The following is a 60,948-nucleotide window of genomic DNA, read 5'->3' on the forward strand; positions in this document are numbered from 1 at the left end:
CGCCGTCATGCTGACCTGCTACTTCTTCATCGCCCGCACCGTGGCCAGCCACTTCCGCCGGGAGCGGGCCGAGGGGCCCCGCAAGCGCAAGCGCCTCCTCACCATCATCACGGTGCTGGTGGCCGCCTTTGGGGGCTGCTGGCTGCCCTTCCACCTGGTCAAGACCCTCTACGTCCTGATGGACCTGGAGGTGCTGCCGTGGTCCTGCGGCCTCCACGCCTTCCTCAACAACCTGCACCCCTACTGCACCTGCATCGCCTACGTCAACAGCTGCCTCAACCCCTTCCTCTACGCCTTCTTCGACCCCCGCTTCCGCCACGCCTGCGCCGCCCTCCTCTGCTGCCGGACCCCCGGCCCCGGGACGGAGCGCTCCGCCAGCTACTCCTCGGGGCACAGCCACCCCGCTGGCGGCAAGGGGGGGCCGGTCCCGGGGGGCAAGCTGGACCCCGCCACCCAGGAGACGCTCTTCCGCGCCTAACCCCCCCCGTCCACCCCCGGTGCCCCCTGAGCTGGTCTCCTTGGGGGGACCCCACCACCTCCTCCTCGCCCCGGAGCCTGGCTTGCTTTGGGGACCCCCCCGCTGGAAAGCCCTGCTTGCAGGAAGGGGAAACTGAGGCAGGGGCTGGGCAGACCCTGGGAGGAGCCCCTGCGGGGCTCGGGCAGGGGCGGCTCCCCCTGGCACCCGCAGGGCTTTGTATTTTGTGACAAATAAATGAATTTTGGTTAAAAAAGGAGCAGGGTGTGCATAGTTCCCTCTGGGGGGATGGGGAGGAAGTGGGGTTGGGGGGGACACGGTGTGGGGTGGCATGGAGAGGGGTGGGGGGGTTTGGCTGGGTTTTAGGGTGTGCGTGAGCAGAGGTGTTGCACACGTGTGTGTGTGCGCAGAACAGGGTGTCCCTGCACCCCGCGGCTGCCTGTGTCCCCTCCTGGGTACCCCCCGGACCCCTCCGGCCCCCGCTGGGGGCTCAAGCCTGGGGCAAACTCTCCCCGGTCTCTCCCAGCACACACTTTGGGAGATGCAAAAATTCCCATCCCAACACATCGGAGCATGGCAGCGTGCTGGGATCCGGGTGTTTTGACTACAAAAAAAGTGCAACCCCCCCAGGTGTCCCGCCGTGGGGGGGTGCCCGCCTGCCCCAGCCTCCCCCCCCGTCCCCGGCAGCTCTGATTGCATCAGGCAGCCGCCCTGTCCCACCAAATCCCATTTTCGGGGCTTTTCTCCTCCTTATCTGAGGCCAGAACGAGCCCTCGGTGACTCACCCCTGTGGTGTGAAAATGGGCCGCTGATGCTATTAAATACCCCAAACCGGAGGGACGGGGACAAGGGACCGTTTGGGTTTGGACGGGGGGTTTTGGGTGCGGGGCAGGACAACGGCCAACGCTAACCCGGGATTTTGATGAGCCACCAAATGGCTCCTCTCCCATTTCCCTCCCCAGCCCCTGCCGCTTCCTGAGGCTTCGCTCTAAATAAATCTTCCCCCTATTTGTTATTTACATCCTTCATTTACTCGTGATGAACTATCCTGTCTCCTTGGCCTTTGTTCCCACTTGGAAAGGATGCGGGATCATTACTGGGTTCCTTGGGAGGCTTCCCGTCGGGGCGGGGGGGCTGCGTTAACCTTCCCTCTTGCCACCACCTTATTTTGGAGCCAGCCCAGCCAGAGCCATCCCTCCTCGGGGACAGTCCTTTGTCTTAACGGAGTAAATAGAGGAGGCGGCCGGTGGGGGCTGTGGTTTGGATAAACCGCCCGGCACAGAGGGTTTGAGGCTGCGGTGGCTCTTTCACCCCAACTGAGGATTTTGGGGGGTTTCCCCACGGTCCTGGTTTGGTCTAAGAGCCGGGGGGGGATCGGGGTGTGGGGGTGGAAATGCTGCGTCGGGGACCACATCCCGAAGGGAAATTTGGGGGGGAGCGTGTTTACATTCAAGGTGCCTTCCAGGCTCACTTGCCCTGGAGCCATCCCTTGGTACTGCTCATCCGTCTGTCCATCTGTCAATCCATCTGTCTGTCCATCCATCAATCCATCCATCCATCATCCATCATCCATCCCTCCCTCTATCCATCTGTCCATCCTTCCCTCCCTCCAGAGCTCCCTCCCTCCTTCTCTCCCTCCCTTTCCCTATCCCTCCATCCCACCACGCTCCCTTCCCTCCCTCCCTCCGGCCATCTTCCCTTCCACCCCTTCGTCTCTGAATCCCTCCCTCCGTCCTTCCATCCCTCCGTCCCTCCATCCCTCCATCCCTTGTCCCCTCCGTCCCTCCACCCCTCCCTTCCTCCATGCCTCCATCCCTCCACCTCTCCGTCCCTGCATCCCTCCATCCCTCCACCCCTCCCTTCCTCCATGCCTCCATCCCTCCACCTCTCCGTCCCTCCATCCCTCCGTCCCTCCATCCCTCCGTCCCTCCATCCCTCCTCCATCTCTCTGTCCCTCCATCCCTCCATCCCTCCATCCCTCCATCCCTCCATCTCTCCGTCCCTCGTCCCCTCCATCCCTCCTGCCATCCCACCGCCAACCCCAAATAACCCAGCACTAAAGGGGGTGATGGGGGCGTCGTTTTTCGGTGGGGAGCCGGCGAAGGCAGTTTCCTCCCCGGCACGGTGTCCGGGCACGGAAATGGCTGCAGGGCGCCCTGCCAGCCGAGACGGGAGCCGCCGACTTTCTATCCGCCTCTTGGAGATTTCCCTTTCCCTTCCAGGAGGGAAATGTTTAGCTGAGGAGTCTCTGGGGGAAATGCAGGGACGCTCCAGAAAAAAAACAAGGCCGGAGCTGGGAGGGGGAAGGGGCAGCGGGGGCCCGGACCACCCGTCGGAAGGAGATAAGGAAGGTGTTGCCTTCCTGCGGCAGCGCGGCGGAGGAAAGATGAGGAGGGAAGATAGAGGGGGGACAGCCGAGGACCACGGGACGGGGGGGATGGGGAGCGGGACCCTGCCGAATCCAGGAGCATCCTTGGAAAACCCTGGGAAGGCCGGGGAGCCCGAGGTGCACTCCCCCGGGGTGAATTTGGGGACCCCCAATCCCCAAAAAAGTGATGCTTTGGCTTGCTGCAGCCCGCCGTGGGTTCGAGCTCGGCCGGGGCCGGTGGGGCACGGCCAGACGTCCCCAAACCATGTGCCGCAGGGATGTGGCGCTGGAAAAAAAGGAGGTTATTCCGCCCAGGGACCTTTGGTTGGAGCTGAAAGTGCATGTGGGCCACGGCAGGGAGGCTCGGGGTGATGGATGAGCCAGCATGGCCGGCGGGGACCGGGATGGGGTCAGGGATGGGGACGGGGACGGGGACGGGGACCGGGATGGGGACGGGGATGGGGACAGGGATGGGGATGGGGACAGGGATGGGGACAGGGTTGGGGATGGGGACGGGGACGGGGACCGGAGCCAGCTCCCCCCGGCCCCAGGGAGCCTCCCAGCCCCGAGCTGCTTTTTCGAGCCACCAAACGGCCGAGCAGGAGGCTCAACCCCCCCCGCTGCATCCCGCCTGGGGGTGCCGAAATAAATCGGCGGTGTGCTAAGCCGGGCCGATGTTCCCGGGCGTCCCCTTTGAAGTGACCTTCTTGTTTACAGCCCGGCCCTGGGCTGCCTTCACACGTCCCACCCCAAAGCAAACGGAGGGGGGACCCCGCACCCCCGTGGGGAGGGGGGCCCAGCTCCAGTTTGCGCTGGGAAAACGTGGGTTTTGCCGAAGCCGCGCTCCCTCGCCACGCAGAGGAGCTTTCGACAGACCTCGCAGCTCAGAAATAGCCGGGAAAATAACTACGGGGAGAGAGCTGTCGGCTTTCGGGGAGGGCGACGGGGGGGTCATGTCAGGCGGACACTGCCCTGGTGTGGCCCCACCAAGCCCTGGGCGACCCACCCGAAATTTGGCCCCCGACACCCCTTGGGGGGCCGATTCTCCCTGTGTTAGGAGAAGAAAAAGCTTCAGGTGGTTGTGGCAAGCGCTGGGGTTGGGGGGGCAGATAACGGGGGGGTTAAAAGAGAGAAAATTGGGTGAAATGGAAGGAGAGAGTTTGTTTTTTTCTTCTCTCCCACATTTCCAGGGGTTCAAGCACCTTCAGCTGGCCAAGGGGTGAAGGCTCGGGAAGAGCTGCGGCGTGGGACCCCCGAGGGTCCGGTCGTCCCCACTCCCTGTGTGACCCTCTGGGGTTGGGGAGGGGATGAGGGCGGAGGAAGGACGGAGAAAAGGGGTGGAAAAGATGGGTGGAGGGAAAATCTGGGAGGGGGGAATTTTGGGAAGGGAGGTGGGGGTGGAGCATGTGGAAGGATGGATGGATGGAAGGATGGAAGGATGTATGTATGGATGGATGGATGGATGGATGGATGGAAGGATGGATGGAGGGAGGGATGGATGGAGGGAGGGAGGGAGGGATGGATGGATGGAAGAATGGATGGATGTATGTAAAGATGGATGGATGGATGGATGGATGGAAGGATGGATGGATGGACGGAGAGAGGTGTTGGGAGTGAGGGAGGTGCATGGATAGAGGGATGGGAGGGGTTGAGGGATGGATGAGAGACTGGATGGATGGATGGATGGATGAATGGATGGATGGATGGACAGACAGGTGTTGGGAAGGAAGGAAAGTTGGGTGCCTGGACGGAGGGATGGAGGGATGTCTGGAAGGATGGACAGACAGATGGAAGGCTGGAGGGATGGGTGGGTGGATGGAAGGATTGAGGGATGGGTGGAGGGGTGGGTGGAAGGACATACGGACGGACGGCAGCTGGAGGGACGGGTGGGTGGACATCGGGATGGCGGGGTGACATTTGCGGTGGGCCGGCTGCAGCAGCATGGGAGGACACGAGGCGGGTGCTGGGGTGCACCGGGCACCCCACAGCCACCGCAGTGGGTGCTGCCAACACCCGGCGAGCGGGACGGTGCCGAGCAGGCTCGCCCTCTGACGCAGGGCTGGGGGTGGGCAACGGGGGCTGCCATCGTCCGACAGCCACCCCCAGCCCGCTCCCCCGGGGCCGCCCGCGCTGGCCGGACACGGCACAGCTGCTGCCCGACCTCTCGGCTCCGGCAAGTTGAAATAGCCCCCACGTCCCCCCCTGCCCGCACGGCCCTGGGGCAGGAGGGGGTCCTGGGGAGCGAGGTGACACGGAGGTGACCCGGCTGCCGGCAGCTGGGCCCCGCTGGGGCCGGGAGATGCTGCCGGAGGAATAACAGGAAGCGCCGGGAGGGGAAAAACACGGCTGATGCCTTCTGCAGGTTGTGGGCCACCGCCTTCCCCGGCCCCGCGGCCCTACACACGCGTGGCCCCAGCGTGCACACGTCTCTGCCGCACACGCGTGTCCCTGCCGCACACGCGTGGCTCTGGCCCCGAGCCGGGCTGCGCTGATGCACTTTATTGTTGAGGTTCAGCTCTGAAAAAGTGCTCGCCGTTTTACAAAAGTCCGCGGTTATAAAATGTGCTCCGTACAAAGACCGGGGGGGATTCGGCTTTTCCCCCTTTGCCTTCCCCACCCACCCGCACCGGGTGTAGTGTGGAGAGGGGGGAAAGGGGGAAGGATGGAAGGAGAATGGGGGGAAGGATGGAAGAGGAGAAGGGAAGGGAAGGAAGGGAAGGGAAGGGAAGGGAAGGGAAGGGAAGGGAAGGGAAGGGAAGGGAAGGGAAGGGAAAGGAAAGGAAAGGAAAGGAAAGGAAAGGAAAGGAAAGGAAAGGAAAGGAAAGGAAAGGAAAGGAAAGGAAAGGAAAGGAAAGGAAAGGAAAGGAAAGGAAAGGAAAGGAAAGGAAAGGAAAGGAAAGGAAAGGAAAGGAAAGGGATAAAGGGATAAAGGGACAGAGAAACAATCAAATAAAAAGACAAAGAGAAACAAAAGAGAAAGAGGAAGAGAAAGAAAGTAAAAGAAAAAGAAACGGAAAAAGAGGATGAGGAGGAGGGTGAGGCAAAGGGAAGAAGCAGCCAAGAGGAGGGCAGGGCAGCTGCCTGCATGCCCCGGCGCTGCCCAGCTCGCTGCGGGACAGGAGGTGGTCGTGCCGTGGGGTCACCCACCGTGGGGCCTGGCACCCCGTGGCCCGGCACCGGCGCCTGCCAGGCACACGCTGGCAGAATCCGGCACCCAAAGGCGGGTCCCTGCCCTCCCCGCAGCGGGACAGAGCGAAGCGCGAGGGCCAGGCCATTTTTGCTTCAGAAAGAGAGAAAATGGGTCTGGCTGGAGAGCCGAGCGCTGGGGAGGTGTGTTTGCTCTTCCTCCACTGTCCCCCCCGGAACGAGGCCAGGAACTGCTGGCGGAGGGACGCGTCTTGTCCTCGGTGTCCAGAGGGTGTTTGGGGGTGTGTCTCAGACTTAGCAAAAAGAAAAAAAAAAAAGAAAATAAAGAGAAAGAGCCCAAGTGCCCCTTCCCGGCACACGGCGCTGGGGGCTGCTGCCCTCCTGTGGGCGCGGGGCTTGGGGGGTGCAGCCACGATGGGGGTGCAACCTTGCCATGGGTGCAACCTCGCCGTGGGTGCAACCTTGCTGGGGGTCCCACCTCACCACGGGCGCAGCCCTGCCTCTCCGCAGGACACCCGCCTCCCCCGGCTGGGCACAGGACCCGGCGAGGGGCCCGGGGGCCTGAGCGAGGTCACGTCCCCACGGGGCCTTGCCACCGGCACGGCACCGGGGGTGACGCTGAGTTGTGCACCCAGTTGTGCACCCTCCACGATGCTACCGGGGTCCCAGCCCCGGGAGCTGCTCGGTGGTGGGAGTGGCATCACCAAGCCAGCACATCGTCTCATTTTTCCCTGTTTTCTCCTTTTTTTAAACTGCACCCACATCTACACTCGACCTCCACGCTGGGGGTGACGGGGTAAGAAAATAAAACAACTCACGGGCAGACCCTTCTTGGGAGGTGCCGAGCCCCCCTCAGCCCCGCTCCTGTGCCCGACGCGCGCTGGCCGCAGGACCGGCCACGAAGACGGTGTAAAACACGCACACGGGGACGGCGGCCGCCCTGGCCAGACAGAGGGGTCGTTGGCGTTCTTTTTTTTTCTTTTTTTTTCTTTTTTGTCTTTTTTTTGTGGCGTTCCTTTCGCCTCCCAACCTTCCCGCATTGGCAAGCAGGGACGAGGCGAAGGGGTCCCCCAGCCGCCGGGCGATGCTCAGTGCCCACTTTGGCTCCGAACCTGCCCGAGACTTTGGAAGAGAAAGGCAAGGACCGAAACGTGGCCGGGAAAGCCGTCCCCGGCAGATGCTCACAGTTTGGCCCGCCGCCAGGCACGGCAGCCCCGGTGCTGTCCCGGCACGGCCCGGTGTCACCAGCAAGACGCAGGCGTCCCCCGGGTCCCTCCCAGTGGTGCCGAGCTGGGTGCGGGCACCAGCTCCCGGGCTTGTCCCCCCCACTTTTCGGGGAGGCTGGAGAGTGTGGGCAGGATTCGGGGGGGGCTTTGGGGCTGAAAGCTGGGATTTCCTTGGTTTTCCCCCTGGGTGGGCGGCTGGCCTCCCCCAAGGCACACGCATGCTGTTTTTGGGGGTCCCTCTCTCCCAGGCGGGGGGGTTGCTCCCCAGCTGCAGCCCCCGGCCCCCACCAGCCGGCACCGTGCAGAGGCTCCTGTGGGACCCCCGTGGGACCCCCATGGGACCTCCGTGGGACCCTGTGCCACCGCCTCCACCAGCTCTGGGTAGTGGGAACGGGGAGGGGGGGGCGGTCCAAGCTCTCGGTGCTGGGGCGGGGTGGGCAATCCTGGAGCGTGCCCGCTGGGGCGAAATATCCCCGTTTTGGGGCAAAAGGAAGCGATCTGTTCCCCCGGCCGCCCCTGCCACAGCCGGGCCGGCGTCTTGAGGGCCACCCCGGCACGGGGGGCGGCAGGAGGGGACGAGGACAAGGCACAGTCAGGCGTCCCCGCCGGGGCGGCCATGTCGGGGGGGACGTCAGCGATGGTGGCGGTACCTAAACGTCCTCGTCCTCGCTGGCCTTGCTCCAGCGGTGGCAGCAGTTGGCGGTGATGCCCAGCAGGAAGTTGGTGGCCACCGAGGCGATGGAGACGACGAAGCCGACGAAGGCGATGAAGAGATAGTCGTCCAGCGTCAGGGTGAGGTGGCAGGCCTGGAAGCTCTCCTCCGTCAGGGAGAGCAGGGGCGCTCCCGCCACCTCAGGGGGGGCCCGGCACTCGGCCAGCTGCGAATCTGTCGGGGTAGCGGCGTCAGGGCCGGCCCCCGACACACGGGGCGGGGGCGCGGGGGGGTTCGAGGGACAGGCGGCACCTACCCGACGCGCAGCGCTGGATGCGTCCCCGCAGCCACTTGAGGAAGGGCTCCATGGCGCAGCCGCACACCCAGGGGTTGCCCCCCAGGCGGAGGCCCACCAGCCCCGGCAGCCCCTCCAGGGCGTCGAGGCTGATGGCCGACAGCCCCCCGTAGCTGAGGTCCAGCTCCCGCAGCTGGGCCAGGCCCCGGAAGGCTTGGGGGTGCACCCGCCGCAGGCCGGGGTTGTGGCTGAGGTCGAGGCGCAGCAGCCCGCTGGCCTCCAGGAACATGTCGGCCGGCACCAGGCTGAAGTTGTTGTAGCTGAGGTCGAGGTGGGCCAGGCGGCGAGCCCCCAGGAAGAGCCCGGCCGGCAGAGCCGCCAGCGAGTTGTTGCGCAGGTCGAGGGCCCGCAGCTGGCCGTAGCAGGCCAGGTAGCCCGGCGGGATGCTGGCGATGCGGTTGTGGGCCAGGCTGAGGTTGCCGGTGTCCAGCGGCAGCTCGGGGGGCACCGAGAAGAGCCGCTGCCCGCTGCAGTCCACCGCCTGCCCGCGGCAGGTGCACAGCACCGGGCAGCCCGCCCCGGCGCCCGCCGCTACCGCCGCCGCCGCCGCCGCCACCAGCCAGGGGCCCAGCAGCATGGCGGGGCGGCGGCGAAGCCCCAGCCGGCGGGCGCCGGTGGGGAGGCCCGGACCCTCACGGGGCGGCGGGGGCCATCCCGCCACGGGGAAAGGGCCACCCGCCCGCTCACACGCCGAGGGCTGCCGGCAGCGGTGTTCAGGAGCAGGGCTGGGCTCCGAGCTAGCAAAGCGATGCTCGGGGCGTGCCGGCGGCATTCGGGGGGCACGCTAAATCCGCCCCCCGAGGGCACGGCGGTCTGCGAGCCCCGGGGCGCCGGTGGGGCCGGCGTCGGGCTGTTTTCGGCTGCCTGCGAGGAAGAGGGGCAGGAGAAAGCCGTGCTAGCCGCACGCCCTGCTGGGGGGGCCACGGCTCGTGCAGGCAGGGGCGGCAGCGTGGGGCACCTGCACCCTCCCCGTGCCCCCCACACCGGGGCCACCCCACTCCTCCAAGCCCCCCCGCCCCCCCCCCGGGGGATTTTGGCCAAAAAAGAGCCCCCCAACCCCGCTGACCTTGGTCAGCTCATCCCGGCCAGCGATGGGCAGTGCCCGGGGGTCCCGCTCCCCAGCCCCCCTGAGGGACCCCCGCCACCACCGCCTCAGCCCAGTGCCGGGGACGCCTTCCCCGCCCGGCTTCTGCTGGGATAACCCCCTCCCCAGCACCCACCCGGGGTCCCCCCGGCACAGCACCCCCCGTGCTGGCGGCCCCACCGCCCGGCCCGCTCTTGCCCCCCGCCACCTGGCCATCTTTGCTCCTTCCTCTCCCGCCCGTGCCCTCCTCACCGCCATCCTCTCCCCACTGCCCCATCTTACCGGGGGCGGGGGGGACACCGCCGCCCCAGCCACCCCCCTTCCCCACAGGCCCCCCGATCCCTCCGGCAGTGCCGGGGGTCCCCCAGGGTACTCACGCCGGCCAGGGGATGAGCGAGGGGCTCGGCTCTCCACGGCCGCTGGGCCTGGGCAGGGAGGCGGGGGTCCCCGGGCGGCCGCCCTCGCCTTGGAGGCCGCCAAGTTGGGAGAGTGGCTCCCGCAGCCGTGGCCAAGGCTGCTGCCGAGCCTGGCAATGGGAGCAGGTCTTTCCCCACCTCCTTCCTCCCCTCCTCCTCCTCGTCCTCCCTTGTCTCTCTCTTTCTCTGTCTCTTTTTTTTTTTTTCCTCTTTTTTTTCCTTGAGGGCCAGATACTGACGTTTCGACGTCTCTTAGCAACTGCCTCCACATCTCTGAGCAACAGGAGAGCGGGATGCAGAGCCGCCGGAGCGATGGCGACAGCGGAGGGTAGAAATGCCCCCGCCCCGGGGACACCCCGGCCGGGGGGGACCTGTGCCCAAATGGCCGAGGCGTCCGGGCAGGACGGAGCGGGAAGAGGGGTGGCATCCTGCCCCGCCGCCGCAGGCTTGGCCGGTCCCCAGCCCTCCCCGCACCCCCTGTCCTCGGGAAGCATCCCCCGTGGGATGGGGTGAATCAGGGTTTCCCGGGCTCTGAAAACAGAAACAAATTACGTATCAGCGGAGGGGAAAAATACGGCAGCCCGGATCGAAGCGGGAGCGACGTTCTCTGGCTGTTTTCACCCCAAAGCGCCCAGGCCGCAGGGACGCGCTGGCCCGGGGAGGGGGGGTTGCAGCGGTGGTGGCTGCAGCAGGGACATGTCCATTTAAAAACCTACCTAACCCGGCGCACAAAACCCCCTCCAGCCCGCTATAAGCCGAAATGTGGGGTTGTTTTTTTTTCCCTGCTCACCGACTGGAAAATGCCTCAGGTTGACACTGATTGTTTTGCTCCGCATGAGCCGAAAAATTCTCTTTCCCTTCTCTTTTTGGATGGGGAGGGGACGAAGCAGGTTTTAGCAAGCGTCCCTCCTCCCTGCAGCCGGCTTTTTACCATGAAAACAGCCCTTTTGGATCACACCGATGCCCATGTTTTGCTCTGGAAACACTGCAGCACCACGGCTATGGAATTTTTGGAAAGGAGGCATTTCCAAAACCCAGCCTGCCCCCATTCGGGATGGGGGTTTCCTTGTTTTAATTTTCTCCTGCTGTTTTCATGGAGTCGCTCCTTTTCCCAGCTGGAACCGCCGGCTCGATCCCGGTATTTCAGCAACATCGCCCAGAGGTTGTTTGCTCCCCGCGTCCCGCGGGACGGCTCCTCCTTGCCGCGGCGGCTTGCAACCAGACGGCGTGCGACTGCCTCTCCCCATGGTGGGTATTAATTGGCGCTGCTCGTAGCCCGGGCTCCCAGCAGGCTTCAAGGGAAACTCCAGGAGCCGAATACACCCAGACATCCCAGGAGCCAGCTGCAGCTCAGACAGACACATAATTAGAGATAAGACCCAAGCCTGGCTGCAGATCTCTTCCCAGCATCTATTAGCGCCAAGTTTTTTCCACCCCCCCCCCATTTCGGGCTCCATTGGCAGTAAATAAACTAGCAAATCACCCCCACCAGGGCTCGGTCGCAACGGCCCTCGGGGCCAAGCGGCACAGCGGAGCTCGGCTCGTGGCCCCCTTGCCAAACCCCCTGTGGTCACAGCCACGGGGACACCCCCGCGGCGGCTGGGCAGCACCCCTGCGGGAGATGCCACCCGCTCCCCTGGAGCTGGGGTCAGGATGCTCGCCCTTGGGGGGGGAAGGAGCCGGGGCTGCCCTCCTCCAGCTCACCCATGGGTGGCCGGAGCCCCCCCTGTGAGATCCCAGCCCCATCGAAACGGCATTTCTGGGATAAAACCACAGGCGGGAGAGCGCTGGCATTTTGGATGACTGCTCCAAGTTTGCTTCCAGCCCCCCTTTTCACGGTTTCTTCCCCCTCCCCTTTTTGGGGGAGGCGTTGGGAGCAAGGCAGCCCCCTCTCCCGCAGCCAGCTCTCCAAGGCTCGGCCCCGCTTCCCCGCAGCCGCCAGCCGGGCTCATCCCGGTCCCCAGGAGCCTGGGACGGCTCCGAGGAGCCTGGCTTGATAAATCTGCCTTACATTCAGGGATTTATCGCTTTCAGGGCAGGCAGCATCTGATAGCCCCCTTTGTTTACTCCGTACGCATTCAAGCTTTGGAGAGGAGGAGGAAAGGAGGGGAACGGCTACATCTCTTCTTTTGATGGGTGGTCAAAGCTGTTGGTCACCAACAGGAGCTCCCCCGGCCTCCTCGGCACGTCGGCCGGCAGCGCAGTTCTTGGTTTGCAGGCTGAAACAGTGGCAGGACACATGGCCCATGTTCCCGCAGCATCCCCCCAGCCCCTGCTGCAGGCTCTCGCAGCCCCCGGCCAGGCGGATCGGCTGTGGCGATGTCCGGGGCAGTGCCTCCTGCCCCTCAAAATAAAAAGGTTTACTGTATCTGCCTCTACTGCCAGCACCCGGGCTTGAAACGGGGCTGCGGGTGATGCTGGTGGCCATATGTCTTCCCGTGCCGGGGAGCAAGGGGGAGAGCTGGAGGAGGAGGGCTTGGGCGCATTGCGAGTCCTCTCCTGGCCCGCGCTGCCGACCGTGCCCACGGGTTTCACCAGCCGCTGGCTTTTGCCGGAGGACGGAGGTTGGCTGGCGGTGCGGCCGAGGGCTGGGGTTGAAGCGAGGGACGGGTGGTTTCGTTTCAGGCTGCCGGCGAGGCCCCATCCCCGTGCCGGTGCGAGTGGCACCCGTCAAACCACAGCCCTGAGTTTGCCCCGGTGGGGCAGGAAGTTCACAGGAAGGGCAGCCGGCGAGAGCCACGAGCCGCAGCTACGCTGAAGAGCTGGCGGAGCACCGCGCAGCACCGCATCCAGCGCTGGGCGCTGCCGCAGCCCAGAGCTGGGGGCAAAGTCAGGCGCTGCCGGATGGACCACAAAGCAGGGCGAGCACCCATCCACCCTGCGAAACCTCGCCGCACCCATTGTGCATCCAGCTTCTGTGCCGACGATACTTAAGCAATAAAATCAGTGTCGAGCAGGACTGGCTTCCAGTTTCCCCAGCATCACTCTCAATACATTAGACCAGTCCTTAATTCTCTTTTTTAAAAGATGCTCCATGACCATTAATGAGTTTACACTAATCTAACGCAGCCTGAATGCCATTGCTGTAGGATGGGTAGAACTCCAGGACAAGAGGAGATGGCCTCAAGTTGTGCCAGGGGAGGTTCAGGCTGGATATTAGGAAAAATGTCTTTCCTGAGAGAGTGGTGAAGCAGTGGCAGAGGCTGCCCAGGGAGGTGGTGGAGTCACCATCCCTGGAGGGGTTCAAGGAACGTGTGGACGTGGCACTGCGGGACATGGTTTAGTGGGCGTGGTGGGGTTAGTTGATAGTTGGACTTGATGATCTTACAGGTCTTTTCCAACCCTAGTGATTCCGTGAGTCTGTGAAATGGCAGCGCGCTGGAATCCCGGCAGCAACAGGGCTTTGTTTGACTTCTGCTCAGGTCTTTCTCCACCCAAGATACATTTTTCCTTTGGCTGACACTCTTTGTGATTACAAGCTGGTGGCAGAAATCCCAAACCCATCCACCTCAGATTCCAGGAGTTTTTTGCGCCTCTCTTCTACCTGCCGGAAGATGAAGAGGAGGCGTGGGAAGCCCCCGCCGGTCCCACCAGGGACGTGAAGGAGCTGCTGGGGAGCTACGGCACCTGCACGAGCGACTTCATGCTAACCGCGCGGTTCCTCTTCGGGCTTTTAAATGAGGAACGCAGGCGGGGGCTGGAGGAGGAGATGGGGTGTAAAATCGTACCCAGGATTATGCGGGAATTACTGGCGTGGCTTCAAAACAGCCAGAAAATGGCCTTAGCTCTTCTGACGCGGGCAACGGTGTTGATGCGTGAGCTGGAGGTCTGCCACTGTCTGTATGAGCTCCAGGATGAGCGTTTTGTAGCGACCGCCTTGGATCCTTTCACGGGGGTGTACCTACAAGGGCTCAACCCTACCCGCTTCGATCAAATGGCCCTTTCCTTCAGCGTAAAGAACTTCCCCAAGCTGGAGTCGCTTGGCCTGGGGCACTGCTCCTTTCTGTGGGATCTCCCCGAGGACTGTGCGGGCCCGCAGCAGGCCAAGCGGACGTATCGGTGCATAAGGTCCTGAGCCACAAAGCGGCAAATCCCTTCGAGCCCAAAGAGCTGTGATGACCCCGCAGAGGAGCCCGTGGCAAGGCTGGTTCTCCTGCCGCGCCGGGCACATCGGCAAGGGAGCACAGGTGTGACCTAGGGACACAGCCGGCGGCCAAGGAGCAATATTGGAATGGGGATAGAAATAGGAATAGATTAGGAACAGGAACGGGAACTGGAACTGGAACAGGAACAGAATAGAATAGGAATAGAATAGAATAGGAATGGAATGGAATAGAGTAGGAATAGAATAGAATAGAACATAATAGAATAGAATAAAGATAGGGATAGGATAGGAATGGGATAGGAATTGGAATAGACTAGGAAAGGAATAGACTAGGAAAGGAATAGAATAGCAGTAGGAGTAGGAATAGGATGCACCTCTTCTTTGTTTTCAGGGAAAAACAGCACGAGGAGGGGCAGCAGTCATCCATCCACCTGCTTTGTCAAGCCTTGGAAAGATCAGGCTGTAAATTAAAGACATCACTCTTCTCTGCCGGGTGAAACGGGAAAACAAGCAAAACCCAGCCAGCCTGGCCGGGTCTCCTCGCTGCACCGGGAGGATGACCACGTGCCGCCACGGCTCGCTGCACGGCAGGACGGGCTCTTCTCCTGCTCCCTGGAGGCATCCGCAAAGACCAGCCTGCTTTGTGGACATCATCAGTGGTGGCTATGTCAGCAAGGGGCTGGTTGGTGCGTCCACACGGCAGGGCAGCTGTGCCGAGCCCTGTGGCTCCTCTCCGCATCCCTCTTGCGGGTCTGATCGGTGCCAGCTCACGGGCGCCTGCGGCGGGGCTCTGGCCCCCTTCGCAGCACAAACCCCACGCTGAGGCAGCTGGACCTGGCTGGGAAGGAAGACCTGAGGGACAGCGGCGTGAAGCTGCTGTGCCGGGGGCTGAGGTGCGGCGCCGGCCAGCTGCAGACGCTGCAGCGAGGGACGTTGCCGGCTCCGGGAGGCTGCAGGGCCACTCGTCTCTTCCTGCGAGCCTGGGAGAGGGAGGAAAAAAGAAAAGGAAATGAGAAAGGCCCATTTACCGATGCTGCCATTGCCAAAGATAGCTTGAGGCATCACAGACCTACTTGTCGCAGGGGTCTGCCCCTTATTATCACCTTTTCCATGGATGTAGTTTAGTTCCGTGTTTTTAAATGAGTCTCTGCTAGGACACTGTAGGAAAGCAAGAGAGAGAACTCATTTTCAGTGCCTAGGCCAGATGGAGAAGTTAGAGGAGAGGTCTGTGCTACCGTCCTCACTGTTTGCTTGTCTGTGGGTGTCTCTGTGCGCCCCAGGCACCTTCTCCCGGGCTCTTGCCCTGCAGCTGCGGGTGTTTTCGGGTCCCATGTGCCTGGGCAGGGGCAGGGCTGGCCACGCACAATGCAGAGACACGTAATTGCAGAAGGGGGTTCGCCCCATAGACCTTTTCTGGGAAGAGGATGAACCATCCCTTAGTGGTGTCTGCATTTTCCCCTCCATTTTTTTTGTGTGTTTCCATTTCCCCATTTTCCCCTGGTATCATCTCAGCCTGGACAATGAGATTTGAAAGAGGGAATCTCTCTGAAATGTCAAAAGTGAGGCGCATTAGTCTCACCCATTCGAGCAATACTAATTGTTTGCCCCAGACCTTTACTCCCTGCTTGAGTGGACACTGTCTGCTCGCCTTACCTCTCCGTCCCCACGCTCCGGCACAGCGGACTTGCTGCCGGGCACTGCCTCGCGGCTGCACTTTGGCATTTTGTCCCCTAGACTTTGAGGATTTGGGTTGTGTTTCGCATGCCGGAGCGCGTTTGAGCCGCTCTCGGCATCACTGCGCCCAGGGATGCTGAACAAGGGGGCTCAGCAGCAAACACCAGTGAACACCAGACGCCAGCTTTGGGAGCCGGATGGGGAGAGCGCAGTGAGGTGCTCCCCTCTCTTTTCCAACGCAGCGTCCCCAGAGCCACTGCAGGAGCCACCTCCGTGCCCGGGCTCAGGCAGGGGACACTGGCCAGGTCTCCTCCAACCTGGGCGATGGAAAGGAGCCGCCCTTGGGCGACAGTGAGCTGGGGGACAGAGGTGTGCGGCAGCTGAGCGAGGGCCTGCGGGATCCTGGCTGCTGGCTGCAGATGCTGAGGTGAGGGGCTGCCGGGGGCTCTGGGAGCTGGAGGGTGCTCTGCAGGGACCATGTGCCGCTCACCCGCGCTCCCCTGATGAGTCTCCTTAAGGCCAGTCACCATCCCTCTCCAGGGCAGTTTGGACATCTCCGGGTGGGTGCCAAGAGCTTCGATAGGCAGAGTGCTAACAGCTTAAAAATATAAAATTATTTATTAGCTAGATGAGATTATTTATTATCACCCAGATGAGACAACTAGGATTTAAAGCTCTCCCAGGCGAAGCAGCAGTACGCTCACTGCCCCCGCTGCAGTCACTCCATCCACCAGCACATTTCAGGTGCACGTACATAGACGTTTGCTCCTTAAAGACCACCCCAATCCTATTTTGTGGTTGTGAGACATAGTCAGGGGGTACCCCAGCCAAGAGGAAGCCCAGTCCTGCCCATGCCCATCTGAAGGGACGTTCCCCATCCTGGGGAGATTATATCCAGCCTCAGAGACCTCACAAGAAGGCTGGAGCAAGGCTTTGGAGCAAGTCCCCCCTGGAAGTTATTTCCAGGCATCCGGAGGACCTGGGGCGGGTGGGTAGGCAGCACAGGCAAGGTTTCTGGCTGTGAGGACTGTGCATTAAATGTCTAACCGTCTCCTTTCTCCAAACGCTGCCCCGGCAGCCTGTGGCAGTGCCGACTCACCAGCGTCTGCTGCGAGGACCTCTGCGCTGTGCTCAGTGCCAGCCAGAGCTTGGAGCATTGGGCCCTGAGCGAGAATGACCTGGCAGATGGTGGCACACAGCTGCTCCCTGAGGCGCTCGGGCATCCCACCTGCTGTGGTAAGGGACTTTTGGCTCCCCGGGGCATCGCCCTGGCTGCAGTGCTTCTCTGGCCACGGGGCTGCTCCCCGCGGCGACTGGCACAGACCAAGCGTGATGGATCCTCCCCACGCCGCGGCTCCCAGCCTGCCCTACAAGGCGGGATTGTGTTTTCTGTGAAGCTACAGCTGCTCCAGGCACCCTTCTCCAGAGGTGTCTCGGGACGGCGAGGCGCTGGGCAGCTGGATCTGGAGAGCACGGCGTGCCGACGGCCGGAGCTGGTGCTGCCTCCTGCCAGCGATCAGGCGGCTGCCCGGCCATCCCTCCCGCAGCTCTACCAGCTGCTCACTTCTGGAGTTAGTGCGATTGGACCTACCGCCTTCCGAAATTGGTCAGTAATGTCTTGGGACACGCTGCTGAGGCACGAAGCTGGGGGTGTGCGCGCGTTTCCTCAGCCCCAAAGCAGGCAGCAGAGATGGTTACTCCCGGTGACGGCACACTTCTCACCCTGGGGCTGGCCCTGCCGATGCCAGCTCCAACTCCTTGCCTGGCGTGGCGGGCAGAGGCAAGGCGGGGGGTGCCTGAGCCAGCCAAGCGAACGCTGGGACCGTGGAGCCCGGCTCCGGCTGCCAGGGCAGGACCCTGCCGGGTGCCCAGTGCCTTGGTGGAGCTGTGGTTACCCAACCGAGAGGGGTCCATGGACCAGCCCCAGCTTCAGTCTCCCCCATGCTCCCTGCTTGCTGGAGCAGAAAAAGACAGCTAGGACAGGGGCCAGACAACACCGGGAAAAAAACCCCCATGCTGGCTGCTTGTCATCCTTTTTTTTTGGCTGTCCAACAGTCAATAGCTTGGGTGGATTTAACCTCTCTCCTTCTCCTCTCCAAAGGCTGAAGAGATCTGGATTAAAGAAAGAGGCGTTACAGAAGCTGACTGCTCTGAAAGAAGTAAAACCCAACCTGAATATAGGATATATTTGACAAGCAGGACCTGGCCTGGTGGCTCACTGACACAGCTTGCACATGTGTTAAGAGGAGATGAGGGGTCTGGGAGGTGTTTCCTCTATTTATGGGAGGTCCTTTTAGTGCTGAAAGCGCCTTCCAACATGTGTGGCCAGGCTCTGGCTGATCCTCCCAAGAAGCAGAGGAATTACCACCTGGAGCTGAGATCTGGTCATGCCTTACAGGTCCAGACAGGACATCCTCCGAGGTCCTGGGTGGGTGGGAAGGACCAGAGCTGAAGCCATAGGAAAGTGGGATGAGGCAGTGGATGACTCTGAAACTTCAGTGTTTGGTCCCCAGTGTTGGGAGTGCCCAAAACACACCATGGCTGTAGAGATTTTTATTCACTACCCATGGTCCATTCACTGATTTGTATATTGATGAGGGTTTCTGTGTTTCTGTCTGACCCCATAGTCTCCAAGAAGGTCTTCTCCCTCTCCTTTTTGGCCATGTATTTATCGTGAAGAACGCTTGTGTTATACCCACGCTAAGTAAAGATCCCCTCCCAGAGATCGCATCATGCTGTGACGTTTCCATTCACTCCTGCGTCAGCAGCAATGCCCCAGCACCCTCCCAGGGTGGGGGCAGCCCCCGGGGATGGTGCCCAGGCGTGTGGTCGGGTCCTCTCCCATGACTGGGAGCACTGCTATGCAGCTGAGGAGAGAGCTGAATTAACAAAGCGCAAATCTGTTTAAACTTCCCGGTCACTCTGGGGACCAGCACAGCTCTCACCCTGGGTAAGAACAACGCTGCTTCTCCTCCCCTGTGATCCAGTTCTGCCTCTCAACCCCAGCCCTGAGCTCCAGATCCCTGCGTCTGCTGAGGTGACACCTGGGGCCATACTCTGTCCCCATAGCCCGGTCCGGCTCAAGGGACAGCCCTGGTCAGAGCCGGGCAGGCAGCGGGACCAGCAGCTCCCCTCCCCAGGCGCTGGGAATACAGAGAAGACGATGTGAGAGCACCAGCTCCCAGCCTCGGGCCAGTGGCACCAGTGTGATGGGAGTGGTGGCACGGGGGACCAGACCTCCCAGGTCCCTTCACAGCCTGGCAGGGCTCCGCCAACTTCTTGGCCCAGCTAATTCCACCCACATCCTCCAAAATTGCTTCAAGGCTTTTGTTGATTACCTGTCCCAGACTGGAAAGGCTCTGACAGCAGCCGCGGTTTCGGCAGGGCCCTCCTGGGAACTTCCTGCTCATCACCAGAACATCAATTGGTTTGACGGGTGCTGCTTGTGCCAGCGCAGGGCTGAAACAAAACCCCTTCATCCCCAAGCATGACACTGACTGACAGCCCTGGTTCCTCCCGCCAGCAAACCTCGACCCTGCGGCAACCAGGCACCTCTAGCCAGTTCCAGATGTGAGCCTGACCTCCAGCTCCCAGCCTGGGCCAGGGTCTGGAAATCATTGCCTCCTTGGCGATGTCTAACAAGGTAATTCGAGGATTACACTGAGGGACAGAAGCCAGCTGGCAGGGAACAGCCGGAGTCTGTGCTCAGGGGAGCCTGAAATAACCCAAGACACCCTGGGGAAACAGGCAACACAAGAGCATCCCAGACAGTCTGCAGAGGTTAAGAAAGCTCTGAGGTGCCACAGCCACCCTGAAAGCACCCAAGAAAGCCACTAGTGAGAGAGGTCAAGAGAGTTCCAAGAAAGCTCAGAGAAACTAGGGAAAAAAAAAACCCTCCAGGGAAACCCTAAGAGAGCTCAAGTGATGCTAAGAGAGCACCAGGAAAGCCCAGGTGAACCCAAGAGAGCCCCAGAGAGCACCAGGAAAGCCCAGGTGAACCCAAGAGAGCCCCAGAGAGCACCAGGAAAGCCCAGGTGAACCCAAGAGAGCCCCAGAGAGCCCCAGGAAAGCCCAGGTGAACCCAAGAGAGCCCCACAGAGCTGGACCAAGGGAGCCCCAGAGCACCCAGGAAAGCACAGAGGAACTCAGGAGGGCCAGAGGCCAAAAAACCCTCAGCAAATCTGAGAAAGACAAAGCAAGGGTGTTGCTGCATGGGCTGAAATCAGCTCTGCAGCAGCCTGTGTGAGAGGAAGGAGTGGGTGCAGCTGGGCTGGGCATGGCAGGGAGCAGGAGAGAGGTGGGAATGCACTGAGGTGATCACCAGAGCCGTGGGACCAGCTGGACCCTTTGATCGCTGCTGCCCTGGGGAGAGCACCGCCAGTGCCCCCAAAACCTAGTGCACTGCTGAGGGGGTGGCAAGAGCACTCCCCACGGGTACAGCTGTGATCGTCTGAGTGTGTCTCCAACAGTAGAAACCAAGTCAAACGTGTTGTACCTTATAAGTTATTCCTTTGGGTAACACTACTGAGAGAGGCTGCGAGACCCAAGGGACACTGAAATCCTGGAGGGACCCAGGAGAGCCCAGAAGACACTGAGATAGCCCCAGAGAGCTCAGGGGACCCAAGAGAGACCAGCCAGAAGATCAAGAGAGCTCCACAGGCATCCAGTGGGACAATGAGGTAGCCCAAGATGAACAGAAAAGCTGGGGGGGACCCAGGAGTCAGGGGGCAATCTGGCAGCCAGGACGGGGCTCCTGGCAAGCAGCCTTAAACAGCCTTAGCTGCTATAGAGCTCTGCTCACCCACTCTGAGCTGCTCTGTGCCTTTGCAAAGCTCATCTCAACCGCTGTCACTGGCTCTGCAGAGCTCAAAGCTCTAAATACCCATCAAAAGCTCTGACTGCCTACAAGACACCTCCACCGAGACGCTTGCAAACTCTTCTAAACTACTCAAAACCCTCCAAGCCCGTCAAAGCTCCACAAAACCACTCCAACCAGCTCCAAACCTCCTCTGAATGGAGGTAAGCAGGCCTAGACCGCTCTGAGCAGGTCCACGGCTACATTTCTGTATTTGCTCTTGGCAGCCTGCACCTGAAGGTCAGGGGGAAGGAGACCTTACAGCGCCGGCTCAGCGCTGGGGACAGTGCAGGGCTGCACCGGCTAGGGACAGGGACCCTCCTCCTCGAGGTGGGCTCACAGCTCTGATGACGCAAAGTGAAGAGCCCCAGCTCCGTACCTGCACGAGGGATCCCAGAGCAGCACATCACATCACCTAAGGAGGGACAGAGTCCCTGCGCTGTGTTCACGTTTGAGCTAGACAGCACAGCCTGAGAGAGGAGAACCGAAGAAAGAGGAAGGAAAGGTTATTGTGGCAAGTGTGGGACTTGGCTCCGACTCAGGGACTTTCCCTTTTCATCCAAGCATCTTCCTCATCGCTACCGTCAGCGGGGTTTAGTTAGCCGAATCGCTCTTGGAGCTAGCCTTCTAGGGGCTGGAAGGGCAGCTGGGACACAGCACAGTGCACAGCCCTCCATGGCCCCCCAGCATGCTGTAGCGGTCCCCGGGCAACCGTTTCCCAGGGCTCGGGATGCGCTGCAGGAGCCAGGAGATGCCTGCTGCCACTAAGCACGCCCCAAGGTGGGCACAGGCAGGGAGCACACAGCAGGCGATATGAACACAGTCCTAAGGAAATCATTTCACCACTTACCCTTTCTAAGCCACAGCTTCCAGGTAAATCTGCATCCTGCTAAAGTCTCGTAGAAAAACAGGACCAAGAACTTCGCCTGGGCTTCTTTTTTTCCATGAGAAAAGAACAGAACAGTGACAAGACATTTAGACATCGCTTAAACTACCAAAGCAGTTTTTTCTAAGTGCAGGAAAAAGATTCTGGCTCAGAGCAACAAGAGGTCACAAGAATCCTTGAAGGAAAACTACTTACAGATAGAAGCATTGTTAAATACATAAATACAGTACAGAGGGGGTAATGTTTTCATAACCCATTCAGGTTGGTTGAAAAATTTGATCTTCCAGTTTTCTGATCTTCCAAAGCTATGAAGCAATTTCATAGCTTCCTCGTGTAAGATTGTGCAAGCACTCTGAGGAAATATGTAATGGTGCAATATCATGTCTTCAAACATCTGCATTTTCACTTGCAGAAACCACAGCCATCAATCTCAAAGGGGCCATCCAGAAGCATCATCCCACCACAGGGGGAAAGGAGAGAGAGAAACCCTGATGGAGTGTTTATTGCAACAGGATTTTATTCAGTATTTTTATTTTTGTACAAAAAAGGCTTAAAATTGTAAATATGCTGCATGCTAAGAAAACAAACTGATACACCATATTGTCATAAAACACATTTCTGTGTGTTTTCAGTTTTTGAAGTTGCAAGATGGGCCACAGGTAGATTTGGTTCCAGGCGGGGATTGCCAAACTGCTGAGCTGGTGCGCTTGAAGTAGCGAGGCTTGCTCTTGCCAAAAATATCCTCCAGCTTAGGGCTTGGAATTAGCCCAAAGACTTGGTCAACATTCACTGGGTGATAGTATTGGTGTAAAACAGCTTGATTAAGCTGAAACCCTATGGAAACAACCGTATCAGAGAAGCAAACTCATCATAAATAAGTTTTCAGTGCTCTGCTTAAGGCACCCTTTCCCCTAGAGCCTGCAGGACAGTTACTCTTCTTCCACGCCACAAAAACTATTACCTGTACAGCGAGGGTGAGCAGTTTTCCTGCTCATTGCAAAGCTTTGAACCCCACACCCATCTTCAGGTTGCCAGCAGCACTTTTTTAAAGTTACTCAGCACACTAGACATATCCCAAACCCACCACACCCTGCCTTCCCTCAGGAGGGCGGGCTGCCTCGTTACTAGTGAGCCCCCACCGCTCTTCCTGCACCCTTGGATCCAAACACGTGCACAGAGGCCTGGGGTCTAACCTCAACACAACAGCACTTGCAAGAAGGCAGCTCCAGCCCCCCTCACCACGCAGAGCCAGCGGCTGCCAGCACTGCTGAAGTCTCACACGCTCCGGGACTGCACTTTGGGGAAGCTGAGATTGCACCAAGTGGACCTGGAAAGCTCCAGCTTCCCAGGGAAGGAATTAAATGAAGCCGAACCAAACTTGGCACCTACCATCAGCCCAGGCAGGGACAGGCTTCCGAGGTTCATTCTCATCATCTGTGGAGTCATCACTGTTCAGATCCATCCCGTAGTTATTTTCGTTTACCTCTGGGGATCTCGATTCCTTTGTGCCCTTCAGGGGCCCCAAGTAGGACGTGGAGATAGATTTCTGAAACCACAGAGACAGCACTGATTAGAGCAGGAAGCAGAGCTTCCACTCCGGCAGGAGAGCTTGCCTTGCCAGGGCAGGCTGACTACCAGACCCATGCAGGCCGACCCTTCGCAGGCACCTCGAAGCTCTGGCACTAGCAAGACGAACAGACTGTGCTACGGTCCCAGCTTAGATCCCACAGCGAGACGCTCTTCAGGCATCTAGGCGGTACCCTCACGCTGAGCATAAGAGTTGAGGTGAGTTCCCAATGCCACATGCTGGGCGAGGAACTTCTCTGTAAAGGGAAGGTAGCCAGAAACAAGAGCTGACAGCTGACTTTCTAGAGCAGATACATCATTCACACTCATTTTCATCCCTAGTTCAAAAAACAGAAGAGCCAAAAAGGTCACCTACCTGTGTATGGGAAGCCTTTGATCTACACGTTAACTGGAACACCTATAATATTCCTACTTGACAGGTAACTTGGGCTGAGATTTTCAGTAAAACCCAGAAGTGCTTAAAATCTTTCTGCTTTTTTTTTTTACTGAACTTTGCTTTGAAACCGTGGCCTGCTGAAAGCCAAGCTGTAGCACAGGACTGTGTACTGCAGCAGAGACTGCAAACCACAGAGCTGAAACAGCCGCTTGCCTACCTTGCAGCTTACAAGCTGCCAGGAAGAGCCTGCCAGTACCCGGCCAGGAAGAAGCCAGGGCTCCGTTTCACATTGAAGCTGCAGGTCAGAACAGCACAAGCCAAAGCTTGGCGACACTTCCTGGCTTTGTGGCAAGGAACAGGGACGACTGGAAGACCTGACAGTTGCATGCAGTGCCAGAGTACCTAGAGGTGCTCACCAGAGAGTAAACCAGGAAGGCAAGCCTAATTCTGCAGGACTCTTTGCATTACGGGAATGCAGAAGCATACACACATCTGTACAAATACAAAAACTGTCACTGTGCTCAGTGACTTGGTAACTACTTTTAACTCTTTTCCCCTCCTGTTTCTTGTAGAAAAGCCTTAGAAGAACATACCATGTATGTATAAGCAATTGACTTTTGCACATACAGCTCCACCGCTCAAACCCTTTCACATTTTTCATGGCAGATCTGGTTTTCATTCTCTGGAGCTCTGACATGAGTCACAGCATGGAGAAGTCGAGCAGGAAGAAGAGGAGCCAGTCAGCCCCAGGACAAGAGAGTTTACCGGCAGAGGCAGTACCCAGGTCTGTTTGACTCTGAGCAGTTTCTTCTCCACCCCTCCAGTTATCAGGTCTAAGCAGCTCCAAATCAGACAGGCTTCTGGAGACCAACAGCCAGATTCCACCGACAGACCGGCATCAGGGTTCTCTGGAGCCGCTCAAGCGCTGCAGGCTAAGCTGACGCCTCATGACGTGCTGCCATCCTGTGGCCATTTCCAGCATCTTTTCCAAGAGAAAACTCGGTTTTGCTTCAGCTTCCCGCTGTGCCGAGCTCTCGGCCAAGCGCCCAAGACATGCCCATCCTCTGCACAGATGCCTGTTAAACCCCAACAGCCCACACTGGGGACTTCATTTCCTGCTCCATCACTGACGGATAATAAATCTGCAGGCCGGCTCCAACCCACAGGAGCCAATTAGACACCACAGGCTCGTTTTATTTGAGGGCTCTGCTGGAACCAGGACTCACCTTTACAGTTTTGCCCAGCCATATGCCAGAGGCAGCAGTCAATGCTTCTGGTTGCTTGATTTTTTTCTCCTCTCCCAGCTGCTGCTGGGGCTTCTGCAGACCATCTTCCTCCTGTTAAGACACAAGAATTAATTCTTCATTTACGTTCACCCAAGCAAAACAACCAGACTATCTCTGGAACCGAGCCATATTTTCCAGGGCCCTTGCAAAAAAAAAATCCTCAGTCCTGGTGTGGCATCTTCTGCAGAAAAAAACAAACCCAAGACTCAAAGATAAAGCAACTCCTGTCTTTCCTCAGATCCAGATCAACAGGTCTCTAGAGCGCACGCTCACCTTTACCACTTTGAGCCAGGTATTAGAAAACATGGCAACAGATTCTGGTTGCTTGGCCCTCTTCTCCTGCCCAGGCTGCTGGTGCAGCACTTTTGGGCTCTCTTCCTCCTAATATAGAGAAAACAATTTTCACTGCTTAAACTCCTTTACATCGCAAACCGCTTTACCCAGGAGTTTCTTCTCCTGCGCTACTCAGTAGGGAAGAGCTAACAGGAGGGCAAGAGCTGCAAGCACTTCGAATTGTATTCAGCTTCTCTCCTCTGGAAGAGCTTTGCTGTGGCTCACTCCAGCCCAGTTGCTGGCAACACATGAAGAATTTAGACCTTCATTACAATTGTATAGCACTAATAGGAGTTTGAATGTCATGGACCTAGTGAGTAAGAGCAGCAAGAACAAATACATAAGGAGGAATTTAGCAGCATTAGGGGTTTGATTTTTTACTAATGAAGAAGGCAGAAGAAAGAATAATGTTAAGAGTAGAAAGAGAGTGGAAAAAATGTTACTGTCATTTTGAGACAAACAACCTCGACTTTAAGCCATAACATTCTTTGTATAAATGCAAATGATGTTACATGAAGCCATATGATACCTGAAGTTTGTTATGGGAATCACATCCTCCAAATACAGTGAGTGAATGTAGTAGGGAAAAAAATAAACCTCTTACTAATTTCCATATTCATTTAAGTATCAGTGAATGCCATTTGGAGGTGTTCTTCAAAGTGCCATTGTATGGCTGTCATCCATCTTGTGATGGGGCTGAGAAGGCTCACCTGTTAACAAGAAAACAGTCAACCCCAACTTTATCAACAGACTTGGCTTATTCTTGCACAAACCCCACTCCTTACAACAACATGTTTGGCTCATTGGTTTTACTGTATTTGTTCCTCTAAATAACATAATAGCAAATCTTAAAACCTTAAACAGTAACACAGCACTTGGAAAACAAGTCTGATCTTAAAATAAGTCTGTTGTAAGCTAGTGAGGCATAGGATACACAGAGTTGTACCAAGACCACTTGAACTCCCCACCTTTATGTTTTTTTCAGTAAACACTGCTGACTCCAGCTGTGGTTGGGGGGCCTTCTCCTTCCCTCGCTGTTTGTGATCCCTGGGGAAAAAAACCCTATAATTTAGCTGTAGAGGGAAGCATGTCTGCCCACCCTCCCACAAGCATTCTTACAGCCTCATGCTTCAGTACCCCCAAACCTTTGGGACAGCCTGACACTCGCACTAGTCTCCCAATTTCAGCAATACTATTTATATTTACTGCTTCACCATGCTTGTTGCCAAGTCCCCTCCTCCAGGACAGAAAGAAGCTAATACCTCTCCTTCACTTGTTCCACCTGTTGCTGCTCTACAAGATTTTTCAGTTCCAAGACTTTCTTTCCTTTTTCTTTTACTTCATCCTCTCTCCTTTTCTGCAGTGGTTCTTGCTGATCAAATTCATCTTCCTCCTGAAGAAAAAAGAAAACGCTTGTAACCCTCCAGCTCATGTGGTAAGAGATGGGAGGATATGAAGCGAATGCTTTGAGACAACCTGTGCTTGTTATATCCCATTCTTAGCTTCCATGGCCTGCCTAGCAGTTAGGTGGTCTCTCCCTTCTGTCCCCACAGGTACCCTTGTGTTCAAACCCAACATCAACTGTCTAGGCAGAAATCTGGCAGCATGGACCCCAAAATCCCTGCAGCAGGAGAGGCAGTAACCTTTCCCTGCCCCACCAGTCAGAACAGTGCACAGGTTCCCTGCTACTCCTTTCCTTTTTAGGGAGGAGGGACCTAGAGTTGCTCTTACCACCCTCAGCGCCTTCTGCTTCCGTGCATCAGCTTCCCCATGCTTCTTTGACAGCTTTTTCTTGCTCCGCTCCTCTGCCACTTTCTCTTCCCGCACTTGCGAGGAGCGCACCTGAGAAAGCCACACACGTCTGCTCCACTGCCCCTGAGGACACACCTCACAGCCTTGTCCAAATGGAGGATGAGGGCTGCTTCTGAAGTCTGAAGCCTGAAGCCTGGGATATTCCAGGTCCTAATGAGGCTAAGAATCCAACACGTCACATCTGCATTGGATTTAGCACCAACCTCGTGCAGCAAGTCCACTGCTTACTACAGGCCATGTAAAGAGACACCCATCGCTTGAAGTGACAGGAGAAAGGAGCACAGAGACCATTACACAACCCCAAAAATACATGCTTCCATCTTGTAAGTGATTCTCTGCAGAACAAGGCGATCTAGCACCTGGTTTCCGCCTTGCCTGCAGTGCTGCTGTCGACTAACTGAACTGCAGTATGAACTGGGGCTGTGAAAGCTGACTGAGCCCCGGAGGCACGCTTCCCTCACCTGAGCTGTCTGTCCCAGTAAATGCGCTAGCATGTCCACAGCAGCAGACTAGGCAGGGCTGGGTGTACTTTCGGCAGCTTAGGTTTTGGGAAAGGCTGAAAGGAGCACAATTCCTTTGTTTTCTAAGGCTGACCCTTTCCAAAGGTCACTTTAGTCCAACGCCCAAAGTGAGCAACCATCCTTCTCCCAAAAGCTGCTAGGGCTCCGGGTCAGTCAGGCACACCCTCCCTCAACCCCGCAGAACCTGCATGGTTGTACAAAAGCAGCAACACTGTCTGCATGCAGCCATCAACAGCCCACCCTAGCATGCTCTTCATCTTCCACCTGTCCTCAAAAGCGGGCCAGACAAGGCTTTAAAAAACCAAACACGATACAAATACACACATGGCCAAGTCTACTAGTCATGAGCATCCCTTGCATGCTTGGTAGCTATTCTTTCCCACCACACTTTTGCAACCCCCTGCAAGTACCGTGGCTTTGCTGTCTGTAACCTTTTCTGCAAACAGCTCGCTGAGTGCACTGGAAGCTGAGTAAGGCTGTCTCATCTGCAGGGCCTGTTCACACGACAGTCAAGGGCTGCTGCCACATTCCTTGAACGCAGAGCGCCATAAGCACTGCATGTCAGAACAGGAATGTTTAGAACCACCGCAGAGGTACAGAGAACAAAAGCCTCCTCTTGTTAGGCAGAGAATTTCAGTGTCTCTGATGCAGACTTACCCACCACCTGATTAGTCACCATCGGCAGCAATCCTGTGCTTGCGCGTATCATGCCAGTGGCCTGTTTGCACCCTCTTGGTCTCACAGCTCACCGAGATAATGTCACTGTACTAAGTGGTCCAAAGCTTGGTCAGCCTTCTTACCTTCTCATCATTCTGTAAAATCTTCTGTTCCATCCGCTTTTTCTTCTCTTCTTCCATTTGTTCCACCCGCTCCCGAGCCTGCAGTGCCTTCCTCAGACGCTCTTCCCTCTTCCTGAGCAGTATGTGTGCAAGAGGGGCTTGTTAGCTTTGTCTGCTCTAGCACAGAGGATGATGGGGGAACAGGGACTTGCCACAGTAATTGGGGAAAACAGTTATTTTGCTCAACTTGCTTTGGCTGAGCTTAGCCTCAGCTCGCTTGTGGATTAAGTTCAGACATTAGCAGGTGCTTTGCACCAATGCAGTCCTTACTGCAGTGAGCCACGAACAGCAGTGCTCACGGTGCCCAGGCAGCATCACTTGCCAAATGCTCCTTCCAAGTGGGAGGCACAAAGCATGGTACAGCAGTGCTGTCTGCCTGGCAGGGAAGGGCTCCACGGCAATTCTGTGCTGAACCAGGGAAGGAGCAGGAGGTAATGGACCCAACTCACTGCTTCATTTCTGCCTGCCGACGTCTCTTCTCTTCCTCCACTTTCTTTTTCCTCTGTTCCTCAGCCTCCTGCTTCTTCCTGAGGCTCTCCAGTCTCTGCCGCTCCTTCTCCTGAAGGGAGATGAGTTCAGACTGTACCAATTGCTGGGGCCTGTTTCTACCCTCAGGCTGCTTGTGCACAGGCAGCTAGAGGCTAGGCAGCCTGCTAAACAAAGAAGTCAGAGTCATATTCACCCACACACAGGGATGGGAAGTGAATAGTAGGGAAGAAACAATGCAGGTTTGGCAACAGTGCCTATTCAACTAATAAGAGCAGAAGAATCATGGGTATAGGAGGGAAACACCTCTACAGCTGAAGGACTGAGAAGATGTTTAGGCAAGGAACAGCACACTCCTGCTGTAGCTGACCACCTGTAGAAATCGCTCCTTGCCTGGGACGGTGTTACCGACACCAGCAGCTGGGAGAATGTGGGAGAAGGAGCACAGTGCAAGTAGTCTTGCTTAGAAGCCAGAAGGTTTCGTAGCAGTTCCCAGCCCCAGCAGAACACACCTGCAAAGAGATCCTGCCACCTCACCGCTGGTGTGGCCAGTTTAATTATTTGGACAGAGCTGCACAGATGCCAGTGTGTGGGGAAAGAGCTGTCGGTGCCCGTGAGGCAAAGAAGCACAGCCGTTATAATCTTCCAGCCCCCATGGTTAAGGGTGTCATTACTTACAACAAAGTCTCCCTGTAGAGAAGAGACACAGAAAATGATTAAGGGTCTGGAAGTAACACTACAACCCCCTTCATAGCACACCAACCCCGTTCTTAGCTGCAATTCCTTACCAGTATGTGGCAGGGAACCCACTGCCTGACCCACTCTGCCTGTGTCTTTCAGCCCTGCAGCAGCTAATGATGCAAGACAAGGGCAGATCTCCACTGCAAAAAAATAGCTTCCCACTTTCCTATGGTTCAACAGTCCCAGAATATAAAATGTTTCTGCTGACTACAGGTAGAGGAACTGAGATTCCTCTGCATATATGGGAAAGGTTTGAGGATTGGTGCTAAAGACCCCCAGCCAATAACAGTGTGTGTGGACAGACTATGCAAGGCAACAGCAACCAGTTTCCCTCCCCTGGTGAGGGTGCAGTAGAATTGTAAGGCCAGTTTGCTACGAGGACCTGCACTGATCAATGGCAGCAGACAGAGCTAGGAATAAGTTTATGCTTTTCTAAGCAAACAGTCCCTCCTGCCACTCCCCGAAACTTGATCCCCTCTTCCAGCCCTGCGAGGGAAGGTGGGACTCTGACGCACCTTAAGATCAGGTCGGGTGGGAGTATTGCGCTTGATGAAGTTCTTTATGACACCCCCACGTCCTGTGGGCCCTGGGCTTGCGAGCAGCTGGTTTCGCTGCACAGCCTGCAGGAAGTTTTTCAATGGTCTAACAACCTAAGAGGAGAAGATGGAGGGAAATCAGTACCTGGCAGGGAAAGGGAGGCAAAGAAGGGCCAGGGCACCCACTCACTTTGCTAGCTGGAGAGGAAGAAGGTGGAGTCTGGTTTGCTGAATTCTTGTACTTGTCATCCAAAGGGGAAAGGGTATGACCCACTGGCTGCTGCCCATTCCATATAACATCCATTGCTTGTTTATAGCTTCTCGTCCTGATGGCATTAGCAAGAGGCACGTTAGGTGACCGTCACGCTCCCCAATCTTGCCAGAAGCATTTACTTGCTGTTACACACTTCCCTCTGCCTGCTCGCTGCCACCAGAGGACACGGGCCTCCTATGAACGCAGTCGGCCCTGTGGCAGGCGCACCACGCAGTCGTGAATGAGGACAGGAAAGGCAGGCGACCACTTGGTAGGGGAACACTCAAGTTCCACAGCAGTAATGTACATCACACTCACTCTCATTCTCCACTTTGAGTCCCAGTGAGCAAGAAGTCTTTGTTCTATCTGCTATTAACAGCGCAAGACAGACAACCCCTGTGTGTTTGCAACCACCCAGCCCAGCTCACCTCACTGGCAGCATTTCAGGTGCTTTATAAGTATTTCGGATGCTCACAGATTTACCTGTGTCAGAAGTGACTTCACTTGCATCCCCTAATTCCAGGGAAAAACAGGGGGGGACTGCTTCACTGCACAACCAGGGCCCAATCCAGCAGCAGCCCCAAGGAAGGCTGCAGATCCTGACCTGTCACATGGTGCTAAGCATCCACGTGAGAACAGAGGTTACTGTTATTCCCCCTCCCATCCACTACCCACAGCAAATTCACCCCAGAAAATCCAGGACAGGAGACTGAGGGCAAAGCTAAAAGCAGCTGAAATCTCACGTGAAACACCAGTAATACAAGCAGTGAGAAAACAAGTCAGGTATTCCAGACACTTGCATAAGATAAAAATAAATAGGTCAGTCACCTACTTGCATTGCCTTCGGAAACTACTCCTGCACCACCCCTTTATGAGCCACTCAGAATCACATCTCAGCTGTGAGTTAACCATGCTATCTTAGTCACCTCTGCTGGTTTGGGCATGAACTCATGTGTCTGCTTCCCAAGCTAGACGTGGGTCCCAGACCCAAACAAGAATCAAGAAGTCACAAGGAACTCCCAGGAGACAAGATTTGGCCAAAGACGACTTCAAAACTACACTGGAAGCAGGGGGGAAAGATAGGGAAACACACCCAAAGCTTTGTAAACAAATTACTTAAAAGGCACGGTCCAAGTCCTTCCAGACACCTGGCTCATTCCTCCTCCTTGCAAATGTCTCTTACCAGATGCGTGAGGGATTCTCCTGAGAGGTGGCACAGTGGGGTTGTTCCTGGTTCTTGTTCTGGCTTTCACCGTTTGGATTTACACAGCTTCCTGTGAAGAAACCTGTAGTTAGCACCATGTGCAAGGCGCCCTGCAGGGCTCCGATTCTTGTCTCCAGCTCTCGAGCGCTCAGAACCCCGTGGCACGTAACCAAACTGAGAAACCAGAAGCCTGGATGGCTACCTGGAATATCACTGTTGTATACATACGCTGTGAAGTATGCTGTAGTACGTTACGCATCCTGTACAGACCCTTCTGAACAGGCACAACCTGTCCCACCAAAAGGCCTCCAGCTACTCTTCCCTCCACTCCAGCCTCAGCTGCTTATCAGATCCCACAGTTCCCACAGGGGATAAACAAAAATCCCTTCCTCTCCTTGCTTTGAGGCACAGTAAATAAACGGGACCTGTAAATCCTCACATAATGCAAATCCAGAGGAAAGGGATGTTAAGGCGCTTTAACAGAGCATTACATTATGTGGAAGGTTCTAGGCCTAAGAGCAGTCTCCTTTCAAAGTGTCCCCACTTACTCATTATATAGCTTGAGGCTGGACAGGACAGCATTTGTTTCAAGGCTTGGACACATTTACAAGATGTCCTTGCTTATCCAACTGCGTGTCTCACCTCTTCAGGAGATCAAAAGTTTACCTGAAAAATTACCTCAACTGGTCAGAGGTGGTTTTGTTTCAACACAAGTCCCAGATTTTCCACAAACCCTTGTGTTGACTCCCTGGCCTGCATGTCTTTGGGGCATCATGCAAGAAAAGTAAGACCAACTCAAAGTTACCTTCATTGTTTGCTGCCTGCTGCTGAGGAGGAGATAAGTGCTGTGCAGGAGGGCTGGCAGCTTTTATACTTTTGCTTGAAGTGAGGATGTCTTCAGGAGTCTGCAGGAAAAGGAAACAAGCATTCTCTTAGTACAGTTGCTCCAAAGAACAAGGCTACCTGAAGCCTGCCGCCCTGAAAAAGCCAGTCACTCCCAATTGCAATCCAACTGCTAGGCTAGGGTCTGCTTCTCTCTCAGCTAGAGCTGTGCTGCATGGGTGCTGACTGGCTCGTCTGAGTAACAGGGGGTCTGCTCATGAAACACCAGCCTCTGCAGGAAGGACAGTTGCCCAGCACTTCTCAGGAGCTTTACTGAACCGGGACTCCAAAGTCAAAGTGCCTTGGGAACAACAGGCAGCTTCTACACACCCTGGAGACACCAATTTTCAAACTACAGATATTCCAGTCCTGAAAGACAAGTCCCTGTAAAGTGTCTCAGGTTACAAGCTCACTACGCACTTTAGGTACCTCTGTGGTATATTGACACGAGGACAAACAAAAAAGTTGCTGCAGCACAGCATCCTAGTGTGCCACGAGGCCGCCTGCACACAGGCGGTGCTTCCCCCTACCTGTTAAGCTACCACCACCACAATCCGGAGCGGAGCCACCTGCTCATTCCCGCTGCCACTGATGCTTCCCAACAGCACCAGAGAGCTGTTCTGAAGCAGAGCCCACTCCTCTCTCTGCTCAGCTAATTTTCACCTCAGCTGGTTTGCAGCACAACCCCACAAGACATTTTTGCCAGCTCAAAGGAAGGGATGTTTTTCTCTGTCCTGCTAGCACTGCAGGCTTACACTAGTTGTTGCATACATAGCCTCAGCAGCCAAGGAAAGCACATTAAGTTGAACTGCCCTCCTGATTTTTATAGCTCAAAGCAGCCATGCGACAGAGACAGGCTAAGAATACGCACAGGCAATTACCATGCCCAGCTGACAGGCAAAAGCTTGCTGACTCCTGGGAACCTGGCCAAGCACCTCCAAAAACTCCATCTTGAAGAGGCCTTATCAAGGCACAAAATGCCTCTGCCCACCAGGAGCCAGAAAGCCAAGCTGCTTAACTAGCTGCCTAAGCATTAGAAAGGCAGCACCGTACAACTCAGCAGCGCCTTCGCTGAGCTTGAAGGGACATGACAGAATGATCCCTTGGCCACATTCCCTGCTTCCAGTGGCAATAAGCAGCAAAAGGTATCAACTCAGCCAAGATGATGTCCAGACAGATAGTTTGTAAGTTGTTCCTTAGAACTTACCTTTTCACTTGGAGGATTCAGTTCCAGTCCAGGTCTGTGAAAGAAGAGCTATTTTAGTTATTTCAACTCTCTGAAGGGCAAGTTACAGGTGATAAAAGTATGATGGAGCCAGCATATGGGACCCCAAGGAAAGTGCAGATAAATCTAAGTACATCCAGAGGCACGTGTTTCAGCCAGGCCACACAGAGGTGGAGCTGTAAATTCTTCTGATGGACCATTCCATTGCAGTACTGATCAACACACTGATGGGCTTTGTCCTTTTCTGCAGAACTTCCATGTAGCAGGTAAAAAGGAAGCCCTGTGAGCCTTAGGCTGAGTCTTACCTGCCCACCTTTCAGGCCATACCACAGCTGACTGACCTGCAGCACCACCAGGCATTTGAAGGCTGGTTACAGCCAGGAATCCCAGGACATAATTCACACGATGCCAGCCAACAGCAGGCAGAGTAACTGCTGGCAGCCTCTCAGGCCTTATGGCATAGGCTGGACCCCACACTAACACAGTGCTTAACCTCACCGTGCTCTGAACAGACTTCTGAAAAGGAAGGGCTGTGCCTGAACAGCACAAACTTTGAAATATCAACCAGCCCCAGGTGAAAACATCACCTAAACAGTCCGTTACAAAACCAGTCCTATATCTGTAATATACAAGTGACCCATATAACTTCCTTGCAGGGTTTTCTGTCGTTTCCTCCTGCCTGCTTTACATGGTAGCCTCACCTCATGCTGCTGGTCACATCTTCTTCCACAAAAACCTCCAAGGAGCTTTGACCTGGAGGAGAAAAACATAAGCTAGCTTGGGGATTTCATTCTGAGGCTTCCCAACAGCAGCAATGTGTGCGTGGTAGAGCTCAGGTCCCTGTGCAGGCTTTCCTCCCAGGGAACACGCCGACTGCTCATCTCAGCTTTCCACACCAGCACTACCACCTCCCTCAAGTGTCACTGACAAACTGGTGTAGGCTGGGAAGGCAGAGAACTGAAGCAGCAGCTCCTCTGCCTGCAGACTGCTCCAGCTGCACAAACATGCTCTTGCCTGTGTCAGAGATAGCATTTCCCAGTCAATTGACTTCAGCTACTGCCTCCCTACATGGTTTTATGCAGAGATTTGGTGCATTTAGGCTGATTTCATTCCCCCCATAACACCACTTAGCTGAAAGTGTTATAACAAATGCCTAGATACAGTGTGACTCAAAGCTGACAAAACTAAATAGCAAAGGCCTCAGTGCTTTATTAGAAGCCAATATGACTTCAGAAGCAATGATTTTAGAAAGTCCAAACAGCAAAACCTTCCCAGGAGTAGTGGGAACAGAGGATATGAGGAGTTTAATGCTACCAGGAATAGCCTGGATTTCTGAATCTTGTTTCCTCTGATGACTGTGCTATTTGGTTCTCAGTCCATCCACTCTATCTTCACCCAAAAAGTATCAAATTCCTCTGCCAATTTCAGCCAAATTTCAGGGGGTGAACACATTCAGTTCCTACAGATTTTTTTGAGAGTTGGCAGAAGACACTGAAAGTAAAGCCCCTCCTCACAGAATGCAGTAGTCTTCTCATCGGCCAAACTGCACACGTGGCTAGAACCAGCCAGACCACATTTTCCCTTTCCCTCTTGGTCTTTTTGCCCACCCACAACCTGTGTAACCCAACCTCCAATCCCTGTGCCTGTGCCCCAGCAGATGCTTCCTTCACCTGCTGCAGCAAAACACAGCCCAAGACTTGGTCCGACCGCAGAGGAGGACCTGAAGATTGCACCCCAAATGGTGAAAGCCACAAGGCCTATCGACACAGAGACTGAGAGGAGCCAGAGCTAATATGGGCGAGCAGCTCCACAGCTGCTTACTCCGCAGACCAAAGCCAAGAAGCTGATTTAGCCAAATGAATGCACTCGACAACTGAAAGAAACTTACAGCTCACTCTGCTGGAGGCAGAGGATGATTCTCGCGCCGCTGCCTTCTTTGAAATGGCCCTGCTGATAGACCTCCGGATCATGCTCTCTCTTTTGCTGGCCAGTGAATATTTTTCTGCCAAGGAGGCCCTACGGCCCTTGTGGGGGCCACCCACAAAGCTTCGGTGTCCAGAGCAACGGCGCGTTTTGGATCTCACTGTAGTCATTTTGCTGTCGGAGTCCTGGAAAAGCACCTTTTTGAGGCCTTGAGGAGACCGATCTCCTTGGAGCATGGCAGGACCTCCATTTCTAGCAGCCTTGGGAGTGGAGGTACTTGCTTTTCTTTTGGGGGCCTCCTTCCCCTCCCTTGCTGTCTGGCCAGCAGGGATCACAGTGACAGAAGACACATTGTGCAGCTCAGTGGCTGCATCCCCCTTGGGCAACTGCTCCCCCGTAACAGCCTTACAGGCTGCATCACCGCTGTCGGCACCCTGAGGGCAGTCCTGACAATCCATCTTATCCGTCTTCGCCACAGGACCTTCTGCTGGCCACTTCCCAGTCAGTGCTGGGAGCTCGGTTTTAACACTGGCCTGAGACCTCGCCGCAGAGTCAGGCACAGACATCTCTTCCCCCTGAGAGCCAGGGTTCTGGGGTTGCTCTTTGCTGTGGCACCTTTGGGAACTTGGCTTGGAAGACACTGGCTTGATGCTGCTTCTCCTTCTGGACAACCTTAAATAAGAACAATTCTAAATGAAGCGATGAAGAAGTCTCCCGCTCCCAAATGATTTTTAGAGGAAAAAAGCAGACAACAAGTTTTGAAGTGAACCTGCAGGCTTCCTCCCTCCACCATTCGCCCTTACAACCCATCACTGGTGAAATGCAGGAGCTGAACCTTGAGAGCTCACAGATGCACTCTGGCAGGTTTAGTGGGAACAATTTAGAAATCTCTGGTTACCGCTCCCTGCTGCCTGCAAGATTTTTTTTGCTGGACGTTACCACTCTATACCATAGGCAGGAATGCAGGGCATATAGCCATACTGCAACCATCCCAGGTATCAGCCTGGCACACTGGGCTGACTCACAAATAAAGGTTGTACCATATGGACACAAACTGCAGCAGCTGAGGTGCCAGGACACTGGTTCTCTTTGCAATTAGTAACCCACAGCCCCAGGCGGAGCTGACACCAGGGGACAGTAAAGTCATACTGGTACTGCCAACTCCACTCCATTTGCTTTGAGCAAAGTACAGACATCCACACAGGGGGGATTTTGGATCAAAGATATTGAGTCGCCCATAATCAACTGCCTTCTAGAGATCTACAAGATCCCAGCTAGAAAGAGGTGGCTCTGCTGCTCTCTGTCAGGCTGCTCAGTATAAAACACATCCCAAGCACTGGGGAGGCAGGGACCCGAGTGCTGAGAAAACATCCACGGCTCTAAGCGCAGAGTTTGTGAACAGGCTGGGAAACACAGCAATGCTGCCACAGACATGGTACCTGACAGCATAATCCCGAGGAAGGCAATAAAAAAATACCTGCACAGTTAGGACTTGCAAATTCTTTGAATTACTGTTATTTAAGAGAAAAATTATCAGGTGCAGTAACTGCCTCTAGCTCTATTGCTTCAGTTAAACTTGACCAACTACAGAGAGGCTTGGGGAACTTCAGCAGTGAAATCCTCTTTGCTCCATTAGGTAACTTGCCACAAGAGGATGGAGCCACACACTTGATCAGCAAGTCAAGGAGATCAGGTGGACAAATCCAAAACCAAAGGACAACTTTGCTTGTCCAGAGAAAGGCAGCTTCCGATGTCAAAGTGACCCAGAGGTAGCCAGATAAAGGATGGGGATCGGAGACAAAGACGAAATGGAGAGCTAATGTGTAAGCGCACAACAGCTAGAAAAGGCAGCTAAGAAAACCCACTTTGGTGTAGGAACAAGGTTTTACAGCCCCTGGTGCAAGGCTGCCAGCAAGCAGTGACTGGTCCTACTGCCAGTATTCAAGTTGACACCCTCTGCCCTCCTTCCAGCCTCGTTCTCTTAATTCCTCATTCTGACCTCTAGCAAGAGGAGGGACTTTTTGCTAGAAGTAGCAAAAAAGACTAATTGGGATAACTAACAATACCGTAAGAAATGGGTTTTAACACACATACTGAGAAAAACAGACCAAGGAAAACAACAATGGCCTGACCCTGCAGGATGGAGCACAACGTGCTGAACTGCAGCATGAACTTCCTGTTGATGAATGACCGCCTGCCCAGGCGTTTTGTTGCATCAGCAGATTTTCCTCAAAACTAAGTTTAAATGAGTAAAAATACACGCAAGACTTGTCTTCTTCAGGGGAGCAATCCAGCCGCTACCTGAAAGCTAGCAGTATGTCTTAAGAGCTCTCCCCGTTTAGATCTGCAACACGTTCTTCTCCTGCCCTCCTTCACCACACACACGCATTAACTTCCCACGCTTCCTTACTATTCTTGCTGTTCTCTCCATCCTCCATGTCTGGTTTCTGACAGTCTTTTAGTTCTAACCCTTCCTGTCTAACTTCTGTGGGGTTTTCTCCATGGTTATCAAAACTTACATGCCTTAACGCATGAACAGTTTACTACTGTGTGCTCAGTGATGAGGTTTGGGTCACACTACAGCGACTGTCAGCATGCCTACCCCCAGCTCACAGCATACGCTTCTCTGAAGGGAAGGTTACCTTAACCACCTTGCACGCTGACCAAAAGATGAGAGCAGATACACAGTCAGCTACCACGAACCAGTGGCATCGAGAAAGTTAATTAGCATCACAGCCATCCCTGACTACAGGTGCAATTAAGTCATGCCCTACACCATCCTGCCTTGGCATCTGTTTGCAGGCAACTGTTGTCTGCTTAGGACTAGTTTTAAAAACCTCAAGTATGGTTGGTTCTAAGCAAGTCACTTGGAATTTCCACTTCAGTTTCACTGCTAATCCCTTTGAACCTTTCTGCCTGCCAGTTCAAACAACGACTGTGGACATGCTGCTTCTGCACGTCACTGGCAGCAAGTTCCATTCTCAGGTTCTCTCTGGCACTGGCACAAAGGTTTAGGGAGTGAACACCAGGAGCAACCTCACAACAAAAATCATGCTGAAACAAAATCAGATAAAAACCAAATTAAAACAGACAAGAAAATAGAATATTTATTAATCGTTGTTTCTAACCAGAACAATAAAAACAAAAGTGAAGGAAACCAGCCCACTCTATCCCAAACTTTCACAAGAATTAAAATGTTGATTGATCTTGACATGCCCTTTTAAATGTATTTGCTAATTCAGTAAATAAAGCAGCTATTTTATCTTCTTGTGTATGTGGAAAGACTTACTATTTTGTTTGACTCTTAAAGGCCATGTGGCAGAGCCAGAATGAACAACTCACCTACCTCCTTCTATTTGGCTCCTTATTTTCATCTTTCAGGCAGGAGGACTGCCTTTTCTTGGGACGTCTCCTCTGTGATGGTGTTTTGGGCATTAATTCAGGTTCAGCCCCAAAGTTGCTGTTGAGCAAATGCAGAAGAGAGAGTTTGCTTCCCCCCACTGCCTAAAACAGTATTATCCACAACCTAGCCACAAAATAAGGCTGACTCATTGAGAAGGATGGGTGCTGGGTGAGAAACACGTGAGTGAAATGTGCCAGCCACCTGGCACCAAGGCCCTAACCCAGCTGCTGAAGGCACAGCTACCTCAAATCACAGTCGCTCAGCTGTGAAACCCAAGGCCCACCAGGCCTCAGGCCAGGGCTGGCCCACCAGCAGCTGGGAACACGCCTGCCCGTGTGCTCGCAGGGGCTGAAGTGCTCTGGGAGCAGCCAGCTCCCCGAGGGACGGAGAGGTCCCCCCGAGGGCGGCCCCTACCTATCCAGCATCCTCATGCCCTGCTCCTCCACCTCCCGCAGCCACGCCAAGTGCTTGTGCTCGGCGTCACGGAGGAACCGGGACAGCCTCCGCCCGCACACCTCCAGCAGCTGCGTGGGACCGTCGGCCTCCGCCATGGCCCTGCCTGAAAGACAGAGGGAGGCCCAGAGGCTCGCAGGCACCCGGGGACACCGCACCGCTGGGAGGGGCGGCAGCAGGCCCGCCGCCTGCCCCAGGGCGGGGGCGAGGGCAGGCCGGGGCTCAGCGCTGCACCCCGGGAAGGCACAAGCCCAGCGCTCAGGCCCCCCCGGCCCCTCCGCCGGCCTCCCCCCGAGGCAGAGCCGGCCCACGGGGCCCGGGCCTGCCCCACCGCCGCCCAGCCCGAGCGCCGCGCCCTCACAAACGCGGCTTCCCCCTCCCGCCCCGAAATCAGCCTGGCCTCCACCAGTCACGGCACGTGCCCCCCGCGGCGGGGCCTCTTATTGGCCACTGCCCACATCCATCACTCCCCCGCCGTTAAAGCCCCGCAGGCTATTTGCCTGTCCCTCCGAGCCCCGCCTTCCAAGCTCAGACCTCCGCGGCTACAGAGACTGGCGAGCAGAGGGGAGCGGATTTTGAGCGCTCCCGTGTCGCCTCGCAGCCAATGGGGAGGGCGGGCTGGGGGGCGGCGCGGCGGCGATAGGCTGGCGCGGCGGTGACGTCGGCGGGGCGGAAGGCGGGCGCTAGGTTTGAATTCCAGGCGGGTGGCGGGGCGGAGCGGCCGGGCCGGGGGCGCGCGCGCGGGCGGTTGGGGCAGGGGCAGGGGCGGCTGAGGCGATGATGGCGGCGGCGGGCCCGGCGCAGCTGCCGGCGGTATGCAACCGGCGGCTGGCGGAGTTCCTGCGGCAGGTGGACGACACGGACCTGGTGTGGCTGGAGGAGATCCGCGAGGAGGCGGCCAGGATGTTCAGCAGGTGCCGCCCCCCTCCCCCGCCGCCCGCACCGGGCCGTTACCGGCCGCTCCCCGCGCTGACCCCCCCCCCACACCTCTCCCCTTCCCCTCGCAGCCACTACAGCGACGAGCCGGAGCTGATGCCCAAGACGCCGTCGCAGAAGAACCGGCAGCGGAGGAAGCGCCTTTCCGCCTTGCAGGAGGAGGCCCAGGAGCTGGGCAGGAAGAGGTAGGCCCGCCGGGGCCCTCCGGTGAGGGGGGGCTGGAGCCGGGGGGGCTGGAGCCCGGGAAGTGCCGCCTGGGAGGGGACGGGTCGGCAGAAGGTGAGGTAGGGAGGCTTCCCTCAGCGCCTGCAGAAGGGAGGGAGCTCGTGGGAGGCTGGAAAAATCCGCCGCAAAAGGTCGCGCGAAGATAATCTCCTCCCCGCAGCGTGTCCCGGGGTGTTCCCTCCTTCCCCCTTACGTTAAAGGTCCGGTTAGACGTCGTGCTCCGGAGCTCTCGGCCTAGTGGCCTAAGCACGTCATGACACCAGGGTTCCCGTGAAAGGCACTGCTGTTTGGCACTCGGTTCCACCTTATATCTCTGTGTTTCTTCCTTCTCTCCTTATCTCTTCCGCTCTAAAGTGATTATGTACGTTAGTATTCTGCCTTAGCCACCTTCTGCAGCTCTGTGTGTACTGAGCTCTTGGGGGGCTCATCCCAGATGTTTTAGCTTTGTTCTTGGTGCGTTCCCGTTTGTGCATGGGAGGGCTCTGGTCTATTCCTGAATCCAGTTCCAGCCTAATGCTCTGTTTCTATTGTTAGATTATCTAGAAGGAGGAATAGCAGTCTCAAAATGGTACCGTCCACACGGTATTCTCAACGACTCCGAAATAAAGAAAACCTGGAACTAATGAGGGCTGAGGTCAAACAAGTCTCTCCACATCAACGTGTGACAAGATCCCAGGCTGCAACATCTGCTAAAAGCTCTGAGGTCCTTCCTGAGAGCCCTCCTGTCCAGCAAGTAGAAGGGAAGGTTCCCTTAGTAGAAATTGGTGTCAGTGATCGCATTAGCGCTGAGCTACACCTCCAGAAGAGCACACCAAAACTAGCAGAGAAGCTCTCCACGACCATCCTCTTGAGCTCAGATGATGGTTCTCCCAAGGAAGGCAGGGTTGCCGAGTCGCCGCCTGTGCCTGCAGCCTCTGAGCTGATGGTCCCTCATACCCCCGAGGCAAACGATGCAGGAGAAAGTGAGGCTGCATCTAAGCTGCAGACAGCAAAGTCAGCTAATACTACAGTCATTTTAAGTGAAGGGTCTAGGCTGGAGGAGGTAGATGACTCTGCTCAGGTACAAGACGGGGCTAATAAGGTGCCTTCCCAGCGCATAAGGGATAGCCCAGGGACGCCGACAGGCTCTAGGCTGAGCCGTCGCTCAGTGCGCAGAAGTCTGATGGGTAAAACGTCCATGACTCGCAGAACCTCCTTGGCGGAGAAATACTCGCTAGCCAGGAAGAGGGAAAGTATGATCCGGAAATCTATCACCAGGACAAAGGTCAAAAGAAAGGCAGCTCGAAAGTCATCCGTGTCCTCCAGTTGCACAGATGGTAAGTTTGAGTGTCACCAGATGAGTTTGCTTTGCACCTTTCCTGCTCTTTTTGTTGATCTAGTGCTTTTTGCTGCTCAAGGAAAACAACATTATGGGGCTATTTCTTCAGTTCGGGTGCAGCAGCTGATCTTCCTAAGCTAGACAAGCTGCAATTAAGCATGGATGTTCTAACTGACCTTCTAGAGACCCATGTGAATAGAGAAACCCAGGTAACTGAGCTAGCTGATAGTTTGTGGCCTACGAATTCAGCCTTATAAATCAACTGGGAGAACAGCCTTAAAGTCTTCTGAGTTTCTGTGGTGGCAGCTTGCAAAGCTAAGGAGGAAGCTGGCGAGCAGGGTTTGTTGCTGGTGGCTGCCTAAGAGGGGTATGGGCTCTCACAAAGACTTGCCTGTTTTCTGGGAAATGAGGTAACTATCACAAATTCGCTGCTCTTCAAATAGAATCTGGCTGCTAGTTGTAGAGCCTCTCTTGAGAAGGGAATTTTGAGGCTCAGTTTTGTGAATTTATTAAGTCTTCCAAACCTTTACAGCTTGCAATAGAGGCAGGTTTCAGCAAGGGACAAACTGATTTAGATGTTCTTCCGTGCTACTGGATTTAATGCAGGAGAGCAGTGATGGATATAACCTCACTTTTTTCCACACTGAGCAAAAAGAAGTGACTAGTAAATGGTTCCTGAAATGCAGATGATGCACAAGAACTTTTCCCACACAATTTGATGTTGAGGAGAGATTGGGTCTTTTGCACAGCATACTTTGTTTGAAGGGAGAACTAATACAGCTGAAATAATGTTACTGTAACGTGTTCATCTGCAGTGTTCTAGCTATGTGGGATTTGTGCTGTATAAAACTGACTTTTCTTGAAGAGTTATCCTGTTTTTGCTGTAGAAGGATATGCTTGGACAAGCGCTTTAGTGTTTTTTTCCCATACCAATTTAACTAGTTGCATGTTTTTCCAGAACCAGAGCACTGCAGTCCCCAGTACAGGGTTTCCTGTGCTGGTAACAGGGTAGTGTGGAGTGCTGTGTCAGTTTCTAAGCGCAGTATTGAGGGCTCTCTCTGTAAAAACGAAACCGTAGGGAAATGTTCTAATCTGTAACTTTGAAGAGGTACTGAAGTAGCTTTATCTACCCAGTTTAAATGATCAGTCCGTATTGTAAGGATCAAACCTCCTTAAACTGGGAGGTTTAAGGATGGCTTTTTTTCTTCCCTCTGCGCTACGCAAGGTGACTGTTCTGCTGCCTGGTCAAGATTTCCGGGTGTTAGGAGGGGAACTGAGATGTTTCAGGCAGCTCCAGTTGAGTTTGTTAATGTCCGAAAGCCCAAAGCATGTTAACTGACTGCAGAGTGTGTCTGCTGCGTCTCTGCTGCAGCAGATCTTGCACTGGATACGTGTACAGCACGTGTGTTTGTGCTTCCTTTGATATCGTCTGCGATGGAAGTACGGGAGCAGACTACACTGTGACTGTGCAAAGTCTGCCCTTGTGTACTCCATCCAGGCTGAAGCTGCATCGCCTTCTTAATTATTAACAGCAGTTTCCGGCTGTGCTGGTACTTAAAAGCTAGCTACCATGGAGCCAGCTGGAACGCTTAGCAGGAAGCAGCACTTGCCCTGTAAATAATGCTGGTTTTAACTCCTGCTAATATCTGGATGCGGCCCTGCAAAATGAGTCTGAGCCCAAACCTAGTCACTCTTAATGTAAGCTCATTGAATATCACTTTGAACTCATCTATAATTGAAAACATCTGTTTTCTTATATTAAAACTGCAGACAGCACTTTCTCTAGTGCTACTTAGGTATATTCAGCTGCCCTCACTTGCAGCAGCATGCGTTTGAATTGCAGGCAATAACCCAGGAGGTAGAGCAAATGCCTCTACAACAGTCTTGAGTGAACTTCGCTCCTACAAAGAGCCTTGGCCTGCACCTGTACGTTACAGCTCTGGCATTTTTTCTTTTCCTGCAGTCTCCAGCCCTGGAGAGGTGCTAGAAGATGAAGAAACTGTTGTCAAAACTGGGTGAGACTGCTTTACGATGCTTCTTTATCTTTAATATCCTGCTTGGAGGACGTTTTTACAGTGACATTCTTGGTATAAAATGCACTGCTTGCAGATAACAAGTGAATTCCCAGTTTCCTTGATATTATTAAACACGGCTGCCTTTTTTCTTTTTTTTTTCTAGGCCTCCTCCTGGACTTTGTACCCCCTCCAAGTTGGTAAGATTTGAGCAGAGATTCAAAGCATTTCTGTTTGTGTGGACTTGTGAGCAAAATGTGTTGAATACACCTCTCTTTTGTTATTGGGGAATTCGGGAGCGCTGGCCACAGATTGCCAGACTCAGTCAACCTGCTGCATAGCACTCGAATAAAGAAGGCATAGAGCACGTGGCTCGGATACATGCATGAGCCTATCCACAGCCTCCCTGGTTCCGATACACAGGCTAGAGAAAGTCTGAGATTGTCAAGTCTGTTTTAATCACAATGTTCCAAAATCGGCAAAACAAAAACCAGTAAAGTTTTATTTGGAAAACGAGCACATGTGATCCAAGGCTTATTTTAGATGCAAGTAGAGGTATTCCGTCAGTATGGTGTTACAATCTCAGATGCTTTCGAAGCCAAGACTAGCTTTGACTAGAAAATAGCATTCTCTCTGTCATTTTGCATAAATATATTTCAATGTAAATGGTGGGTTGATGCACACCAGCGCTGAATACCGACCTTGGTATCGCTGGCATTCAGAGTTGAGTCGTGCTTTCTGGCTCTTGCTTCTTAGCCTCTTGCTAGAGATCAGTTGTCAGTCAATCCTGAATCTGTACAGATAAATGACCTCCTTATAATTCAGGGAAGTTTTCAGCTGGAGAGAGTTTGTACACTATTACTATTTCTGTATTTTTAAAGCTGCTTTTGACCTTTTCGTTAGCCCTGCAGATTATTCAAAGCTTGTCAGTTTGTCTTAAGACAACCACAGAAATTTGTAAATATCATTCGGGTCAAAACATATCCCTCCACAATTCTTACTGCCCTCCTGAGGAAGAAATCCCAGCATTATGTGTGTTGTCCAGAATGATTTTTCAATAAGCAAAGACTGAATTCATGGAGTGGAGCTCTGTGGCCTTAAGTGCTTCTGTAAGCAAGGACAGGCTTATACATGCTTTCATGGCTGTGCTTGCCAGTAGATCTGCAGAAGTTCAAATAAACTCAGTTTTTCTAGTGCCTCTGGATTTTTAGCTTGCCTGAGTTACAATTGTAGAAAAGCTTAAAGGGAAAATGGGGAGAAAAGTCAACAGACTGCTTTGCAGATCTGTGAATAGAGGACTCGTATCTTTTGTTTCTGTACCCTGATGAATTTATAAATACAAGTCTAGTCCATGTAGTGTATTTGATCTAACCTTGATCCTCATCTTTTATTTCTGTACCACTGCTGTTGGGAGTGGGACCCTGTAGCCTGTCCCATTCTTAGCTTATGTCACCAGGTTACCTTACCCTATCTGTCTATTTATCAGCAGTTTTCTCGGCAAACCAAACATTGTTTGGTTTCTGCCAGAGACTTCCTTTGGGAGCTGTGAGCAGCGTGAAAATGTGGTGACTCAGCAACCTTCTCAAACCAGAAAATATCTTTGTGTATAGCAACATATAAAGACGGTACCTGTATGCATGCTGTTACTTAAGGGTCAGATTCTTCTCAGGCCTGATCTCAAATTAGTTAGATCTGTGTCCTTCTGTTGGGCTACAAGATGCTTCCTATACCTAGCCTTAGGATAAGACTCCACAGAAGCATTTGGGGAGGATGAAGTTTCCATACTTTTTTTTTTCTTCTCTTTCCAACTCCTTTGTGTCTGCCAGCCTACACGCTGGCCAACTTGGGTTTGGGGAGTGGAGTTAATGCTTGCATTGCTAGCAGAGTGCGGATTTCAAAAGCCATTGCCTGCTCTCTTGCAGGCATACAAAACCATTATCACAACAGAACTTTGTATCAGTATAAGTGCAAAGGCGGCAAATAGCAATGCATATCACATTCATAACAGATACAGATAAATCAAGGAAATGAGCTGTTTGTCTTTGCTCTCTCCCTGTTTGTTCATTCATCACTGCTAAGTAAAATGAGTGCTGCCTGACTCTTTGCCAGAAGTCCAACAAGCATAAACAGATTTCCAACTTGAAATGTTTTTGTCCTTAATAGTTTATGAGTTTGTTCAGTTTAAGCAGTCAATCCCTCATTGCAGATACTTGTGTTCTGTTAACGTCAGTGCTTCTAGTAATGCCACGAGATCAAGGAATTTACCAAGATGGTGTCCCGAGGTATTTTTCACAGCTGGAGGTTAGGACTTCACTCTGGGTACTGGCACCAATAGTTTATACTATGCATGCGGTTTTGCATTCTCTGATAATGTTGCAGACAGTGTCCTTGTCAGAATGACATCACGGTTTGAAACAGTAATTGGCTGTTTCTGTGTGAGAATTGTGCTGAAACCCATTTGCTTTTCCTACAGAATCCCCAGAGTCCGCGAATGTCACTTCGCTCTCGAACCGTCAGCAGAAATGAACAGCCACGGGAGACAAGCAACAACGGTAGCTTCCAGAGGATTTTTGTGGCAGAATTTTTAAAAAGTCATCACTTTGTTGGGAGGCTGACTGGGAAGTTTGAAAGATTGGCTAGTTAATTTGAGAGCCCAGTTTGAAAGACTAATCTGATCTTTGACAAGTGAGGATTCGTTTCAAGAGATTGGCAGTTAAGAAATTCTGTGCTGGAGTTATTTTCCACCCTGGGAAGCGCATGGGAATGAAGATGGAAGGATGCATGTTCTCCAGGTTATGGGAGGCCTAGCTGAACCCCATTTCTGAAGCAAGCAGTTGCTCTGTATCTGTGCAGAACACAGTAGCGTTGCATTAGTGCAAACTGTATACTACAGATTATTTTAGACAGCTTTGCTTTATTTTGTAATTCTAGGTTTGAAAGGCGCTGTGCGGTTGCTTGCTGAAAGCAAGAAAGGTCCTGCTGTGCATATTTCATGGCAGGTTTTTTTGCTATTTAGTAAGCTGCTAAATCTGTTGTCTGCTTTCAAAGCTGTGTTGGAAGGGATTTTTTTCTGCTAGAACTAACTGTGTAACTATGTTTTCTTTCAGAAAACAACTTACATAAGAACGGGGAGAGCCAGCAACCACCCCAGAGTGCCAGGTATATTCGTAGAATCATTCTGGTTGGAGGCTGCCTCTGGAAATCTGTGATCCAGTTCAAAGCAGGTTCAACACTGAAACATTGTTAGATGGCTTCAGTGTTTTGTGACTATGAAACTTTTGCAATAAGTTTTCTCTTCCTCTATGAAAAGAGGATTTGATTTGTACCTTCTATCACATTAGAAATTTTTTATTGGATATCTCCTTGTGTATACACAATGCAATATCTTTTAACCTAGGATAGTTTTATGACCTTTTTTTAAACCTGACTTTGAGACAATCAGGAGGTTTTGCCATGTATGATGGGCTACATTTTTTCTTACAGGAGAAAGCCAAGTTACAAAAGGGCTGTGGATGAACGCTATGACAATCAGCAAGCAGAAGATGGAGGGCTTTCTCCTCCGAGAAGAAAGACCCCATCCCCTACCTTTCCAGCCAGCAAAGTAAGATCCTTGTAACCCTGAAGTACTTCACCAAGACCTGTTTCTTACACTCCTGAGGGTTGTTTTTTGCATTCTTCTCATAGGTTGTACGTCCTTTCAAAACGTTTTTGCACACTGTGCAGAAGAACCAGCTCCTCATGACACCAAGCACTGGGGGGAGAAATGGAGTAATAAAATCTTTTATCAGGTACAACACTCCTCTCCAATCTGATCCCAAGGTAAGATTGAGACTGTTGTAAGCTAGTACCTGATGGTCTGATGAGTGTCAGTTAAAGCACAGATGTGAAAGAAACTTTTCAACCCATATTAAACTAGGAAGGAACTTTTAAGCTGTCTGTTTACATTTACATAAACTAAATAAAATTGTGATTAGTCAGCTTCCTAAAGAGTTCTAACTTGGACTCTAAGCTTTATTACTGCAGCGTTCCCCTGTGGTATTCGCAAGTAACAGTTGGGAAGGAAAACTGGGAAACGAAAATCAAGGGGATTTTGAATGCTGCAGTTGAGGTCTATATATAACTGAAGTCTGCACATCCAAAGTCTCCTTTCTATGACTTTTCTAATGAGTGAGATCTGAGCAAATGCCTCTTAAATCCAAACTTCTGATGTTCTGAGGTTTTTCGGAGCTTTAAAGCAGGAAGAAACGTGAGGCTGTCCTGAACAGGAGACTGCTGGGTCAGTGAGACAAGTATGCCAGTGTCCAAATCTAATAGGCATCGATATCAATGTAATATAATTGTTGCAACCAGCAAAGACAAACGACACATCTTTGCTGTTTGCAGACAGATACCTCTACCTATGCGATACCACCGTGAAGTTTACAGCCTCACAGGGGAAGCTTCTGTACCCCAAACAGAGTAGTTGTTTGGGTGGATGGGATTTGAGAAGATCTGGTTCTAGATTTCCAAAGGGAGTTGGTTTTCCCTGCGTTCTGCTTACACAGGACAGTTTTGTCATAAATCATGATTGTTTAATTACATGAGCTGGACTTGCAGTAGGAATACTACGTGCATCACTAATGGGCAGCCCTCACTCTTGCCTGATCTGCTTTTAGATTTGGTATTTAACTCAGAAGAGAAGTCAGTGTTCAAGGAAAAGCAGGTTTCGATCAGTGTGCTGTAGTTGCTATTCCAGAATAGTGCTCTGACAGTGTCAGGCAAGTACAAGGGTGTAGCTTGACGGATGCACCTGGCGACACGCTAAAGCTTGGCCTGCTGAGCATAGATGGTTCGTACTTCTAATACCCAACAACTTGCCTGCAAAATAAGGTAGTTCTAGGGCTTGTTTTCACTTGCAGGAGAGCTGGGGAGGGAGAGGAGGGCATACTGCAGAAACTGGTTTTCCTGCCTCTAGCTTATATCTGGCAACCTAATATCAGAACTTTTTTGTATTGCTTAAAGCTGTCACGGTCTTTCGGCTTAGAGAGTCTTGCTGGACTCCAGCAGATAAGAGAAGTCTGTCATCAGGAAGTAGTGAAGGATTCAAGCTTCAATCTCACTAGTCTTCCTGCTGATGTTAGTGTCTGTACTGGCAAAGGAGCTAATACGATGAGAAAAGTCTTGACTAGTGCATCCTTTGTTGCTGTCAGTTCATTGAATGTTAAATTTTAGGTTTCATTCCAGTGCAGGCAACTTCCCCATAGGACTTTTTCTGCATGGGGGCTAAACATAACTAAACAGCACCAGAGCAATGAGATATAATCATTAGTTTTAAATCAGCCAGTTTGGATACTAGTAACACCAATTATTTACAACATGAGCCCAGCATAAGGTAATCACTTGAATATTTCACTGTGCTTATCCGTGGGTTTGTACTACGACCAGGTTGGTCATAATTGGGCATCTGCAGTATCAAATCTGGCATTACGTTAGTTTATCTTAATCTGTTTGCTGTGACTGTAGTGATGGCTGGATCTTGCTCTTCTAACTGACAGTATACTTAGGCTGAGTTAGCTGGAGCGTTGAGAAAAATGCCCTGCGTTTCTGTCTGGATGACATATGGGTCTGACTGTGTGCTTGAAACAAGCTGTAAGCACTCAGTCTAAATGGTGATGGTTTACCATGAGATAAAGCTTTGTGGGAGGCAAAGACGCCAGTGGGAGCTCTGAGTTGAAGTAAGCAAGGTGCTTCCTAGAGCACCATCTGTCCCCTACACTCGCTGCAGGAAGTTGGTATCGCTGCCAAGCATTAGCACTGCTTTTTTGGTTCTTTTTACCAACATAAATCACCGTGCTGTCTGTCTGCAATCTCTGTGGAAGCTGCCTGGACTTCAGGAGCTGATGCTTCTATTTCAACTTCCCAGCTTCTTCTCTTGCTCTCTAAGAGAGCCTTGTTTTCCATCGCATCTGTTCCCAAACATCCATGACCACATCACAGGCTACCTGAGCTCTGTTTCAGGGTTGTTACCATCCCTTGGTTCTGGCTGCAGTTCCTTGGTGTTATCTGTAGGCCCTTACTTAACCTGAGCAAGTTGAGGTAGAAAGAAGCCCTGGCAGGTGGGTATAATCACATTTCAATCCACCTCAGGAAAAGGAGAGACAGAAGCTAGAGACTCTGAGGAAAAAGCAAGAAGCTGAGCAGCTGAGAAAACAAAAACTGGAGGAAGAAAAGAAACGTCGACTAGAAGAGGCAAAGCTGTGAGTATATGCTTTCTGCCTTGTCTGGACTGCTCTCTCTGCACCGGTAGGTCCCTATATCTAGGTCTTTTATCTTGCGGAGTCCATACATACAGCAAAAATTCTTGTCGGCTTGCTCTCATGCCGTAAAGACAGTATTTGTTCTCATAGTATCCATCTGGAATGCTAATAAAAAGTTCACTATCTTAGCTGATTGCTTCTTCAGCTTTTTGTCTTAAGTCCTCCGTCTCAGGTGGAGCTTAAAAATATTGCTCATGTTTAAATGAACGGTGTATTTGGTTGATTGAATTTCATGCTGCCCAAGGACTGTGTCTGTCGGCCTTGTATTTGAGTTGTAAGGAACTCATCTACCTGGACTACAAAGATAAAGTTGCCTTGTGTCCTACAGGAAGCGTGAGGAGCGCCTGCGCAAAGTATTGCAAGCTCGGGAACGGGCAGAGCAAATAGAGGAAGAGAGGAAAAGGCGCATTGAGCAGAAGATAGCGCTGTTTGATGAGAAGACTGAGAAGGTAAGGCCCAATATACCTATAGAGTTTATTTGGGAGAATAAATAATCTATTGAGGTAGATGATGCCGCACAAGCGTGCCTTCCAGAAAGAGAGGAACTGAGGCTGCTTGAAATCTGGAGAACGAACCGGAGAACAGTTGAATGAAGAACTTTCCAGAAACTTGGTGATTCTGAGCGACTGCCTTTCTCTTGATTACAGCAAATGGCAGATGGAAACCCTTATTTTCCAGAATTATGAATCTAAATGGGCTTTATTAAGGCTCTGTTAGTCAGATGGGAGAAGAACTTCACATAGATAAAGCCAGCCTAATGGCCCTGAGGCTTTATCTACTTGAAGTTGTTCTCCCATCTGACTAATAGATGAAGAGGTGAAAATAAACATACATCCTCCAGGCCCTTTCTTGTATCTGAGACTTTCAGACAATTTGCACATGTGACCATAGCAGTCATTTGTCTGCTTTAATTACGTCCATCTGCTTTTCTTATTTCATGGTTCTGAGAATGTATTCTGATGGCTTTTGTGGTTATAGATGTATAAATACCAGAGTAGGATCAGCTCTTCCTGTGGAGATGTAAAAGAAGGTAATTTCCCGAAATACTGCCTTTTTAAAACAAAGCGCAGGTCCCATTGGCTCCTGGTGGCAAAAAAGGAAGCTTTTGCCCCGTGGCGGGGTGGGAGCTCTGCATCTTTGAGACTTACTACTGTGATATTCCACATGCACAAAGACCTGTCCCTTCTGAGACTTAGGTATTCAGCTAGCTATGTGTGTGTCTTAGGTGCGGGAAGAAAGGCTGGCAGAAGAGAAGATCAAAAAGAAAGCAGCTGCCAAGAAAATGGAAGAAGCAGAGGCCCGGCGCAGGCACGATGAAGAGGCCAGAAAACAAAAAGCACTGCAGCAGGTCTGTGCTGGAGCCCATCCTATCACCCTACATGCAGTTAGGATGGCCGCAGTCTGCCACAGTCTTTGTAAGCAAGGAATCCAGCGGGAGTACTAGCACGAACCAACTGAATGAAAATTAGTGTAGTGGGGAGGCTTTGTCCTTAAAGCTCTCCGCAGTGTTGTGCTTCCTGCTTCCTCTTGCAATATGCTGTAAGCTGTTAGTGGTGGTCGTGACCCGTATTTCTTCTGCAGTTCTGGCCCGATTCTTACCAAAGACCTTAATCTGTGGATTGGCAAGTATTAAAATCTCTCAGTTAAACTTGTCTCTCAGAGATCCAGAGCATGGTGGCCCTTAGGCCCTTTGGGGTAGATTGTAGGCAGGGAACGGCCAGCATTGAAATAGCTGGAGAGCTGATGCGCCTTGAAAGCACTGGGACTTTAGCCCTGAGTTGTTTCCCATCTGTGTAGTGATAGGTGCTAGAGACTTGGGTCAAATAAGGTGTTTCTGCTCCTTTATTTTGGAGCCTGTTCCTGTACAACGTAAGGTGAGTAATTGCCTTGTTGGGCTTACCAGGAGGAGGAGGAACGTCGGCACAAAGAGCTAATGCAGAGGAGGAAGGAAGAGGAGCAGGAACGTGCCAGGAAGGTTGCTGAGCAGAGACAGGCCGAACAGGAGAGAGAGAAACAGCTGGCTGCAGAGAGAGAGCTGGAGAGGAAGAAGGAACAGGAGAGGATCCAGGCAGAAAGGTAAGACAATAACCATTTATGTACTAAATTCTGTGCTGGGACTTTGAAAAGAAGCAGGAACAGAGAGCACTAGTGAAAGGCCCAAGCAGTGAAGAGCTACTTTGTCCTGTCAGCGCAACTCTGGACCATCATGGGTACTGAGCTGCCAAGAAGAAATTCTGGGCTCAATGTAGGAAGTATGGTGGGGAGTGCCCTGTAAAGCTGTGAGAAAAAGAGGGGTATGCAGCAGGCACTGGATGGGAGGAGAGCCCTGTGTAGTTTTGAGAGTAACGGTCTGTCGCTTTGGTTCTCAGGCTACGTGAACAGCAGGAGAAGGCTGCTCGCTTGCAGAAGGAAGTGTTGGCTGCTAAAGAACAGCTCCACAAGGAGATGGAGAAGAAAGAAGTAAGTACTCTCTTCTTGTAGACGGGTAGAGCCACATGGGTCTGACTTCAGTAGCCGTTACTGTTAGGAGCAACTGAGCTGCGAAGCCATCAAGAACCTTGATGAGTGAGTTGTTGCACTTCTGAACTTGAGCCAACCAAAGGCGCTTTTACCCAGAGTCTGTTCTCTGTCCGTTTCAGAAGGTATGCTTGCTCTCTTTAGATGGCAGCAGTGCAAGAAGAAAGGACAGTTAATGGGCATGTTGAATTGAAGTCAGGTTTTGGGCTTTCCCCCCTTTCTGTGCCCAGGTGTTTCTGTACCCCTCTTGATATCAAACAGTAATTAATCCCAGACTTTTCAGAAGCAACCTCTGAATTTTACATTTGTGCCACCTTCAGCAGAACCCCAAGTACAGACTGTAGACTTTGTCAGGTTATTTTCTGCAACGGTCATGCCAGCATAGATTAACTAAGCAGGGGGTTTTGCTTGTGGTGTTGAAGAGGGAACTTTTGATGCCTTGGCAGTCCATGCTATTTGAATAAAGTAACTGCAGCTAGATAGGCTCAGGTTTTTGCTTAACTCGCAGCATGCGTTTTCACCGGAGCAGAGGTAAAGCCCACAGGTGTTGTTCAGGTAGCTTTTGGAATGTCCCTTCTGAAGGGTTTGCACACAGTAATTGCTGGGAATTGGTAGCAAATCCTTTGCTATTTGGACTGACGCTTTTTGGTTTATATAAGACCTGGGAGAACTTGCGCTTTCAAGATGATTTGTGAGAAAGAACAGAAGGTTGGAATAGTTGGTTGAAAATTGCCCGATATTTGCCCGAAATCATTGCCATTCCACTTAGCTGAGCTGTGGTATTAGCACACTGACAGCAGTTGTCCAGCTACCTTCAGGGAGCTGAATTCCTTGGTGGGGATCCCTGCGTGCACAGCAAGCCCCTCAGTCTGTCGGTTAGCTTCGTGAAGTTGACAGGCAGCTGGTGGTAGACTTCTGTACAACTTGTCCTGCCGTTAAGACTGGGTGGGATTTATTTCACTTGATTTTGGATGTCTGCTGTTTGAATTAGCAGCCTCTCGGTTTCCTTCAGATTCAGTAGGAAAAACTAAGCATTCATAGGGTGAGATTCTTTTGACCTGTTTGGAATGGTTACTATAAAATGGGATGACTTGGCCTCTAAAAATACTATTTATTAGTTTAAAAAGAGGCTAAGACCAGTAGCATAGACTTTTCCATTTGCAGATGGTCAGCTGGTTTCTGATGTTTATGTCCTGAAGATAAAGTCAATAGCAAGTTTTTCAAAGCATGAGGTCATTGCATTATCAGAGGAAGGCAACTAATGCTCTTAAATGGGAAGGTCAATTTGTTTGTGCAGCTTTGTGAGGAAACCTCAAACAGTTGCATTACGTTTGTTCACTCTCTGCACTGTGTTCAAAGTGCTCCTTAGCATCACAAGCAACAAAGACTTGCGATTAGATACTTAGATTATTTTTTTTTTTTTGTATGTCAGAAGAATGGATCCCTGGATTAAGTGCGTAGCTTAGTTCATAAAATTAATTAATTTGTGGTGTTGGCTCGCCAGCAGGAGGAGCAGAGGCTAGCAGAGATGAAGAGGCAGGAGCAAGAACAGAAGAAACTGCCAGAGGAACAAAAGGCTAAAGATATAGCCCAAACACAGCACCTAGAAAACAAAGAGGTAATTCTGCTCGCTCTGGTGAAATTTCTTTAAGGGATGACATCAGAGAACTTTGATTTCAGCACTGACATGCTGTTACAATGGGCAGTTTTACCCTCTGCTTTTTATATTCCCTTTCACAAATGAAGGGATTCTGTAAACTTTTTCCTGGTTGTCTGAGGCTGACTCCTGGTGGTCTTGAGTGTTTAAATGACTCCTGGGGAGTGAAAAGGAGGGAAGGGAAGCAGCAAGTGTTTGCCAGGGTTTTCTTGTCAGGAAAAGGCAGCGGCTGTTAAAGTTGCCTTGCCTTTCTAAGCTCCTCCTCTTTAAATACCGGATGAACCTCACAGGCAGAAGAGATGCTGAAATGGTGTTATTTAGGTTCAAAGTTGGAAACGGCCACAGGATGGCAGCAGATGACTGTGGCATTTGGGCCTCACTACTGATGGAACTTGAGAAAAACCTGCAGGTGAATGTACATGTCTTGAACATTGAAACCAAATATATGGATCTTTATCTCCTTGCAAAGCTATGTATTTTAATCTTCAAATGCAAAACCAGTGAAATATGAGTTAATGTTAATGGATGTAAAGCCATGAAGGCAGCCTCTTATGGGAAAGAAAAACTGTTTCCAACTCTCTAGAGATATGTTGCATGGCTGGTGAAATTTGCAGTTTTAAGTTTTTCTTCATCATTTGCATTTCTCAGTCATGCTGTTCCCATAAAAATTACAATACAGTTTGTCCTGAGCTGTTATGTGCGTATTCTCTACATGGTAATAATCAGTTTAATATTATTGAACAAGCCCAGAAGTTTGGTTGCAGAGTATTTAAAGCACATTACTCAGCTCCAGCTTTGAGGATTTAACAACTACATTTAAGCCTTGCTTGAATTGAATGGAACTGCTGTATGTATATTAGATGCATCTATTGCTGGCTTGTTCATGTCATACATAGCCAATTAAGCAGCCTAATTAAACAGGAGAAGGCAATGCAAAGTCATAATTGGGTCAAAACTTTAGAACTTGGGTCAAGTTCTTGGGTCGAAACTTTAGAACGGCCAAACTTCAGGTTTTGCAATTATGTGATAAAGCAAGAGGTGGAATATTGAGGCATTCTAGTCGACGAGCGTCTCACTGCAACTCGGAAGCGTAGCAGTTTTATTGCACCTAATGCCTGTGGAATATATTTGTCTTCTAGAATTCACCTGCCTGCAATTCATACCAGATGACTCCACAGGCCCAGAAAGATCCAAAGCCCCCCACGATAAATCCAAACAACTATGGAATGGATCTGAACAGCGACGACTCTACTGATGACGAAAGCCAGCCTCGCAAGCCCATCCCTGCCTGGGCCACTGGTATGTGTTAGCAGGTTGATAGCCGTTCTGAGATCCCCTAACAAACCCTACTGCAGCTTTGCTCCAGTGGATAGTAAGACCTGGCGTAAGATTTTGCCCAGTTCCTCCTACTTGCGCACTGTAGTTAAAAGTACTGATTTCCAGCAGTGTGGCTGGAGTGCTGAGTCAAGGGCTTCTCTGCCACTTGAGGGTCTTCTTGCAACAAAGTTGGGGAACAAATACTCTTGTAAACTGCCTTAACAGACCTGCTAGTGTCATTTTGCCAATGTGAAAGGAATAATTATGAACTAGTGCTCTGGCCTTGAGCCTGCTTGGCATTGATTTGACTTTAAAAAGCAAAGTAATGTCAGATGTCATGGACCAGGTTTCAGACCGGCTGTTGTTCTGGTTCTGAAATACTCAGTTCTGTGATTTCATATTCCACCTACCCCAGGGGAGCTAAAAAGTTGGGGGGAAACTAATGGTATCTTCAGGAAGAAAAGCTGAGAAACCTTGCCTCTTGCAAACTTACTCTAGTTCCTGGACAGAATTCAGTACATACAATATTCACCCTCTGAGTGATCTATGGTGAATCTTTAGGCTTAAACAGGGTGCTTTAAAACATCAAATACTGCAGGATTTATCCCATTTGTGATCTTGGTATGATTAGAGATGAGGAGGGCAGGGACACGTTGCATACAAACAGCCTAGACAGCAATTTCAATTTAAAAAATTAATGAAAATTTCATCTTTTGTTTCTCCAGGGAATCAGCTTAGCCAAGCTGTAATCCGCCAGTACTACAACCCGCCCAACATTGACGCAGTCTTTGGGGTGATCGCAAGCCCCAAGCTGGAGGACATCTTTTACAAAAGCAAACCGCGCTACTTCAAGCGCACAAGCTCTGCTGTGTGGAGTTCCCCGCCATTTCCAGGTGCCAAATCGGTTCTAGGTCTGCCATACAGCCTGAAAAAGTACTGAGGTGGGCAGTGGCGCTGTTTCTTGTGGAGCAGTGGGTATGCATTTCTGTCTCTCTAGGTGAGAAAAGAGTTACTGTTCAGTATCTGTAAATCTTTAGGTATTAGCATTGAATAAATGTCAGCTCTTACTGGGCCTCTTGCACTTTCTGTTTTCGGGGCTTATTTTCTCGCTGTTAGGCAAAACACCAAGCTTTTGGGAGATACTGCCTCGGAAGGATGCATCTCCTTTTACCCTTAGCTTTAAGCTGGCAAAGATTTAGACCTTTAGGTCATGAGAGTGCATCACCTAACGCTGTATGATCCTCCCCTGTTCAGCCAAGCAGGCCCGGTAGTAGCTGCCAGCAGTAGACGGAAGTCGTATGTCCGTACTGTCCCTGCCCACCTCGTGGCTGAAGCCAGAGTACTGGTACAGCTAAGGACCGCTGCGGACACCTTGGGTAAAATCCAGATATGCACTACTGATGTTCTCCAGAAGCAAGGCATTAGCAGGTGTGGTCTTGATCATCTCCTGCAAATTGCAAAATGATTTTATTGTTTCATTTTTCAGCAATACGCTTTATGCCAACACCGAGTGCAATTATGTGCATAAGCTAGATTGATACTGATGTTACTACAGCTCAGGCTGAAAAACCTGAGGATTTTATTGACCTTTCTTCAGTTGTTGGAGAGAGATGTGACCCTCAGTGTAATCATGTCTCCAGGAATACCCAGAGTAGCATAAGCAGGCTTTGTTCTAGGCTTCATTAAGAAAAAGTGTACAAAGGTTCTGATAGAATTTTGTTTCTCTAATTTAAATTCCATGTCTGTGGCATAGATTGGCTTGAAAGAATGAGTTTAACCTTAATCCCTATCTTTCTCTTTTCTCCCCTTGGCTGTTTCATTTGTTCAGCATCAAAGCTGGTTTTATTTCTAGGCCTGTTTTGCACTTCATGTTCAGTAAGACAGTGTCAAATGGACTGCTATCGAAACAATTTCCTCTTAACAGCAAAATATCAGCTCAGACTTTCAGTTCCAAGAGCACTTGGTGTCTTAGTCATTCTTTCTACACCTAACCTGCAAATGGCACAGACATTTGTGTTTTCTCTGTAACAAGCTCCTGTATAGAGAGAGTAGAGGTCTCAGTAGAACAGTACTTCCTGGAAGATTTTAAGGGAAACAGTTATATTAGTTTCTGTAGGTTGTTGTGGAAGCCTGTCTTCTGCAAATTAGGCAACCTATATGGTTCTTACCTCAGATTCATCTTTTTCCTGCGGCTTGATTTGTTTTAAAGATGGGCTAGCGTTCATGGCTGCAATTTCAGTACGCGAAAGACTGAAGAACACCATTTCTGTGTACATACAACTTGGTCCTTTAAAAAAAAACCACTGTACGGAGATTATACAATGTGTAAGGAGACTTCTACCTTTCCTTGTGCATATAGTTAATGAACTGTTTGCAAGCAAATGTCTTTAAAATGATGTGGGGTTTTATATTTAAATACATCGACTGCTAGATGCTACGCTATTGATCAGTGTTTATATCTGTGAGGTGATTGTACTTCGATAGATGCTCTGTAGATTGAGTTTTGTATCTTAGAATGAACGTAACCTTTTTGTAAGAAAGCTTGCTGAAATGGCAAAAACTTTAAAGTTGAATGCTATTTGAATGTCTGACAGTTTGATAAAAGTGAGTTAAATCATCTCTGGGCTTCTTTTCTGGACTAATTGTAGCTTTTTATTAGAAAAATCTACAGTATGTTGGAATCTGTCCTTTTGGGTTGCTTTTTGCACAGTTTCCTTAAGATAGGAATGTTCTGTCAAGGAAGAACTTTTTAACTCCTGCTACAGTGGAAAATATTTTTGCTTTGGTAACCCTGCAGATTTTGCTGGCTAGTTTTACTTTCTTCTTTTGTTTCTGGAAATGGTAAGAAGGACAGTTCGGCATGATGATATATTCCCAGAAATCATTTCTAAGGAATATATGACTTGAATTCATCTTGAACTAACCTACATCCCTGTAATTCACTACTTGTATAACTTTAGAAAATATTCAGAATTGCTGCCACCAGATGGAGCAAGAACTTCAGTCACGGTACACAACTGGAGCACTGGTATTTAAAAACACACAAACAAAAAAACGCAAGTAGAAATCCCAGGCAATTACAACCTCAATATTTTGAGAAAGTTGTTTTCACTCTTGATTTCAGGTGTTTCTCTTAATTTTTATTCCTGCTTGCCCAGGCAGACTTCCCTGAGCTCTAAGTGCGTGTGCTTTCCAGTACAGTCTGACTCTCGGCTTGTGCCTGACCCTGAGCCAGGCCTCCCTGCAGGTACTGCTCTAGATGCATGTCCTAGCATGGGCTGAATTTCAGTAAATATTGCACAAGCAGATTTTAAAAGCTGCTCCTGAGTGAAGACAGTCTTAACCATAAAACCCCAGTTATTTCACTGTTGTCCAGGACAGATTCCTGGTTGCATGCAGAGATGATTCTGCCCCCCTGGCTCTGAATCAGCTCTTTTATTCTGTTGCCTGCTCTGACTTACAGAAAAGTTTGATAAAAGCATAGGCGACAGAACGGCAAGACCCACCTAACCTGTCACTGCAGCTAGTGCCCCGCAGATACCTAGAAAAGTTTAACAGGGAAAGCATAAAGCAGTATTTCCCAAGTGAGTGAACTTGGCCATCAGTAATTTGCAAGACTTCATTCCATTGTGTGTGTGTGTGTGAAATCTGATATATATTGTCTTTTCTAGACTGATATGGTTCCCCTGGAGTCACAGAAAATATCTGGAGCCAAATGACACCAAACAGAAAAATGGGATTGCTACCCCATGGTAAACTTGTGATCCTGTTAAAGTTAGTTGAGGCCTCAAACCTAAAACTTCTCCAAGAAAGAACAAGTAAAAGCAAAGATGTTTCTTGATGAGCATATTCAAGGGCATGTTATACCTGGCTTCGGCTCGATGAACAAAAAACTCCCCTGTAGCTGAGGCTTTCCAGACGCCACATGTGCAGATGACCTCCATTCTCACAGGTACCTGTGGGCAGGGAAGCAGCAGTAACATGGTTGTGGTGCCTTTTCCAGCACGATGGTTATCAGAGCACGGGCTGGGAAGACAGCAGAGCTCTGCAGCTCTGTACAAATCCAGGGCCTCCAAGGACACACCAAGTGGGTGCCAATGAATCAGTCTGGCTGTAACAACCTGACTGGCTTCCTAGTCCCTCTGGCTTTAGGATGCTCATCTGCAGATCTGGGAAGCAAAAGCCCTCCTTGAACAGCCTTCTCTGAACAGCTGTTGACAAAAAGCACTCTCTAGTTCGCCTGGGGGCTTAGGGGGCAGCTGGGTCACATCTGCAGGGAGGACTGCACAGAAGGTGTAGTACAGGCAGCGTAAATGGTACCCCCCTTCAGAACTGAGGGACAGGCTCGGGGTTTTAGGACAATCTGTCCTCACCCTAGACCTTCTAGGGTCTAAGGAATGTAAGCATCCTTGGAGTACTAGAATCTCTTCCAGTACCTACCACTTTATTGCCAGTTATCGACAAGTCTAAAAAAAAGAGGATTGCTTAATACTGTCTCTTTAATCATGATGAATATTAGATACCTTATGAGAAAGGAATACTGGGAATTCAAACAGCCGAACAAAAGGTTGAGAGGGCAGATTCTTGGCCAAAAAAAAGTCGTTTCCAGTCTTCAAGGACTACTTAAGCTTAGTAACAATGGTAAAATCTATAACTGTGACTTTTGCCATCAGATATTACTTGCAATGATGAGACGGATTCTAGCCTGAAGAAGGCCTCAAAGCAAACACTCATAGTATTACTTCTGAGCCATTTAACTCTTATTGTATACCACTGACCTGAACAAAATTACCTGAGAGTTTTGCTTCTGTCAGATGCTTCAGACTCATCCTTGAAGGTTAGCAGAGTGGGACGACATCTTGCAAACTTCAGCAGGTAGGTAGAAAAAGCGGCTAGCCCCTCTGAGCTAAGCTGTTGTTCGTCAGCTTTGTTTAGAGCACTTTAAAAAAACAAACCAAAAAGACGGACTTTTCTTACCCGGTCTTCTCAGTAGTATGTGATCAGGACTAGGAACATGAAGCAGGGCCTCTTATCACATCCTCAGGATCACTGACATTTCAAAGCATTTCCTCCAGGTTTGTTTTCAGGTGGGTTCCCCATCCTATTTGGGCTCAGAGGTGCTGAAAATCTAGCAAGAAAAGCTAGTTTCAAGTAAATAGAACTACTAAAAATGACTTTTAAGCATGCATGAGAGCTTGGTATCCCAGCCAAAGCCTTACTGAGGTTTGGTTCCCATTGCCTCTGCCCATTTACACTTATGACTTACTCTGGCATTCCCTTTCCTATATTAAACATCTGAGTATCCTTTGAATTAAAATAAATCTAGTGTATGTGGCTGTTCTGCAACTGGAGCACAGCCACTGTGTTCTTTGTGGCTATGCCTTTCTTGGTCCTTCCTTGGAGGATATGGCTGTGTCCAAGGAGAACAGCCCTGTCCAAGGTAGCCTGCTACTTGCTCAGCACTAAACCATCAGCTGGCAGCCGAAGAAACATGAAGAGATTGCAGTTGTGATTGGAAACAGCCAAGAGCAGGAAGGTTTGAAGAAAACGGAGCCACGCTGGAAGCT

At 52.1% G+C, this 60,948-nt stretch overlaps 4 protein-coding genes across 4 annotated transcripts in view; 2 read left to right on the forward strand and 2 right to left on the reverse strand.

Moving 5' to 3' along the window:
- Window positions 1-478, forward strand: part of APLNR (apelin receptor) — a 1,125-nt gene extending 647 nt beyond the window's left edge. Inside the window, exon 1 of the mRNA XM_059825759.1 lies at window positions 1-478. This exon is cut by the window's left edge and continues 647 nt beyond it. Coding sequence (XP_059681742.1) covers window positions 1-478 — 478 coding nt within the window.
- A 7,388-nt stretch (window positions 479-7,866) lies between these two features.
- Window positions 7,867-8,806, reverse strand: LRRC55 (leucine rich repeat containing 55). The gene is made up of 2 exons (XM_059825760.1): window positions 8,185-8,806; window positions 7,867-8,102 (listed from the first exon to the last, which is right to left on the reverse strand). Exons 1-2 carry the CDS (start codon window positions 8,798-8,800, stop codon window positions 7,867-7,869), a joined length of 852 nt encoding a protein of 283 aa, XP_059681743.1. The 5' UTR covers window positions 8,801-8,806.
- Window positions 8,807-21,871: 13,065 nt separating this feature from the next.
- LOC104262928 (inner centromere protein-like) lies at window positions 21,872-39,201 on the reverse strand. The gene is made up of 20 exons (XM_059826063.1): window positions 39,065-39,201; window positions 38,594-38,707; window positions 35,213-35,919; window positions 34,026-34,077; window positions 33,307-33,340; window positions 32,023-32,122; window positions 31,197-31,287; window positions 29,951-30,086; window positions 29,740-29,874; window positions 29,162-29,173; window positions 28,447-28,556; window positions 27,959-28,070; window positions 26,560-26,667; window positions 26,088-26,215; window positions 25,794-25,872; window positions 24,766-24,873; window positions 24,433-24,543; window positions 22,911-22,925; window positions 22,633-22,789; window positions 21,872-22,077 (listed from the first exon to the last, which is right to left on the reverse strand). The coding sequence occupies exons 1-20, from the start codon at window positions 39,199-39,201 to the stop codon at window positions 21,872-21,874; spliced, it is 2,652 nt and encodes an 883-aa protein (XP_059682046.1).
- A 682-nt stretch (window positions 39,202-39,883) lies between these two features.
- Window positions 39,884-56,597, forward strand: INCENP (inner centromere protein). The gene is made up of 17 exons (XM_059826064.1): window positions 39,884-40,017; window positions 40,111-40,224; window positions 40,799-41,580; window positions 43,546-43,597; window positions 43,761-43,794; window positions 46,068-46,146; window positions 46,702-46,753; window positions 47,078-47,195; window positions 47,279-47,413; window positions 49,721-49,830; window positions 50,219-50,339; window positions 51,116-51,238; window positions 51,794-51,966; window positions 52,260-52,350; window positions 53,912-54,025; window positions 55,204-55,363; window positions 56,107-56,597. The coding sequence occupies exons 1-17, from the start codon at window positions 39,884-39,886 to the stop codon at window positions 56,319-56,321; spliced, it is 2,607 nt and encodes an 868-aa protein (XP_059682047.1). The 3' UTR covers window positions 56,322-56,597.
- Window positions 56,598-60,948: the final 4,351 nt, after the last annotated feature.

The sequence above is a fragment of the Gavia stellata genome, chromosome 17 (assembly GCF_030936135.1).
Source record: "Gavia stellata isolate bGavSte3 chromosome 17, bGavSte3.hap2, whole genome shotgun sequence".
Taxonomy (NCBI): Eukaryota; Metazoa; Chordata; class Aves; order Gaviiformes; family Gaviidae; genus Gavia; species Gavia stellata.

Excerpts from the sequence above, each read along its gene's own strand:
- LRRC55 (XM_059825760.1), bottom strand. The coding sequence starts at position 8,800 with ATGCTGCTGGGCCCCTGGCTGGTGGCGGCGGCGGCGGCGGCGGTAGCG. Across the intron at positions 8,103-8,184 it reads CATCCAGCGCTGCGCGTCGG|ATTCGCAGCTGGCCGAGTGC; the intron begins GTAGGTGCCGCC and ends CTACCCCGACAG.
- LOC104262928 (XM_059826063.1), bottom strand. The coding sequence starts at position 39,201 with ATGGCGGAGGCCGACGGTCCCACGCAGCTGCTGGAGGTGTGCGGGCGG. Across the intron at positions 26,668-27,958 it reads TTTTACAGAATGATGAGAAG|GTGCGCTCCTCGCAAGTGCG; the intron begins GTAAGAAGGCTG and ends TGGCTTTCTCAG. Across the intron at positions 25,873-26,087 it reads GTGGAACAAGTGAAGGAGAG|GGATCACAAACAGCGAGGGA; the intron begins GTATTAGCTTCT and ends TTTTTTCCCCAG.
- INCENP (XM_059826064.1), top strand. The coding sequence starts at position 39,884 with ATGGCGGCGGCGGGCCCGGCGCAGCTGCCGGCGGTATGCAACCGGCGG. Across the intron at positions 46,147-46,701 it reads ACGGGAGACAAGCAACAACG|AAAACAACTTACATAAGAAC; the intron begins GTAGCTTCCAGA and ends GTTTTCTTTCAG. Across the intron at positions 54,026-55,203 it reads AGCACCTAGAAAACAAAGAG|AATTCACCTGCCTGCAATTC; the intron begins GTAATTCTGCTC and ends TTTGTCTTCTAG.